The 72,089-nt window shown below is 48.2% G+C and overlaps 2 protein-coding genes across 3 annotated transcripts in view; both read right to left on the bottom strand.

Annotated features, from left to right (window-relative positions):
• The window catches only part of LOC144598189 (vitellogenin-like), a 55,724-nt gene extending 43,153 nt beyond the window's left edge, over positions 1-12,571 (bottom strand). The window contains exons 1-9 of the mRNA XM_078408080.1: positions 12,460-12,571; positions 11,322-11,342; positions 11,075-11,226; positions 9,328-9,579; positions 7,621-7,782; positions 5,387-5,535; positions 4,493-4,643; positions 3,308-3,462; positions 253-442 (exon numbers count right to left, since the gene is read on the bottom strand). Of these exons, the coding sequence (XP_078264206.1) occupies positions 253-442; positions 3,308-3,462; positions 4,493-4,643; positions 5,387-5,535; positions 7,621-7,782; positions 9,328-9,579; positions 11,075-11,226; positions 11,322-11,342; positions 12,460-12,499 (1,272 nt within the window). The 5' untranslated portion in view covers positions 12,500-12,571. The remainder of the gene's footprint in view (positions 1-252; positions 443-3,307; positions 3,463-4,492; positions 4,644-5,386; positions 5,536-7,620; positions 7,783-9,327; positions 9,580-11,074; positions 11,227-11,321; positions 11,343-12,459) is intronic.
• A 4,378-nt stretch (positions 12,572-16,949) lies between these two features.
• Positions 16,950-71,743, bottom strand: LOC144598226 (afadin- and alpha-actinin-binding protein A-like). 2 transcript variants are annotated; one of them, XM_078408111.1, is made up of 14 exons: positions 71,337-71,743; positions 46,815-46,956; positions 43,797-43,948; positions 40,409-40,609; positions 39,090-39,200; positions 36,298-36,433; positions 30,663-30,738; positions 30,340-30,517; positions 27,671-27,821; positions 25,747-25,877; positions 24,562-24,729; positions 21,304-21,421; positions 19,655-19,811; positions 16,950-17,747 (listed from the first exon to the last, which is right to left on the bottom strand). In XM_078408111.1, exons 2-14 carry the CDS (start codon positions 46,861-46,863, stop codon positions 17,537-17,539), a joined length of 1,839 nt encoding a protein of 612 aa, XP_078264237.1. In that variant the 5' UTR covers positions 46,864-46,956; positions 71,337-71,743; the 3' UTR covers positions 16,950-17,536. The 2 variants fall into 2 exon arrangements, with proteins under 2 accessions (XP_078264237.1, XP_078264236.1); XM_078408110.1 differs by having other exon boundaries at positions 24,562-24,735; positions 71,337-71,741.
• Between the last annotated feature and the right edge of the window lie 346 nt (positions 71,744-72,089).

Genomic DNA, 72,089 nt, shown 5'->3' with positions numbered 1-72,089 from the left:
GAGAAGGCAGGCACGGGTTACTGATTGTAGATGATCAGCCATGATCATAATGAATGGCAGTGCTAGCTCGTAGGGCCGAATGGCCTCCTCCTGCACCTATTGTCTATGTTTCTATGGAGCCGCAGCACCCGGGGGAAACCCACGCCGTCACACGGGGAGAACGTGCAAACTCCACACAGACAGCACCCCAGGTCGGGATTGGTGCAGTGAGGCAGCAGCTCCACCCGCTGCGCCAGTCTACCGCTCTGGTACGTGTGAGAAGAGGAGCAGACGCACCGTGACTAAGGGCAGTGTGTGACGATCGGCCATGACTTGGTGCAGGGCCAGAGCCAGGGTCCGGGCAGCCTCCTGCACAGTGACCTCCAGCCGCTGGATCCTGGTTGTGATGAAGCGCAAAGCATCGGTTGTTCCCGCAGCAGGAAGCGCAGATAGAAGCCAACACCTGGCGGGCAAAGCAGAAACACAACATGGTCACACTCTGCACCCACTCTGCACTGGGGCTGCAACAACAGGGACAGGGCCCTCGAGGGACACTTGCCCACTCTGCACCTACTCTGCACTGGGGCTGCAACAGCAGGGGCAGGGCCCTCGAGGGACACTTGCCCGATCTGCACTCACTCTGCACTGGGGCTGCAACAGCAAGGACAGGGCCCTCGAGGGACACTTGCCCACTCTGTACCCACTCTGCACTGGGGCTGCAACAGCAGGGACAGGGCCCTCGAGGGACACTTGCCCACTCTGTACCCACTCTGCACTGGGGCTGCAACAGCAGGGACAGGGCCCTCGAGGGACACTTGCCCGATCTGTACCCATTCTGCACTGGGGCTACAACAGCAGGGACAGGGCCCTCGAAGGACACTTGCCCGATCTGCACCCACTCTGCACTGGGGCTGCAACAGCAGGGACAGGGCCCTCGAGGGACACTTGCCCGATCTGCACCCACTCTGCACTGGGGCTGCAACAACAGGGACAGGGCCCTCGAGGGACACTTGCCTGACGAGGCTCGGCAAGTCCCAACAACAACTCTCACCAACTCCAATCTCACCAGCTCACTAACTTCAAATAGCCCTTGCTTTCCCTCTTTCTCCGACCCCTCCATCTTCCCAGTTCTCCCACCAGTCTTCCTGTCTCCGACTACATTGTATCTCAGTACCGCCTACTCCCCTGACATCAATCAAAAGAAGGGTCTCGACCCGAAACGTCACCCATTCCTTCTCTCCGGAGATGCTGCCTGTCCCGCTGAGTTACTCCAGCATTTTGTGTCCATCTTCCATTTAAACCAGCATCTGCAGTTCTTTCCTACTGAGCTGTAAAATGTCCCTTGATGTTGTCTAAAAGCCATGGCCAATACCCATCCTACCACATCCTGGAGAGGTCCTGAACTACCATCGACATGTGTAGGAGGGGCTGCAGATGCTGGTTTAAACCGAAGACAGACACAATATGCTGGAGTACCCACCTCATTGGTGACCCTCAGACTATCTTTGATCGGACTTTGCTGGCTTTACCTTTCACTAAACGTTATTCCCTCATCCTGTATCTGTACACTGTGGACGGCTCGATTGTAATCATGTGTTGTCTTTCTGTTGACTGGATAGCAACGCAACAAAAGCTTTTCACTGTACCTCAGTACACGTGACACTAACTAAACTGGTTCAATGGTGCTTTATTGTCACAGAGTGATACAGTGTGGAAACAGGCCCTTCGGCCCAACTCACCCACACCGGCCAACAATGTCCCAGCTACACTCGTCCCACCTGCCTGCGTTTGGTCCATATCCCTCCAAACCTGTCCTATCCATGTACCTGTCCAACTGTTTCTTAAACATTGTGATAGTCCCAGCCTCAACTACCTCCTCTGGCAGCTCGTTCTGGGAACGGGGAGGGGGAGGGGAGGGGAGGGGAGGGGAGGGGAGGGGAGGTTGAGAGGAGGGTGAGGGGAGGTTGAGGGGAGGTTGAGGGGAGGTTGAGGGGAGGTTGAGGGGAGGTTGAGGGGAGGTTGAGGGGAGCAGTGGAGGGCAGGAGGGTTGGAGGGCAGGAGGGGTTGAGGTGGGGGGTTGAGGGGAGGTGAGCGGAGGGGAGGGAAGGGGAGGGGAGGTGATGTGAGGTTGAGGGTAGGGGGTCTCACCGGGCACGGCTGCCGCTGGCTTTGCCCCACACACTGGCTGTGCTGCTCTGTGGGGCGGAGGAGGGGAGGGGGGGAGGGGAGGGAGGGGAGGGAGGATTGAGGGGGGGGGTTGGGGGTAGGGGGTCTCACCGGGCTCGGCTGCCGCTGGCTTTACCCCACATACTGGCCGTGCTGCACTGTGGGGCGGAGGAGGGGAGGGGAGGGGAGGGGGGGTGAGGGGAGGGGAGGGAGGATTGAGGGGGGGGGGTTTGAGGGTAGGGGGTCTCACCGGACATGGCTGCCGCTGGCTTTGCCCACACACTGGCTGTGATGTTCTGTGGGGCGGAGGAGGGGAGGGGAGGGGAGGGGAGGGGGGGTGAGGGGAGGGGAGGGAGGATTGAGGGGGGGGAGGGTTGGGGGTAGGGGGCCTCACCGGGCCCGGCTGCCGCTGGCTTTGCCCCACACACTGGCTGTGATGTTCTGTGGGGCGGAGCGGAGGAGGGGGAGGGGGAGGGGAGGGGGGGTTGGGGGTAGGGGGTCTCACCGGACATGGCTGCCGCTGGCTTTGCCCCACACACCGGCTGTGATGTTCTGTGGGGCGGAGGAGGGGGGGAGGGGGGGGGAGGGGGGGTGAGGGGAGGGGAGGGAGGATTGAGGGGGGGGAGGGTTGGGGGTAGGGGGGTCTCACCGGGCCCGGCTGCCGCTGGCTTTGCCCCACACACCGGCTGTGATGTTCTGTGGGGCGGAGCGGAGGAGGGGGAGGGGGAGGGGAGGGAGGGTTGGGGGGTGGGGTAGGGGGGTCTCACCGGGCCCGGCTGCCGCTGGCTTTGCCCCACACACTGGCTGTGATGTTCTGTGGGGCGGAGGAGGGGAGGGGAGGGGAGGGGAGGGGGGGTGAGGGGAGGGGAGGGAGGATTGAGGGGGGGGATGGTTGGGGGTAGGGGGCCTCACCGGGCCCGGCTGCCACTGGCTTTGCCCCACACACTGGCTGTGCTGCTCTGTGGGGCGGAGCGGAGGAGGGGGAGGGGGAGGGGAGGGAGGGGGAGGGGAGGGAGGGTTGGGGGGGTGGGGTAGGGGGGTCTCACCGGGCCCGGCTGCCACTGGCTTTGCCCCACACACTGGCTGTGATGTTCTGTGGGGCGGAGCGGAGGAGGGGGAGGGGGAGGGGAGGGGAGGGAGGGTTGGGGGTAGGGGGCCTCACCGGGCCCGGCTGCCACTGGCTTTGCCCCACACACTGGCTGTGATGTTCTGTGGGGCGGAGCGGAGCAGCTGGACGAGTTGCAGGAACTTGGCGGGCGTGTCGGGGCCGAGCATCTCCAGGCTGTGGGCTTCCAGGGTCTTCATGGTCTCCAATATCTACACAAACACGTGGCATTGTATGAGGCAGGAGCAGGCCATTCACCCCTCTACTCCATCCCAGCGTGGCCATCCCACTGCAGTCCCCTCCCCCCATCCCTGTATCACAGAGGGTCCCTCCCCCCTCGACTCCATCCAAGGACCCCGACAGTCTTTCCAGGTGAGGCAGAGGTTCACCTGCACCTCCAACCAACCTCATCTGCTGCTCCAGGTGTCAACTTCTCTACATCGGCGAGACCCAGCGCAGGCTCGGCAATCGTTTCGCTGAACACCTCCGCTCAGTCTGTCTTAACCCACCTGATCTCCCGGTGGCTCAGCACTTCAACTCCCCCTCCCATTCCCACACGGACTTTTCTGTCCTGGGCCTCCTCCATTGTCAGAGTGAGGCCCAGCGCAAACTGGAGGAACAGCACCTCAGATTTTGATTGTGTTGGAAAATAACTGCAGATAACTGCAGGTACAAATCGAAGGTATCAAAAAATGCTGGAGTAACTCAGCGGGTCAGGCAGCATCTCTGGAGAGAAGGATACCTTCATATTTCACTTGGGTAGTTTACACCACAGCGGTTTGAACATTGACATCTCTAACTTCAGATACCCCTGCTTTCCCTCCCTCTCTATCCCCCCCCCCCTTCCCCCTTCTCCCACTAGTCTTCCTGTCTCCGACTACATTCTATCTTTTTCCCTCCCCCTCCCCTGACATCAGTCTGAAGAAGGGTCTCGACCCGAAACATCACCCATTCCTTCTCTCCACAGATGCTGCCTGACCCGCTGAGTTACTCCAGCACTCTGTGAAACGTCACCTATCCATGTTCTCCACAGATGCTGCCTGACCCGCTGAGTTACTCCAGCACTCTGTGAAACATCACCTATCCATGTTCTCCACAGATGCTGCCTGACTCGTTGAGTTACTCCAGCACTCTGTGAAACGTCACCTATCCATGTTCTCCACAGATGCTGCCTGACTCGTTGAGTCTATCTTTTACCTGCACCATTTGTTACTCCAGAGAGAATGAGAAGCTGACATTTACCGCCTTTTCGACATTTTGCGGGTGTTTTAACTGTAACGGTTTGTTCAGCACTCCCTGGTCGTAGTGATATTTCAGGGTCCCTCGTTCAGTGAACTCATCGTTCCGTGTGATGTACACTGCACTCTTGACATCGACCAGCACCAGGCTCTGTCTGCAAATCAAACCGTGCACAGGTTACTTTACTTTAGTTTAGAGATACAGCGCGGAAACAGGCCCTTTCGGTGTTGTGATATTGCAGGGACTACTTTGTTGTATCACAAGGACTAACCTGCACATCTTTGGAGTATGGAAGGAAACCGAAGATCTATGAGAAAACCCACGCAGGTCACGGGGAGAACGTACAAACTCCGTACAGACAGCGCCCGTAGTCGGGATGGAACCCGGGTCTCCGGCGCTGCATTCGCTGTAAGGCAGCAACTCTACCGCTGCACCACGGTGCAAGGTAAATCCAGCAAAGTGCGATTAAAGATCGTTGTCCGAGGGTCTCCAATGAGGCAGATTGTAGTTCAGCACTGCTCTCTAGTTGGTGAGAGGACGGTTCAGTTGCCTGATAACAGCTGGGAAGATAGTTCGAGGGTCAACAATGTGGTAGATGGGAGGTCAGGACTGCTCTCTTGTTGTTGGTCTGATGGTTCAATTACCTGATAATGGGAGGAAAGAAACTGTCCCTGAATCTGGAGGTGTGCGTTTTCACATTTCTGTACCTTTTGCCTGATGGGAGAGGGGAGAAGAGGGAGTGACCGGGGTGAGACTGGTCCTTGATGATGCTGCTGGCCTTGCCGAGGCAGCGCGAGGTGTAGATGGAGTCAATGGAAGGTGAACTGGTGGTGATTTTGGGCAAAGGCTCCAAACACATCCAAACCGCAATGGACACGTCAACGTACGATGCCTTACCTTGCCTCAATGATGGCTGTTCCGTCCAGCTCATGGAAGGGGGTGAACTGGTGCACCTCCCGCACCTTGGCTTCCTGCAGGATGGCCCCCGCAGCGGTGGGCTTCAGCACGTGGGTGAAGGTAGCCGAGGCTCGGATGTTCCTGCCTCTCTGTCGGTGGGAGAACAACATGGTGGGTTGCCGTCTAGTACATCTCCAATGACAGGACCAGACTACAAGGTCAGGCCTCCAGCAAGCCCCTCCCTCACTTGGCTGCAGGGAATGGTGGACACTGCCCCGGTCCGTCACCTGTACTGACCCCCCACCATCGAAGGTCCGTCACGTGTACTGATCCCCCCACCATCGAAGGTCCGTCACGTGTACTGACCCCCCACCATCGAAGGTCCGTCACGTGTACTGACCCCCCCACCATCGAAGGTCCGTCACGTGTACTAACCCCCCCACCATCGAAGGTCCGTCACAGGTACTGACCCCCCCACCATCGAAGGTCCGTCACGTGTACTGACCCCCCCACCAATGAAGGTCCGTCACAGGTACTGACCCCATTGGAAGGATGAGGGGGGAACCTCATTGAAACTTTACCAAATAGTAAAAAGTCAGGATAGAGTGGGTGTGGAGAGGATGTTTCCACTAGTGGGAGAGTCTAGGACCAGAGGGCACAGCCTCAGAATTAAAGGACGTTCCTTTAGACGGGAGATGAGGCAGAATTTCTTCAGTCAGAGGGTGGTGAATCTGTGGAATTCTTTGCCACAGACGGCTGTGGAGGCCACAAGTCAGTGGATATTTTTAAAGCAGAGATTGATAGATTCTTGATTAGTACGGGTGTCAGGGGTTATGGGGAGACGGCAGGAGAATGGGGTTGAATGGGAGAGATAGATCAGCCATGAGTGAATGGTAGAGTAGACTTGATGGGCTGAATGGCCTAATTCTGCTCCTAGCACTTATGAACATTACCTGCTGTGTGGCATTTAAGAGTTTGGACATCTGTGACTCTGTGACCCTCCATGTCAACTGGGACCATGATGGAAACTCCCGTTTGCCTCCCGTGTGGACGTGTAGAGCTGCTGCCTCACAGCGGCAGAAACCCAGGTTCCATCCTGACCCCGGGTGCTGTCTGTATGGAGTTTGTACGTTTTCCCCGTGACCGCGTGGGTTTTCACCGGGTGCTCCGGTTTCCCACTTCCCAAAGGCGTACAGGTTTGTAGTTAAACTGGTTTCTGTAGATTGTTCCTCGCGTGTAGGATAGAACTAGTGTACAGGTGATCGTCGGTCAGCACGGGTACAATGGGCTGAAGGGCCTGTTTTCGTGCTGTATCTCTAAACAAAGTTGCTGCCTCACAGCACTGGAGACTCTGGTTCAATCCTGACCACGGGTGCCGTCTGTATGGAGTTTGTACGTTCTCCCCGTGACCTGCGTGGGTTTTCTCTGGGATCTCCGGTTTCCTCCCACACTCCAAAGACGTACAGGTTTGTAGGCTAATTGGTTTGGTATCATTGTAAATTGTCCCCAGTGTATGTAGGATAGTGTAAGTGTGTGGGGATCGCTGGTCGGCACGGACTCGGGGGGCCGAAGGGCCTGTTTCCGGGCTGTACCACTAAACTAAACTAACACTTCTGGGGAGGAGAAAAACTGCAGATGCTGGTTTAAATCAAAGGTAGACACAAAATGCTGGAGTAACTCAGGGGATCAGGCAGCATCTTGGAAGAGAAGGAATGGGTGACGTTTCGGGTCGAGACCCTCGGTGAGTTACTCCGGCATTTTGTGCCTACCTAACATTTATTGCTGTTCCAGATGTCAACTTCTCTACATCGGCGAGACCAAGCGCAGGCTCGGCGATCGTTTCGTTTAACACCTCCGCTCAGTCCGTCTCAACCAACCTGATCTCCCGATGGCTCAGCACTTCAGCTCCCCCTCCCATTTCCATTCCCAGTCTGACCTTCCTGTCCTGGGCCTCCTCCATTGTCAGAGTGAAGCCCAGCGCAAATTGGAGGAACAGCACCTCATATTTCGCTTGGGCAGTTTACACCCCACCCCCTCCCCCTTCCCAGTTCTCCCACTAGTCTTCCAGTCTCTGACTACATTCTATCTTTGTCCCGCCCCTCCCCTGACATCAGTCTGAAGAAGGGTCTCAACCTGAAACGTCACCAGAGATGCTGCCTGAGCCGCTGAGTTACTCCAGCATTTTGTGTCTGCCTAACATTTATGGGTATCAGACTTCACTGGCTGAGGATTACCTGTTTGAAGGCCGGGCATTTGCTGGCGTAGGCTGCCCCAGTAAACAGCATCACCTTCTCCTGACAGTTGTTGAGATCTTTCGCTTTGGTGATGGTCATGCGGTTGGCCTTCTTGTTTCCCTGAACAATGTAGCTTGTGAGACAAACGCCTTCAATTCCAGCCTGTAGACAGAGAGAGCAAACAGATGCCATCTCTGGATACATCCTTGAAGTCACGGGGCGGTCACGGTAGCGCAGCGGTAGAGTTGCTGCCTTACAGCGAATACAGCGCCGGAGACCCGGGTTCCATCCTGACTACGGGCGCCGTCTGTACGGAGTTTGTACGTTCTCCCCGTGACCTGCGTGGGTTTTCTCCGAGATCTTCGGTTTCCACCCACACTCCAAAGACGTGCTGGTTTGTAGGTTAATTGGCTTGGTAAATGTTTTTTTTTAATTGTCCCTAGTGGGTATAGGATGGTGGTAATGTGTGGGGATCGCTGGTCGGTGCGGACCCGGTGGGCCGAAGGGGCCTGTTTCCACGCTCTATCTTAAAACTAAAGGTCAATGTTGAGTATTCTCACTTAGAGAAGTCAGACATCATGTTGCAGCTTTATAAAGCTTTGGTTAGGCCCTAGTTGGAGAATTGCATGCAGGTCTGGTCACCCCGTTACAGGAAGGATGTGGAGGCTTTGGAGAGGTGGCAGATGAGGTTTACCAGAATGCTCATTGGATTAGAGACTACTAAGGAGAGGTTGAGCTCCTTAGTACTTTGACTAGATGAGAGAGTGAGATCACAGAGAGCTGGTATGAATAGGGGATCAATATTCAGTGTGGACTCGGGGAACCGAAGGGTCTTTCAATCCAACAATCAATATTATTATTTAAAACTAAAAATGACAAGGCATTTTCTTCCCGGCTGTTATCAGGCAACTGAACCATCCTATTACCAACTAGAGAGTGGTCCTGACCTCCTATTGCAGACCATGGAACCATGTTTAATTGGACATTATCTTGCACTAAACGTTATTCCCTTTATCCCGTATATTTGCACCGTGGACAGCTTGACTGTAAGCATGTATTGTCTTTCCGCTGACTGGATAGCTCGCAACATAAAGGCTTTCACTGTACCTCAGTAGACGTGACAATAAACTAAATCCTCCCCTGTAGTAGTGACCTCCCACCACAACTAGTGATCAGTGCTGAACTACCATCCACCTCATTGGTGATCCTCTGCAATCTTTGATCAGACTTTACTGGCCTTACCTTGCACTGAACGTTATCCCCTTATAATATACACCGATCAGCCAAAACATTATGACCACTGACAGGTGAAGTGAATAACTTTGATTATCTTGTTACAGTGGCACCTGTCAAGGGGTGGGATATATTAGGCAGCAAGTGAAGTCAGTTCTTGAAGTTGATGTGTTGGATGGAGGAGAAATGGGCAGGAGTAAAGACCTGAGCGACTTTGACAAGGGCCAAATTGTTATGGCCAGACGACTGGGTCAGAGCATCAACCTCGCCAGGGGAGGGGGAGAGGGAGGGGGAGGGAGAGGGGGAGGGAGAGGGGGAGGGGGAGGGGGAGGGGGAGGGGGAGGGGGAGGGGGAGGGGGAGGGGGAGGGGGAGGGGGAGGGGGAGGGGGAGGGGGAGGGGGAGGGGGAGGGGAGGGGAGGGGAGGGGAGGGGGAGGGGAGGGGGAGGGGGAGAGGGGGAGGGGGATGGGGATACCTCCTGTAACTCGTAGACATTCTGCGACTTCTTGATGGTGATCTGGAAGATGTTGAGGATGCCTCTGTGGATGTTGAGGATGTCCTCAGGCAGGTTTGCTGGGGCCTGGACCTTGCCCACCCGCCCGTTAAGGTACTCGAACCTCACGGGCTTGCTCAGTTCTGGGGCCAGTCTCTGGGTCAATTTGCGTGCCGAGATGAAGGGGTCGTTGGGCCAAACACCGTTATACTCCAGCATCTGGACATCCGTGATCTGTGGCACAGAGAGATTCACAAATAAAACAGAGAAATGCAACCTACAGTCTGACGGAGGGGCTCCACCCAAAACGTCAGCTATTCCTATTCTCCGGAGATGTTGGGCGGCACAGTGGAGCAGTACAACTACTGCCTTACAGCGCCAGATAATTCACTGGAGTTTAGAAGGATGAGAGGGGATCATATAGAGACGTATAAAATTATAAAAGGACTGGACAAGCTAGATGCAGGAAAAATATTCCCAATGTTGGGGGAGTCCAGAACCAGGGGCCACAGTCTAAGAATAAAGGGGGGGCATTTAAAACTGAGATGAGAAAAAACGTTTTCACCCAGAGAGTTGTGAATTTGTGGAATTCTCTGCCACAGAGGGCAGTGGAGGCCAAATCATTGGATGAAAAAAAGAGAGTTAGATAGAGCTCTGGGAGCTAGTGGAATTAAGGGATATGGGGAGAAGGCAGGCACTGATTGTGGATGATCAGCCATGATCCCAATGAATGGCGGTGCTGGAAGGAAGGTTTCTTCCCACACTCCAAAGACATGCGGGTTTGTAGATTAATTGGCTTCAGTAACATTTGTCCTTAGTGTGTATAATAGTACTGGTTTACGGGGTGATGTCTGGTCGGGTGGACTCGGACCGATGGGCCTATCCCCGTCATAGAGTGATACAGTGTGGAAACAGGCCCTTCGGCCCAACTCGCCCACACCGGCCAACAATGTCCCAGCTGCACTACTCCAGCTTTTTGTGTCTAATGAGGCTTTTTATGTTCTGCTGAGTGAGTTGATAAGATGAGCTTCTAGAATTCCTAAAACAAATTCTGGCCTCTGTGTTTCTGAAATTTACTTAAGTACGTAATATCAACATTTTAAACCCAAAGATAAAGGAATTGTAATTTCCAAAGTTCCTTCAAGATATAGGAATCCAAAGTTACTGCTGGATATTGCTTTTAATTTTCAACTTGTTTTATTCAGTATGCGTCACGATTGACCTTAGAGTCATAGAGTGATACAGTGTGGAAACAGGCCTTTCAGCCCAACTCGCCCACACCGGCCAACAATGTCCCAGCTACACTTGTCCCACCTGCCTGCACTTGGTCCATATCCCTCCAAACCTGTCCTATCCATGCACCTGTCCAACTGTTTCTTAAACGATGTGATAGTCCCAGCCTCAACTACCTCCTCTGGCAGCTCGTTCCATACACCCACCGCCATCTGTGTGAAAAAACTACCCCTCGGATTCCTATTAAATCTTTTCCCCTTCACCGTGAACCTATGTCCTCTGGTCCTCGATTCCCTTACTCTGGGTAAAAGACTGTGCGTCTACCTGATCTATTCCTCTCACATTTTGCGTGAGCAATTTCATTGCTATATTTCAGGACATATGGCAATAAAACACTCTTGCCTCTCGATCGATGCCTGTCGTAACTTTGACCCCCTCATTCAGCCCCACCCCATCAGTCGCCTCCCTTCCAAGGACAAGGAAACGTGCGGCTGACCTTCAGCAGGTAAATGGCATGTCCCTGTGGAATGATGGACAGGCCACAGCTTATCTTCACTCCCGCCCTGCTCAGACCGCCTTCTGGGAGTCCCGTCACAATAACTCCTTCGTACTTGTAAACGTGCGTCAGGCTCTCAGTGAAGGTGGGCTCTGTGGAGATGTCAACATCACAATGGGAATCTTGCAGCAAACCCTGCCCATCCGGTCAAACCCCCCCCCCCACTAACTCAGGAAAAGGCACTTACCATATTTCAGCTTCTCACTGCCTGAAAGAGAAAATGAAAAGAGGGAGTATAATTAGACTCAGAATAATCCAAACCTCTCTTTTCAAAACCAGCAAATGATTTCTGTAACTGTCCCCATTCCCTCCGGCCTTCCAGTCTCATGCATCATCTCTCCTTATCTCACAGCCTCTCGTCTTCTTTTGATCTTTGGCCATTGTACATCCACCTACCCATCAATCCCCCTCACCTGTATCCACCTATCACTTGCCAATCTTTGTCCTCACCCACTTCTCTTCCAACTTTTTCCCCCCTACTACAATCACCGAGGAAGGGTTCCAACCCAAAACATCGCCGATCCATGTTCTCCACAGATAACAGTATAACAGTATAACAGAACTTTATTGTCATTCGGTATAAATACCGAACGAAATTTCAGCAGTCACAAGACACAGCAAAAAAGAAAAGAACACAGGACACACGACCCCAACACAAACATCCATCACAGTGGCTCCAAACACCCCCTCACTGTGATGGAGGGCAACAAAACTTCCACTCTCTTCCACTCTCTTCCCCCCGCGCCTACGGACAGGCAGCTCGACCCCTACCGAGGTGACCGACACGCACAGCCCCCGCAAGGGAATGGAAGGCCCCGCGGCCGAGCCGCACCGGGCACTGAAACGTCCCGCGGCCGAGCTGCTGCCTGACCCGCTGAGTTACTCCAGCACTCTGTGAAACATCACCTATCCACGTTCCCCACAGATGCTGCCTGACCCGCTGAGTTACCCCAGCATTTTGTTTTTTTAAGTTCATGATCTAGGAGCAGAATTAGGCCATTCGGCCCATCAAGTCTACTCCGCAATTCAATCGTGGCTGATCTATCTCTCCCTCCTAACCCCATTCTCCTGCCTTCTCCCCCCCTTAGTAATCAAGAATCTATCAATCTCCGCCTTAAAAATATCCACTGACTTGGCCTCCACAGCCGTCTGTGGCAATGAATTCCACAGATTCACCACCCTCTGACTAAAGAAATTCCTCCTCATCTCCTTCTTAAAGGTATGTCCCTTTAATTCTGTGCCCTCTGGTCCTGGACTCTCCCACTAGTGGAAACATCCTCTCCACATCCACTCTATCCAGGCCGTTCCACTATTTGGTAACTTACCCACGAGAGACACAATGAACATGAAAAGGATAGTCCTCATGTTGCCCACCGATTGTGGCTCAGTTGGCCCCTGCACTGATATACGATGGTCAGTCCAACACCACCTGACCACAGCATCCGCTGTTTCATTGGCTTCACGGAGATCTCAAAGTCAATAGGATAACACAGGGCAAATGGTCACCGATTAAGTTGCACAGGTCACAGTGACCGGTGTGGAGTTGAAGCCAAGTTTGTCCCTTCACTTTGGCTCAGGTCAACCAGCTTCAATTGAGCAAAGGACAGCTGACTAAAAGATGCAGTTGAAAATGCATTTAATACACCGAACCTACCAAACATCATAGCCACCTGAGGTAGACACAAAATTCTGGAGTAACTCAGTGGCTCAGGCAGCATCTGTGGAGAACATGGATAGGTGACGTTTCACAGAGTGCTGGAGTAACTCAGCGGGTCAGGCAGCATCTGTGGAGAACATGGATAGATGACGTTTCACAGAGTGCTGGAGTAACTCAGCGGGTCAGGCAGCATCTGTGGAGAACATGGATAGATGACGTTTCACAGAGTGCTGGAGTAACTCAGCGGGTCAGGCAGCATCTGTGGAGAACATGGATAGGTGAGAATTGGTAGAGGGACAGGTCTGGAGGTGGGGAAGGTCGTGATCCTTGTTGAAGGATCCCTTATTTGTTACTTCAGTTGTGCATGTTGCTGTTTCTTCATGTGTAGGAAGGATCTGCAGATGCTGGTTTACACTGAAGATAGACACAAAATGCTGGAGTAACGCAGTGGGACAGGCAGCATCTCTGGAGAGAAGGAATGGGTGACGTTTCGGGTCGAGACCCTTCTTCAGACAGAGAGTCAGGGGAGAGGGATACATAGAGATATGGAAGGGCAAGGTGTGAAAACATAGATCAAAGGGGATGGTGATGCTGCCTATCCTGCTGAGTTATTCCACCATTTTGTCTCTATCTTTGCTGTTTACTTAATCCAGCTATCTAGGAAGAGAAAGGTTGGTCGGGGGGGGGGGTAAGATGGGGTGTCACACCACAAGACTACGTGCTTCTGTTGTCTGAATGGTTTGTTGTAGAATAGACAACAGACAAAGACAATAGGTGGAGGAGGAGGCCATTTGGCCCTTCGAGCCAGCACCGCCATTCAATATGATCATGGCTGATCATTCACAGTCAGTACCCCGTTCCTGCCTTCTCCCCATACCCCCTGTCTCCATTATCTTTAAGAGCTCTATCTAGCTCTCTCTTGAAAGTATCCAGAGCATTGGCCTCCACTGCCTTCTGAGGCAGACAGTTCCACAGATTCACAACTCTCTGACTGAAAACGTTTTCCCTCATCTCCATTCTAAATGGCCTACCCCTTATTCTTAAACTGTGGCCCCTGATTCTGGACTCCCCCAACATTGGGAACATGTTTCCTGCCTCTAACGTGTCCAACCCCTTAATAATCTTATATGTTTCGATAAGATCCCCTCTCATCCTTCTAAATTCCAGTGTATACAAACCTGGAGAGAAGGAATGGGTGACGTTTTGGTTCTGAAGAAGGGTCTCGACCCAAGACGTCACCTATTCCTTTTCTCCAGAGATGCTGCCTGTCCCGCCAAGTTACTCCAGCTTTTTCTCTTATGTTTCAATAATCTTATATGTTTCAATAATCTTATATGTTTCAATAATCTTATATGTTTCAATAATCTTATACGAGTTCAAGAAACTCTCTTTGCAATAGAATAATGTCGGTCAAATGTTCACACACACTGATTGAATTGCTGAGCTCAGCATGGCCTAGACAGAGTTAAACCAAGTTTGTATTTATAATTTGGCTCCGGGTTTGTTTAACAAGCTGTGACTGGCCAAATGTGATCTGGCCAGAGCTGTGCAAAGGCCATTGTGAGATTGGTTTCATGGGGGAAGGAACTGCAGATGCTGGTTTAAACCGAAGACAGACACACAAAGCTGGAGTAACTCTGTGGGACAGGCAGCATCTCTGGAGAGAAGGAATGAGTGACACTGACCCGAAACGTCATCCATTCCATCTCTCCAGAGATGCTGCCCGTCCTGCTGAGTTACTCCAGCACTTTGTGTCTATCTTTGTGCTATTGTTTTTCCCCGTTCACAGCTCATGGAAGGCAGCATCACAACTAGATAGAGGGGTGAAGGTGGCGAATGGTAGGCTTACCTTCGTTGGTCGCGGAGATCGAGTCTTGAGTCAGGAGGTCACGTTGCCATCACCCCTCTCTGAATGAGAGGCCAGAGGTGAGGAACTGACTTGCTCTGTCAGAACAAGGGTCCCAAGCTGGTGTCATCACTCTGAGCAAGGATCCAAACATCACCCGTCCATTTCCCCCCATAGATGCTGCCTGACCCGTTGAGTGACAGGTTTCCAAGTCAGGACGGTGAGCGGCTTGTAGAGCAACTTTCAGTAGGTGGTGTTCCACGCCCATCTGTTGCCTTGTCCTGTTCGCTGGTAGAAGTGGTGGGTTTGGAAGGAGCACTTCGAGGAATCTCGGGGAGTTTAGTCAAGCAGCGTGGAAACAGGCCCAACTTGCCCATGCCAACCAACATGCCCCATTTACACTAGGCCCACCTGCCTCAAACCTTTCCTATCCGTGTGCCTGTCCAAGCGTTTGTGCACGCGTAGATTGGGTGGGTGGGTGAGAGTTTTGTAGTTACTTAAAATTGGACAATTCAATGTGGGTTCATATCGCTGGGTTGTGAGCTACCCCAAGCAGTATACGAGGTGCTGTTCCTCCAGTTTGCATGTCATCTCACTCTGGCAATGGAGGAGGCCCAGGACAGAAAGGTCAGTCTTCCCTTGGGTTGCCAACTTCCTCACTCCCAAATAAGGGACAAGGTGACGTCACCGCCCCGCGCCCCACGCGACCTCACCCAGCCAGCGGCCACGTGCTCCCGCTCTACCAATGGTGGCCGCCCTGGCCGGGAGGTGGGTTGCTACTCAACCTGTGTTAGGCAGCGCCCGGGCCTACACTGTCCGGGACTTCAGCGGCCCCCGGGCTACAGTGCCCTCCGGGCCTTATACGGGACAAACCAATTTAGCCCAAAATATGGGATGTCCCAGCTAATACGGGACAGTTGGCAACCCTAGTGTTCCCCCACATTACACCAACATCTTCACCCACTCCAATAAACACTTTGGCATGACTGTGTAAGCTAGTCCCATTTGGCCCATATCCCTCAAACGTTCCTATCAGTGTACCAGTCCTAATGTCTTTTAAATGCTGGTATAGAACCTGCCTCAACCACCTCTGATAGTCGTGTGTGTGTGTGTGTGTGTGTGTGGTTAATGGGCATTTAGACACACATGAACAGGCAGGAGGATATTGAGGAGATAGACAGAACGTGCTGGAATAACTGAGTGGTTGAGGCAGCATCTCCAGAGGAAAAGAATGGATGAGGTTTTGGGTGACGTCTCTTTGGAAGGCAGTGTGAAGTTGGGTGGTGACCCGAAACATCAGCCAGCCATCCTTTTTCTCCATAGATGCTGCGTCACCCGCTGACACATACACACACACACATACACGGGTTGCCAACTTCCTCACTCCCAAATAAAGGACAAAAGGTCATGTCACCGCCCTGCGCCCCACATGACCTCACCCAGACAGCGGCCATGTGCTCCCGCTCCACCAATGGCGGCCGCCTGGGCCGGGTGGCAGGTTGCTACGCAACCTCTGTTAGGTAACGCCTGGGTTTCTGGGCCTACATTGTCCGGGGCTTAAAGTGTCGGGGCCTACAGTGCCGCGCGGGCCTAATATGGGACAAGGGCGGTCCCGTACGCGAGAAACCAATTTAGGGCAATGTACAGGAGGTCCCGGCTAATACGGGACAGATGACCACGCACACACCACACACGGAAAATTAGGTGCAGTAGGCCATTCGGCCCTTCGAGCCAGCACTGCCATTCAATATGATCATGGCTGATCATCTAAAATCAGTACCCCATTCCTGCTTTTTCCCCATATCCCTTGATTCCTTTAGCCCCAAGAGCTAAATCCAACTCTCTCTTGAAAACATCCAGTGAATTGGCCTCCACTGCCTTCTGTGGCAGAGAATTCCACAGATTCACAAATCTCTGGGTGAAGAAGGTTTTCCTCATCTGTCCTAAATGGCCTCTTAAAATGGATAGGTGACATTTCACAGAGTGCTGGAGTAACTCAGCGGGTCAGGCAGCATCTGTGGAGAACATGGATAGGTGACGTTTCACAGAGTGCTGGAGTAACTCAGCGGGTCAGGCAGCATCTGTGGAGAACATGGATAGGTGACGTTTCACAGAGTGCTGGAGTAACTCAGCGGGTCAGGCAGCATCTCTGGAGAACATGGATAGATGACGGAGTTTGTAAGATTTTATGATTCTTCCCTCGGTTCATAACGCACTTAACTTCTCAAAACACACTGAGCCGGCAATGAACAAGCCTTTAAAGCAGGGACTGAGCAATAATACAAAACCTTGAATCAACTTAAGGTGCACCTCCTAGGAACACATTTATTATTATCCCATGTTTCAAGGACTAAAAATTAATGTGTTACATTTAAAGCAGAACCTAACTAAATATATAATATATCATTTTAAAAACCTCCTCATTAAAACTCTGTCAGAACAGGGGCCCTGTAGAACTCCAGTCACCGTTGCTTGTAGTGGTCTGATGTGCGCCTGATTCCTTCACACCACAAATACATTAAAAAACATCCCAGCTTCTGTGGTGGCTCACATTACTTACATCAACAAATCAAAAGCAAAGCCAAATTTTTTTTTAAAAATTAAAAAAATCATCTACATCAAATCACCAAGAGAAAAAAAAATCAAAAACTAATGTATTTAAAACGAGATCATTCAGTCCCAATTGATATACTCAACCTAGTGCACCAATGGAAAGCCAAAAAAATAAAGTCACCCGGACTTCACAGTTATAATCTGGATAGTCTCCACTCAACGTACAAAGTGCTGCCTGAAGTGACGTCAAACGTCAGTACGGTGGGCGTGAATGCCAGTGCGTTGTCCTGAGGCTCCTGTGTGGCATTACAGGGCCCGGGGAAATAGTTTGTGCCATCACCACCGATCAATTGGAGCCCAGTTCACTTGCAGATTGCAGAGAATTCTCGTCCGAGTCGCCCTCGTCCTGCGAATGTTTCCAAGACACAGAGCCGTTAAAATGTGAGAGGTCAAGGCCTGGATTCAAGCTGCTCCTCCACTTTTCACGAGAGACGCCGTTGCTGTTTCTATTCATCTCTGAGCTCCCCGCAATTCCTCTTTTTGGTACTTGTCTTGAGCTGAAAGTAAAACAAACAAAATCAAAAAATGTCTATCCGAATTCAATTCACAAAATCAGTAAATGTCACTGAATTCAATTCACCAATCAGTAAATGTCACTGAATTTGATTCACAAAAATCATTAAATGTCAATCTGAATTCAATTTACAAAATCATTAAATGTCAATCTGAATTAATTCACAAAATCATTAAATGTCACTGAATTCAATTTGCAAAATGAATAAATGTCACTGAATTCAATTCACAAAAATCATTAAATGTCAATCTGAATTCAATTCAGGGGACAAAAATGTTCAGATTCGTAAGGCACAAAGTGGTGGAGTAACTCAGTGGGTCAGGCAGCACCAGTGGAGAACATGGACAGGTAACGTTTTCGGTTGGGACCCTTGTTCAGAACGATTGTGGAGGAAGTGGAGAGGGGGGATAGAGCTAGGTGGGTAAAGGTGAGGGGGGGGGGGTTAATTGGCAGATTGTTGGACAAAGGCCAGGGATTAAAAGACAAATCGTGTGAGATGAGAGAAGAGTTGTGAAATATGCAGCAAAGGAAGGAATAACGGTGAGACGGGGCAGGGTGGAGGGAGGGGAAAGCACACCCATTTCTCTCTTTCCCCTTTCCCCACTTACCATTCTACCTGTATCCACCTATCACTTGCCAGACTTTGTCCTGCCGTCAGCTCTCTTCCATCCTCCCCCAACTACAATCAGTCTGAAGGGTCCCGACTTGAAATTTCATCTATCCACGCTTAGTTTAAGTTAGAGATACAGCGCGGAAACTGGCCCTTCGGCCCACCGGGTCCGCGCCGACCAACGATCCCCGCACATTAACACTATCCTACACCCACTAGGGACAATTTTTACATTTACCAAGCCAATTAACCTACAAACCTGCACGTCTTTGGAGTGTGGGAGGAAACCGAAGATCTCGGAGAAAACCCACGCAGGTCACGGGGAGAACGTACAAACTCCGTACAGACAGCACCTGTAGCCGGGTCTAAGGCACTGCATTCGCTGTAAGGCAGCAACTCTACCGCTGCGCCACGAAACAAGTTCTCCAGAGGCACTGCCACAACCACTGGGCTACTCCAGCAATGTATTTTAAAATATAAACCAGCATCTGCAGTTCTTTGTATTTCCATGATCGCAAAACAAAGTCACACACAATTTAATGCAGTTGCTTTACTGCATTAGAAGAATTAAGCTTGGAGCATTCACACAGCACTTGCTCTACCCGAGGAGATGAAAGCAACTCCTGAAAGGCCCTTCCTTTCACCCCACCATGCATTTTAAATAGGACACTGATCTGAACAAAGATAGACACAGAGTGCTGGAGTAACTCAGCAGGTCAGGCAGCATCTGTGGAGAACATGGATAGGTGACGTTTCACAGAGTGCTGGAGTAACTCAGCGGGTCAGGCAGCATCTGTGGAGAACATGGATAGGTGACGTTTCACAGAGTGCTGGAGTAACTCAGCGGGTCAGGCAGCATCTGTGGAGAACATGGATAGGTGACGTTTCGGGTCAGGTCCCTTCTGAAGAAGTATCTTTGGTATAAACCAACATCTGCTGTTCCTTGTTTCTACTACTGATCTGAACGTTATTTGCTCTGGAGATGGGACACAGAGTGCTGGAGTAACTCAGCGGGTCAGACATTTTCTCTGGGGTAGAAGGGTCACGACTCGAAACATCACCTATTCCTTTTCTCTAGAGATGCTGTCCCGCTGAGTTACTCCAGCTTTTTGTGTTTATCTTCAGTTTAAACCAGTGTCAGCAGTGCCTTCCTGGCGGTTTAATATAAATGAACCACTCTTCCCTCACCAATCTGGCACTCCTTTCCCTTCCCAAAGCTCACACCAGTGCCACCGCCAGCAGCATTAAAGACACACATGTAAAACCATGCTGCTACCCACCTGGAGCCAGCAGTGATGCACCCTGTTTGACCCGGTTCTGTGGCACTCTTTATCGGTGGGAATTTGGTAATGTTTGACGGTTCGGGCGTACTGTTAGGTCGGAAACAAGCAGGTTTATTTGGCTGGGGCTGGATCTTGTATTTCTCCTGCTCTGGACCTGGAAAATATTTAACATATTGTTGTAATCGAGCACATGCAAGATATATCCTGCAAGTTAAAACTGCAGTTAAAAGGAAAAATAAAGATGGGCATCATGTTCATACTTAATGAAGAGACCGAGTTTCACTGTTTGCCAAGACATTGAATGTTGACAGGACGTAGAACGTTGGGCGCCATAACAGGATCCAAGATTAAACGCCACCTGTAATGAGCGAGGACCTATAGAACAGTACAGCCCAGAAACAGGCCCTTCGGCCCACAAGGTCTGTGCTGAGCATGACGCCCTGTTAATTTCCTCAGCCTGCACGTGACCAATATCCTCCAACCCCTGCAAATCCATGTATATATCCAAAAGCTGCAAACTTCCTTCCCGTATATGGGGCTAAATTGGTTTGTCCCATACGGGACTGCCCTTGTGCCATATTAGGCCTAGGGAGTGTTGTCGGCCCGGACACTGTAGGCCCGGACACTGTAGGCCCGGACACTGTAGGCCCGGACACTGTCGGCCCGGACACTGTCGGCCCGGACACTGTCGGCCCGGACACTATAGGCCCGGACACTGTAGGCCCGGGCGCCGCCTAACGGAGGTTGCATAGCAACCCGCCTCCCGACCCTGGAGGCCGCCGTTGGTGGAGCGGGAGCACGTGGCCGCCGGCTGCGTTAGGTCACATGGGGCGCGGGGTGGTGACATCACCTCTTGTCCCTTATTTGGGAGTGAGAAAGTTGGCAACCCCTACCCTCACGTCTCCTTGAAACTTTGCGCCTCTCGCCTTAAAGCTCTCCCAAATTGTATTTGATGTTCCCTTCCTGGGACAATGGCTCTGACCGTTTATCTATGCCTCTCAGAATTTTGTGTACTTCCAACAGGTCTCCCTGCAACCTCTGGCATTCCAGAGAAAAAAACATTCAAGTTTGTCCAACCACTCCCTGTGGCTAAAACCCCAAGTCCAGGCATCGTTCTAGTAAACCTCCTCTGCACCCTTTCCACAATCCTCTTAAAACGCCTCTATCGTATCGTGTTGTGCTGCTAAGGCCTTTGAACTGCTCCCCAAGCATGTATCTGTAAACTGTGGAGAACTGGCGCAAGGCAATCAGACTGGATGGGAATGAGGGGAAAAAAATTAGCTCTCCACAGCACAATTGGAGAACAATGAAGCTAACGAGACCAGTAATAAACCAAACATAGACACAAAAAGCTGGAGTAACGCAGTGGGTCAGGCAGCATCTCTGCAGAAAGGAATAGGTTATGTTTCAGGTCGAGACCTTCTTCAGACGGAGTGTCAGGGGAAAGGGAAACAAACCCTTTCCCCTGACTCTCAGTCTGAAGAAGGGCCTCCACCGAAAGGTCACTTATTCCTCCTGTGCAGAGATGCTGCCTGACCCGCTGCGTTACTCCAGCTTTTTGTGACAAAGACCTGGAATAAAGGAGAATGAAGGCAATCATAGTTGTCCATCAATTGTTTAGCATCTGGTCGCGTTACAAAACTTACCAGTAGACAAGGCACTTTGTGGCTTCGTTATTTTTGGCCTTTTGCTCTCCCCAAACGGGGTCATGTTCAAGAACTGCTGCTTCAGCCACGTCGCTCGGTCTTCTTCAAAAACCTGCCTCTGCCGACAGAAACGGAAAACGTCACAAACGGCATCTCTCTGTCTATCGGCACAGACTCCATCCACACCTCACGCTGCCTCGGCAAGGCCAGCAGCCCAGACCATCACACAAACCAACCTCCCTCCCACCCACCCACTCCATCCACACCTCACGTTGCCTCGGCAACGCCAGCAGCATAATCAAGGACCAGTCTCACCCCCTCTTCTCCTCTTCTCCCCTCTCCCATCGGGCAAGAGGTACAGAAGTGTGAAAACACACACCTCCAGATTCAGGGACAGTTTCTTCCCGGCTGTTATCAGGCAACTGAACCGTCCTCTCACCAACTCGAGAGCAGTCCTGACCTCCCATCTAGCTCATTGGAGACCCTCGGGCTATCTTTAATCGGACTTTACTGGGCTTTATCTTGCTCTAAACCATATTTCCGTCATCCTGTGTCTGTACACTGTGGACAACTTGATTGGAATCATGTACAGTCTTTCCGCTGACTGGATAGCACGATGCAACAAATAAGCTTTTCACTGTACCTCGGTACACGTGACAATAATAACCTAAACTATTTCTGACAACGGGCGTGGCAGAGTGTGGCACTAACTCCCTGCAAAGGCTCATTAGTTCAATGTCCATTTTCTCTAGAATTGAGATGGAACAAAACTATATGTTCCAAAACTAGAAAAGAAAAGAAATCACAGGTGCTTAATATAAAACATGGTGCTGGAGTAACTCAGCGGGTCAGGCAGCATCTCTGGAGAACATGGATAGGTGACGTTTCACAGAGTGCTGGAGTAACTCAGCGGGTCAGGCAGCATCTCTGGAGAACATGGATAGGTGACGTTTCACAGAGTGCTGGAGTAACTCAGCGGGTCAGGCAGCATCTCTGGAGAACATGGATAGGCGACGTTTCAGAGTGCTGGAGTAACTAGCGGGTCAGGCAGCATCTGTGGGGAACATGGATAGGTGACGTTTCAGAGTGCTGGAGTAACTCAGCAGGTCAGGCAGCATCTCTGGAGAACATGGATAGGTGACTTTTCAGGCCGGGACCCTACCTGCAGTTCCTACGTTCTATAGTTACTCCAGCACTTTGTATCTTCTTCCATAAACCAGCATCTACAGTTCCTTGCTTCTACCTCATGTTTAATATCTGTCCATACATGAACTAACTGTGCAATCTATCCCATTTATAGCAGAATTTCTTCCACCATGGTGTAAAATCAGCACTAGAATCAGTCTGAAGAAGTGTCCCAAACCACAACATTGCCTGTCCATTCCCTCCTCAGATGATGCTTGACCCGGAGTTCCTCCAGCACTTTGTGTTCTGCTCAAAATTCCAGCATCTGCAGTTCCTTGAGCCTCCATACATACAGTGGTACTAATTCTTACGAATAATATTCACACATTTTATCCAATACCCAGAAAGCAACGTTAAATGTTAGTCACATAGCACTGACATTCAGAGGAGCAGATTTAGGCCATTTGGCCTATCGTCTAATCAGCCATTCAATCATGGCTAATCTATCCTTCCTTCCCCACCCCACTCTCCTGCCTTCCCCCCATAACCCCTGACACACGCGCTAATCAAGAATATATCTATCTCTGCCGTGAAAATATCCACTGACTTTGTCTCCACAGCCTTCTGCGGCAATGAATCCCACAGATTCACCACCCTCTGACTGAAGAAATTCCTCCTCATCTCCTTCCCAAAGGAACGTCCTTTAATTCTGAAGCTGTGCCCTCTGATCTTAGATTCTCCCACTGGTGGAAACATCCTCTCCACATCCACTCTATCCAGGCCTTTGACTGGCAACATCGACTGGTTAGCATGCAACAAAAGACTTTCACGGTACCTCGGTAATAAAGTGTTCACTGTATTGAACCTTACAATAAAGTGAGCAGCACGACCATTTCCAATCTTTTATGCAGGAGGATTTGGAAACAAGAAATGTATGTTTAACCTTTTCATGGGAAGGGATATCATCTAACATTTTGACACCAATCTTGTGAAGTTACTCTATACGATAACTGGGTTAATTCCCAAGCCTGACGTCTTAAGCAAAATCCCGACCTGAAACACCGCCTGTCAGTCTGAAGCATCCCAGCCAAAACCACCGTCTGATAATTTCCTCCACAGATGCTGCCTGACCCGCCGAGTTAAAGAGTGACAGTGTGGAAACAGGCCCTTCGGCCCAACTCGCCCACACCGGCCAACATGCCCCAGCTACGCTAGTCCCACCTCCCACGTTTGGTCCATATCCCTCCAAACCTGTCCTATCCATATACCTGTCTAACTGTTTGATTAATGGTGGGACAGTCCCAGCCTCAACTACCTCCTTGTGGAGGCTAATTCTCTGAATGCATTCAAGAGAGAGCTAGATAGAGCTCTTAAGCATAGCGGAGTCAGGGGGTATGGGGAGAAGGCAGGAACGGGGTACTGATTGAGAATGATCAGCCATGATCACATTGAATGGCAGTGCTGGCTCGAAGGGCCGAATGGCCTACTCCTGCACCTATTGTCTATTGTCTCTGGCAGCTCGTTCATACACCCACCACCCTTTGTGTGAAAATGTTACCCCTCTGATTCCCATGTCCCCCGGTCATCGATTCCCCTAATCTGGGTAAGAGACTCTGTGCATCTATCCGATCTATTCCTCTCATGATTTCATACACCCCAATAAGATCACCCCCTCATCCTCCTGCGCTCCTCCAGCACTTTGTATTTTACTCAAAGCTCCAGCATCTGAAGTCTCTTGCGTCTCCACTGGGATAATTCCATTCAACACAGAGTTTAGTTTAGTTTAGAGATACAGCGCGGAAACAGGCCCTTTCGGCCCACCGGGTCCGCGCCGACCAGCGATCACCGCACACTAGCACTATTCTATACCCACTAGGGACATTTTTTACATTTTTACCAAGCCAATTAACCTACAAACCTGCACGTCTTTGGAGTGTGGGAGGAAATCGAAGATCTCGGAGGAAACCCACGCGGGTCACGGGGAGAACGTACAAACTCCGTGCAGACGGCACCCGTAGTCGGATGGAACCTGGGTCTCCGGCGCTGCATTCGCTGCAAGGCGGCAACTCTACCGCTGCGCCACCGTGACCACCCAGAGTAGAAGTTAAAGCAAAACGGAGTAAAATGGCTTACCTCGTGGCCCAGCCGGATAGCTGCTTCAGTAAAGTTTCTTCTTTCTCTCTCAAAGTTTTTCTTCTGGTCATTAAACAATGCCCACTCTTCTTTCAGTCGCTCTTTCTCTTCCAGTAAGTAGCAGTCCCGCAGTAGTACGGCTGTTTCATCATCACACTGCGCACTAAACTGTTGCTTTGCAAAGAAAATGCAGGAATAACGTTCACATTTGGAAAATAACTCCACAAAAGATCACACCTGGTTTTTTCTGGAAGCAATATTTGACACATAGAAAATAGGTGCAGGAGGAGGCCATTTGGCCCTTCGAGCCAGCACCGCCATTCATTGTGATCAAGGCTGATCATCCACAATCAGTAACCCGTGCCTGCCTTCTCCCCATATCCCTTGATTCCACTAGCCCCTAGAGCTCTATCTAACTCTCTTTTAAATTCATCCAGTGAATTGGCCTCCACTGCTCTCTGTGACCGAGAATTCCACAAATTCACAACTCTCTGGGTCCCGCTGACTTACTCCAGCATTTTGTGCCTATGGTAAGGGAATAACGTTTAGTGCACGGTAAAGCCAGCAAAGTCCGGTCAAGGATAGTCCAAGGGTCACCAATGAGGTAGATAGTAGTTCAGCACTCCTCTCTGGTTGTTGTAGGATGGTTTTGATTTGTCGTAGGATTATTTAGCTTTTTTCTTCAAAAAGGTTGAGGTGTCTCACTGGAGTTTAGAAGGGTGAGAGGGGATCTTATAGAGACGTATAAAATTATAAAAGGACTGGACAAGCGAGATGCAGGAAAAATGTTCCCAATGTTGGGGGAGTCCAGAACCAGGGGCCACAGTCTAAGAATAAAGGGGAGGCCATTTAAAACTGAGGTGAGAAAAAACGTTTTCACCCAGAGAGTTGTGAATTTGTGAAATTCTCTGCCACAGAGGGCAGTGGAGGCTGATTCAGTGGATGAATTTAAAAGAGAGTTAGATAGAGCTCTAGGGGCTAGCGGAATCAAGTGATTTGGGGAGAAGGCAGGCACAGGTTACTGATTGTGGATGATCAGCCATGATCACAATGAATGGTGGTGCTAGCTCGAAGGGTTAATGGCCTCCTCCTGCACCTATTTGCCATGTTTCTCTGTCGTCGTCCCCTGCATGTCCCAGACGTGTGCGTGTGCGTGTGTGTGTGCGTCTGGAAGCACCAGCGTACCTGCAACAGCTGCTGCTGGCCCTTGATCACGTCACGGCACTGCTGGATCTCCACCTTCAGCTTCTGCACCTCTTGCTCCTGATCATCCCTGCCGATCTCCTCGCTGCCCAGGAAACTTGACTTCAAGGCCGCTGCAACCAGGAAACACAGCTCATCAACTGAGAGGAACAGATCGGGTAGACTCACATTGTCTCTTGCCCAGAGTAGGGGAATCGAGGACCAGAGGACATCGGTTCAAGGTGAAGGGGAAAAGGTTTAACAGGAAACCGAGGGGTAACTTTTTCACACAGTGGGTGGTGGGTGTATGAACGAGCTATCAGAGGAGGTAGTTGAGGCTGGGACTATCCCATTGTTTAAGAAACAGTTGGACAGGTACATGGATGGAACAGGTTTGGAGGGATATGGACCAAACGCAGGCAAGAGGGACTAGTGTAGATGGGGCATGTTGGCTGTAAATTGCCCCGAGCGTGTCGGGTAGAACTAGTGTGAATGGGTGATTGTTGGTCTGCGCGGACTCTAAAGTAAACTAAATCAAAGCACTGCAGTGGTAGCTGCCAGCTTCTAGCATCTTAGTCTCCCTCTGTATAGACCATGGCCATATCGCCACATCAGACCCGCAGGCCCATCTTAGTCTCCCTCTGTATAGACCATGGCCATATCGCCACATCAGACCCGCAGGCCCAACTTAGTCTCCCTCTGTATAGACCATGGCCATATCGCCACATCAGACCCGCAGGCCCATCTTAGTCTCCCTCTGTATAGACCATGGCCATATCGCCACATCAGACCCGCAGGCCCAACTTAGTCTCCCTCTGTATAGACCATGGCCATATCGCCACATCAGACCCGCAGGCCCAACTTAGTCTCCCTCTGTATAGACCATGGCCATATCGCCACATCAGACCCACAGGCCCATCTTAGTCTCCCTCTGTATAGACCATGGCCATATCGCCACATCAGACCCACAGGCCCATCTTAGTGTCCCTCTGTATAGACCATGGCCATATCGCCACATCAGACCCACAGGCCCATCTTAGTCTCCCTCTGTATAGACCATGGCCATATCGCCACATCAGACCCGCAGGCCCAACTTAGTCTCCCTCTGTATAGACCATGGCCATATCGCCACATCAGACCCGCAGGCCCATCTTAGTCTCTCTCTGTATAGACCATGGCCATATCGCCACATCAGACCCACAGGCCCATCTTAGTCTCCCTCTGTATAGACCATGGCCATATCGCCACATCAGACCCGCAGGCCCAACAGAAGCTTGGTAGAAACTAAGAACAGCAGTTGCTGGTTTACACCAGAGCTAGACACAAAGTACTGAAGTAACTCAGCAGGTCAGGCAGCATCTCTGGTCTAAAGGGTCTCGACCCAAAACGTCAACTATCCATGTTCTCCAGAGATGCTGCCTGACCCGCTGATTTACTCCAGCACTCTGTGAAACGTCACCTATCCATGTTCTCCACAGATGCTGCCTGACCTGCTGAGTTACTCCAGCGCTCTGTGAAACGTCACCTATCCATGTTCTCCACAGATGCTGCCTGACCCGCTGAGTTACTCCAGCGCTCTGTGAAACGTCACCTATCCATGTTCTCCACAGATGCTGCCTGACCCGCTGAGTTACTCCAGCACTCTGTGAAACGTCACCTATCCATGTTCTCCAGAGATGCTGCCTGACCCGCTGAGTTACTCTGGCACTGTATCTACCTCAAGCAGCTGAGCTCAATTTGCACGTTATTTCCAGCATTTTGGTTTCCCCCCCCTTTCCAATTCTGCGAGCTGTTGCTTGGGAATCTGCTATTATTCGGACATTTGGTTTAGTTTAGTTTCTCCAAGGCTGAGGGGCTTCTGTGGCAGTCACCAAGCGGACTTTAAAACAGGAAGCGGTCTAGGACAAGTCTGGCCAGGCACACTAACCTTGGGAGTCGAGCTTCTCCATGTGGGTCTTCAGCATTCTCCACTGTTGTCGGATGCTGTTGGTGAGTTGTTCACGCACCTCCTCGCACGAAAGCTCCAAGCTGTTTTCTTTATTTGATTCACGGGAATCCTCTTCATTGTCCGAGCCAGCCTGTCAAATCACAACCCAATCAAATCCACCCATCGGATGCCAGAGAGAATTTAGAATCTCCACGCAGACAGCTTCGTATAAAAATATCTCGTTTGTCATGGTGACATCAATAATGCCAATCGCCAATAAACATAGAACATAGAACAGTACAGCCAGGGGGTGCCAACTTCCTCACTCCCAAACACGGGGCAGGGTGAAGTCACCGCTCCGCGGCCCACGTCACCTCACCCAGCCAGCGGCCACGCGCTCCACCAATGGCAGCCGCCAATGGTGGAGCGGGAGCACGTGGCCGCTGGCGGGGTGAGGTCACGTGGGGCGCGGCGTGGTGATGTCACCCTTTGCCCTCCTTTGGGAGCGAGGAAGTTGGCAACCCTACTAACACGGAACAAGGGAGGTCCCGTATGGGACAAGGGAGGTCCCGTACGGGACAAACTAATTTAGCCCGAAATAAGGGATGTCCCGGCTAATACGGGCCAGTTGGCAACCCTACGTACAGCCCACAATGTCCGTGCTGAATACCATGCCAAGTTAATCTCTTCTGCCTGACCTGGTCCATATCCCTCCACATCCATGTGACTTTCTAAAACCCTCACAAACGTACTGTTATATCTGCCTCTACCACCACCCCTGGCTGACCATTCCAGGCACCCACCTCCCTCTGCGTATAAAACTTGACCCAACATTAAACTTTCACTCTCTCACCTTAAAGCTATACTCTCTTGTCTTTAACATTTCCATCCTGGGAAGAAGGGATTTGGCCAGAGGTCGGCAACCTACGGATCCGGCCCGTAACCCAAAATCATCTGGCCCGCAGGCGGGGTTTTTTTCCCATCATCTAGTCTTCCGCAATTTTGTTTTCCGTCAACTAGACTTCCGCCATTTTGTTTTCCGTCATCTAGACTTCCACCATTTTGTTTTCCGTCATCTAGACTTCTGCCATTTTGTTTTCCGTCATCTAGACTTCCGCCATTTTGTTTTCTGTCATCTGTGAAGTTTGGTGTTGGTCTGTGCGCGGTGCCCGGTACACGATCGGCGGCGGCTACTGCTCCTCGCCCTGGACGCCGTGTCGCTGGGCCGGCCGCTCTCTACCTACACCACTGTGGACACGGACCACATGAAGAAGAAGCGGGTGGAGGCGGTCCGGGGGCAGATCCCCAGCAAGCTGCGCTTCAGCAGCCTGCCCGACGAGCGTGGCAATAGGTGTGGCGATGGGTGTGGCGATAGGTGTGGCGATATGTGTGGCCCGCCATGCGCTCACAGACAGGGTCCTGGCCCCTGGGCAGAACAAGGTTGCCGACCCCAGGTCTACATCATCTACGCTTCTCAGAAATGTTATCCCCTGGCAGTTTCCCCATCCTCCAACATTTCAGAGAAAACAATGCAGGTTTTCCCAAGCTTTCCTTAAACATAATACCCTCTAACCCGAGCAGCATTTAAAAAACTCTTCTGTGTCCTCTCCAAAGTCTCCACATCCCCCTTAGTTTAGTTTAGAGATACAGCGTGGGAACAGATCTTTCGACCCACCGAGTCTGCGCCGACCAGACATCACGCGGTACATGAGTACTATCCTACACACACACTAGGGACAATTAACACAGGCCAATTATTCTACAAACCTGCGCGGCTGTGGAGCGTGGGAGGAAACCAGAGAAACCCCACGTGGTCACAGGGTCAACGTACAAACTCCATACAGACGGCATCGAGTCAGGATCGAGCCTGGGTCCTTGGCGCTGCAAGGCAGCAGCTCTACCGCTGTGCTGCTTGTAATCCGTCTTCTTGGTTGTGAGAGGGTGAGCGGAGGAAACAGCAGACGGAGCACACTGTCTCCCAAACTAGTACTCCAAGTAATAGTAGTACTATCATTATCATATATATACAGCCGGAAACAGGCCTTTTCGGCCCACCAAGTCCGTGCCGCCCAGCGATCCCCGTACATTAACACTATCCGACACCCACAAGGGAGACTATTTCTTACATTAACCCAGCCAATTAACCTACAAACTAGTACGTCTTTGGATTGTGGGAGGAAACCGAAGACCATGGAGAAAACCCACGCAGGTCACGGGGAGAACGTACAAACTCCGTACTGACAGCACCCGTAGTCAGGATGGAACCCGGGTCTCCGGCACTGATTTCTCTGTAAGGCAGCAACTCTACCGCTGTGCCACCGCGCTGCACATGGGAGAACGGTGCTGGTTTTCATAAAACTGTGTTGTGAAACCTCTTACAGCTCAGTAAAGAGAGCAGGAAAGACATCCTTTTAATCTCATATCACTGGAGAATATTACATCAATAGAGAATGCTACCTCTAACAGTGCAGCATCATTACTGCAGTTTAGTACTCTTGTGATCAGCTAGCAACTATTATAAATTACACGTGCGGGATTAGAATTACAAGAGTACAGCAAATGATTGGGTTTTTGGTGCACCAATATTATGAAGTGATGGTAGAACAAAGGGAGTAAAATGTGCTGACTTGATAATAACACGTCAACACAAACACCATTGTGAGACTCACTATCCCACTGCTATCTTCCAGCGGCTCCTTTAACCGTTGCTTTCTCCGGTTAAGTACGGACATCATCTCTCGCTTCATCTGCTGGAGGACTTGTTTCAGTTCGATATTTTCCACCATTAGCTCTTTGTGATGCCTTTCGTAGTTATTGATAAGGGCTTTGTACATTTCCCCTTCATTCCTGCAGGTTTGGGGTGAGAAATGAGGAGGCAAAAAAAAATAAAATGTATATATATATAACAGTGTGATTTTGAAGAGGGAGATTATGGAAATGTGTTTTCTGGGTCAAAAGAGAAGCGAAAGATCCTCATTGATCGAGACCGTACCTGGCTTCTGTTTTGTCAGTGCGCCAAGCACTTCGCCGCCCATCCAACCGCCCCACATAATTAAGGATGTCAATACCTAATGCAAAGTAAAACGCATGGACAAAGTGAAGGAAAAGTACCTTTACCTTTTGTAAAAAACACATACCACGCTGGTGTCTGGTTCATGGTTCTATCCATAGCAGGTACTATCACAATGTTTATAAAACATTTGGACAGGTGCATGGATAGGATAGGTTTAGAGAGATACAAATCAAGTGTAGGCAGATCATACAGTGTGCAAACAGGCCCTTCGGCCCAGCTTGCCCACACTGGCCAGCATGTCCCTGCTACACTAGTCCCACCTGCCTGTAGCTTGTTCCATATCCCTCCAAACCTGTCGTTTCCATGTACCTGTCTAACTGTTTCTTAAACATTACGATAGTCCCAGCCTCAACCACCTCCTCTGGCAGCTCGTTCCACACACCCACCACCCTTTGTGTGAAAAAGTTACCCGTCTGATTCCTATTAAATCTTTTCCCCTTCACCTTGAACCTATGGTCCTCGATTCCCCTACTCTGGGCAAGAGACTCTGTGCATCTACCCAATCTATTCCTCTCGTGATTTTATAGAGTGAATAAAAGTACATTTAAAAACATACTGGTCTGGTTTATGGTTCTATCCGTAGCAGATACTATCACAATATTTACAAAACATTTGGACAGGTGCATGGATAGGGTAGGTTTAGAGGGATATGGGTCAAATGCAGGCAGGTGGAATAAGTGTAGATGGGGCATGTTGGTCGGCATGGGCAAGTTGGGCCGAAGGGCCTGTTTCCACAATGTATCACTTTGTCGGTTGACTGGAGAACACACAAAGTTGTTCACTGGATCTCAGTGAGGTTGGCCACAGACAACCAACACCCATTATGTCAATTTGCAAAGACTCCAACATAGGTTGCCGTGCTCTTCCCAGAGAAGGATCTCTATCGTCTGACACAATCACTACACTTTTAGCTCCAGTTTGATTTGATTGTATTTCTGTATGGTATATCTGGTCTGTTTGGATAGCATGCAAATCAAAGCTTGTCATTTACCTCAGTTCATGCGATAAAAATGAACATAAACCTCACCTAAATTTAACGCTGAAGCAGTAAGGCGACAGAATTCAACAGGCTGCATTGATGGAACTCTCCCTACACCTGCCGCCCACCTGCCTTGACTTACCTACCTATCTGCCTGCCTGACCCAAACTTGAAGAACAGGCCCACAATTACTGGGGCTCAGGCTGAAGAACACAAGACTGTGTGTCGAGTACTGGCTGTGCTGGCTCAAAGGGTCAAATGGCCTCCTCCTGCACCTATTGTCCATGTTTTCTATGAGCACACAGAGTACAGAACAGTACAACACAGGACCAGGCCCTTCGGCCTGCACCTGATCCATATGCCTATCTATAAGCCAGGAGGTGGCGCAGCGGTAGAGTTGTGGCCTTGCAGCACTTGCAGCGCCGGAGACCTGGGTTCGATCCTAACTGTGGTGCTGTCTGTACGGAGTTTGTACGTTCTCCCCGTGACCGCATGGGTTTACTCCGAGATCTTCGGTTTCCTCCCACAGTCCAAAGACGTGCAGGTTTGTAGGTTAATTGGCTTGGTAAATGTAAAAATTGTCCCTAGTGGGTATAGGATAGTGTTAGTGTTCGGGGATCGCTGGTCGGCACGGACCTGGTGGGCTGAAGGGCCTGGTTCCGTGCTGTATCTCTAAACTAAACTAAAGACGAAAAAAGCTGGAGTAACTCAGCGGAACAGACAGCATCTCTGGGTGACGTCACCCATTCCTTCTCTCCAGAGGTGTCGCCTGTCCCCCTGAGTTACTCCAGCTTTTTGTGTCTATCTCCAGTTTAAACCAGCATCTGCAGTTCCTTTCTACACAATGCGTGGAAGTTCCAGAGTTGTGTTGCTGCCCGTCCGACCACGATATCCGAGCCTGAACAAGTCAAACACGACCCCTGTGGTATTACTGCTGATGTACCAGTAGGTGGCAGTAAAAGGCAGAAAGATAACTTGCATTCGATGTATTCTGGTGACAGCAGTGACATGAACATCTTCAACCCTACGGATATCAGCTCACACTAAGCAGTGAACACCAGCTCAACATCTTTACTTCAATTTCACCATGACTTCCAGTTTAAGAACAGCTTCTTCCCAGCGGCCAAGGTGGCGCAGTGGTAGAGTTGCTGCCTTACAGCGAATGCAGCGCCGGAGACCCGGGTTCCATCCCGACTACGGGCGCTGTCTGTACGGAGTTTGCACGTTCTCCCCGTGACCTGCGTGGGTTTTCTCCGAGATCTTCGGTTTCCTCCCACACTCCAAAGACGTGCAGGTTTGTAGGTTAATTGGCTTGGTAAATGTAAAAAATGTCCCTAGTGGGTGTAGGATAGTGTTAGTGTGCGGGGATCATTGGTCGGCGCGGAGTCAGTGGGCCGAAGGGCCTGTTTCCGTGCTGTATCTCTAAACTAAACTAAACTAATGCACTACAGGCTCTTCAACACTACAAAACACTAACTAAAGTATGAACTATGGACTGTTTTTAAGGACTAGATTTTTTTGCATTAGTATTGTGATTACTATTAATTAAATTATTTTTGTTTACTACATATTATCTATGAGTATTATGTTTACAGACCTGTTGTGCTGCTCCGTTAGAATTTAATTGTTGGTACATAACAGTTAAATATTCTTGACAAAAATATAGTGGAAATCTTTCAAAAGTGCTGGGAATACTGGCCTTCAACTAAAGTAGTTCTTCTTACTATAGACGTGGCCCGAACTGCAGAGTATTTCCAACAATCTTTTTTAAAATGTTTACATTCAAGACAATGTTATGCAATTAACACACACTTGTAGGCATGTGCATGTACTGGGATTGATGAGAGATGGATCACGTGCAGGCAGATAAGATTAGTTTAACTTGGACTCATGTTTGGCACTAGGGTTGCCAACTATCTCACTTCCAAACACGGGACAAGGTGACGTCACCGCCCCGCGCCCCACGTGACCTCACCCAGCCAGCGGCCACGTGCTCCCGCTCCACCATTGGTGGCCGCCCGGGCCAGGAGGCGGGTTGCTATGCAACCTCCGTTAGGCGGCGCCTGGGCCTCCAGACCTACACTGTCCGAACCTACACTGTCCGGAAGGTAGGCACAGATTTCAACCAGCATCTGCAGTTTCATTTCCTACTACACTGTCCGGGCCTACGGCGTCGAGGCCTACGGTGTCCCCCTAGGCCTAATATGGGACAAGGGCGGTCCCGTTTGGGACAAATCAATTTAGCCCAAATTACGGGATGTCCCGGCTAGTACGGGACTGTTGGCAACGCTATTTGGCATAGACATTGTGGACCAAAGGGCCTGTTCCCGTGCTCTGCTGTTTTCAGTTTTAGTATTAGGAGATACAGCGTGGAAACAGGCCCTTCTGCCCACCAAGTCCGTGCAGACCAACGATCATCCATACACTAGTTCTATCCTATCACCAGGGACAATTTACAGAGGCCAATTAACCCATAAACCCTCATGTTATTGGAGTTTTGGAGGAAGACGGAGCACTGGGAGAAAACCCACATGGTCACAAAGAGGACGTACAAACTCCATACAGACAGCACCCATAGTCAGGAGGATCAAACCCGGGTCTCTGGCGCTTTAAGGCAGCAATTCTAACGCTGCACCACCACTGCCCCATTGTTCTATATCCATGACACGAATTACACCGTTGCACCCAGTTACTCCAAATAAACCAGGTGCTTTGCTCAAGTTTCATCCCTCTGTGTGGCGATGGCATGTAATAGAGTCACAGAGTGATACAGTGTGGAAACAGGCCCTTCATAGAGTCACAGAGTGATACAGTGTGGAAACAGGCCCTTCATAGAGTCACAGAGTGACACAGTGTGGAAACAGGCCCTTCATAGAGTCACAGAGTGATACAGTGTGGAAACAGGCCCTTCATAGAGTCACAGAGTGATACAGTGTGGAAACAGGCCCTTCATAGAGTCACAGAGTGATACAGTGTGGAAACAGGCCCTTCATAGAGTCACAGAGTGATACAGTGTGGAAACAGGCCCTTCATAGAGTCACAGAGTGATACAGTGTGGAAACAGGCCCTTCATAGAGTCACAGAGTGATACAGTGTGGAAACAGGCCCTTCATAGAGTCACAGAGTGATACAGTGTGGAAACAGGCCCTTCATAGAGTCACAGAGTGATACAGTGGGGAAACAGGCCCTTCATAGAGTCACAGAGTGATACAGTGTGGAAACAGGCCCTTCATAGAGTCACAGAGTGATACAGTGTGGAAACAGGCCCTTCATAGAGTCACAGAGTGATACAGTGTGGAAACAGGCCCTTCATAGAGTCACAGAGTGATACAGTGTGGAAACAGGCCCTTCATAGAGTCACAGAGTGATACAGTGTGGAAACAGGCCCTTCATAGAGTCACAGAGTGATACAGTGTGGAAACAGGCCCTTCATAGAGTCACAGAGTGACACAGTGTGGAAACAGGCCCTTCATAGAGTCACAGAGTGATACAGTGTGGAAACAGGCCCTTCATAGAGTCACAGAGTGATACAGTGTGGAAACAGGCCCTTCATAGAGTCACAGAGTGATACAGTGTGGAAACAGGCCCTTCATAGAGTCACAGAGTGATACAGTGTGGAAACAGGCCATTCATAGAGTCACAGAGTGATACAGTGTGGAAACAGGCCCTTCATAGAGTCACAGAGTGATACAGTGTGGAAACAGGCCCTTCATAGAGTCACAGAGTGACACAGTGTGGAAACAGGCCCTTCATAGTCACAGAGTGATACAGTGTGGAAACAGGCCATTCATAGAGTCACAGAGTGACACAGTGTGGAAACAGGCCCTTCATAGAGTCACAGAGTGACACAGTGTGGAAACAGGCCCTTCATAGTCACAGAGTGATACAGTGTGGAAACAGGCCCTTCATAGTCACAGAGTGACACAGTGTGGAAACAGGCCCTTCATAGAGTCACAGAGTGATACAGTGTGGAAACAGGCCCTTCATAGAGTCACAGAGTGATACAGTGTGGAAACAGGCCCTTCATAGAGTCACAGAGTGATACAGTGTGGAAACAGGCCCTTCATAGTCACAGAGTGATACAGTGTGGAAACAGGCCCTTCATAGTCACAAAGTGACACAGTGTGGAAACAGGCCCTTCATAGAGTCACAGAGTGATACAGTGTGGAAACAGGCCCTTCATAGAGTCACAGAGTGACACAGTGTGGAAACAGGCCCTTCGGCCCAGCGTTTTAGCCCTTAGCACCAACTTTGGTTAACATGTCCCAGCTACACTCGTCCCACCTGCCTGCGCTTGGCCCATATCCCTCCAAACCTGTCCTATCCATGTACCTGTCTAACTGTTTCTTAAACGTTGGGATAGTCCCAGCTTCAACTACCCCCTCTGGCAGCTCGTTCCATACACCCACCACCCTTTGTGTGAAAAAGTCACCTCTCAGATTCCTATTAAATCTTTTCCCCTTCGCCTTGAACCCATATGCTCAGGGCCTTGATTCCCCTACTCTGGGCAAGAGACTCTGTGCATCTACCCGATCTATTCCTCTCATGATTTTACATGTTTCCAGCATTACTTACACAGCTTCTTGTCTTTCTTGTCCATGACAAGCTGGTGCAAGCGTTCCTTCAGTTTATTATACTCTCGCTCCTTTCTCTTCAGGTCGTGATTGTACTGAGTTGCACGACTTGCGATTATACTTTGTAACTTTTGTATCTGAAAAGAAACAAAAATCACCAGTGGTAACTTGCAACAGCAATGAGAAACAAGGAAAATTGTTAAGGATTCTATTGTGATAAAGAATCAGTACAGTACAAGCAGTTCACAGCACGAGTGGAAAGCTAGACAGGCCCACAAAGAGTACTCATGAGATTAAAATGTGGCATGCAGCTTGGCAAGCGTCAGACTGGAATGTCATCCCACGTATTGCAGGTTGACAAATACACCACAAGCTCCAGCTTCATCAGAACTCTGAATTTCTCCCATTGCATTGTTTTTGATTGAAGTTTACAGGGGTGGCACATAGAAAACATAGAAAATAGGTGCAGGAGTAGGCCATTCGGCCCTTTGAGCCTGCACCGCCATTCAATATGATCATGGCTGATCATCCAGCTCAGTAACCTGTACCTGCCTTCTCTCCATACCCCCTGATCCCTTTAGCCACAAGGGCCACATCTAACTCCCTCTTAAATATAGCCAATGAACTGGCCTCAACTACCTTCTGTGGCAGAGAATTCCACAGACTCACCACTCTCTGTGTGAAGAAATGTTTTCTCATCTCGGTCCTAAAAGACTTCCCCCTTATCCTTAAGCTGTGAACCCTGGTTCTGGACTTCCCCAACATCGGGAACAATCTTCCCGCATCTAGCCTCTCCAACCCCTTAAGAATTTTATATGTTTCAATAAGATCCCCCCTCAGTCTTCTAAATTCCAGCGAGTATAAGCCTAGTCTATCCAGTCTTTCTTCATATGAAAGTCCTGCCATTCCAGGGATCAATCTGGTGAACCTTCTCTGTACTCCCTCTAAGGCTAGAATGTCTTTCCTCAGATTAGGAGACCAAAACTGTACACAATACTCCAGGTGCGGTCTCACCAAGGCCCTGTACAACTGCAGCAGAACCTTCCTGCTCCTATACTCAAATCCTCTTGCTATGAATGCCAACATACCATTCGCTTTCTTCACTGCCTGCTGCACCTGCACGCTTGCTTTCAATGACTGGTGCACCATGACACCCAGGTCACGTTGCATCTCCCCTTTTCCTAATTGGCCACCATTCAGGTAATACTCTGCTTTCCTGTTCTTGCCGCCAAAGTGGATAACCTCACATTTATCCACATTATATTGCATCTGCCATGCATTTGCCCACTCTCCTAATCTATCCAAGTCACTCTGCAGCCTCCTAGCATCCTCCTTGCAGCTAACACTGCCACCCAGCTTCGTGTCATCCGCAAACTTAGAGATATTGCACAGTGGCGCAGCGGCAGCATAGTGGCCTTTCAGCGCGCCAGAGACCTGGGTTTGTACAGAGTTTGTACACTGATGAGCCAAAACATTATGTGTAGGAAAATAACTTAATAAACATAATGACCACCTGCCTAATGTGCTGTTGGTCCTCCGTGTGCAGCCCCATACGCAGCAGGGTGCGATGCACTGTGTATTGTGACACATTCCTCCCGTCACCACCATTAACATTCTCTGTGACTTGTGCCACAGTCGACCTTCTGTCGGTTCGGACCAGACGGGATAGCCTTCGTTGCCCTCGCGCATCGATGAGCCTTGAGCGCCCAACACCCTGCCTGTCGCCGGTTTGTGGTTTGTCCCTCCTCGGACCACTGTCGGTCGGTACTCACCACTGCTGACCGGGAGCACCCCACAAGCCTTGCCGTTTCACAGATGCTCTGACCCAGGCGTCTGCCCATAACAAGTTGGCCCTTGTCAAAGTCACTCAGGTTTTTACTCCTGCCCATTTCTCCTGCATCCAACACATCAACTTCAAGAACTGACTGTTCACTTGCTGCCTAATATATCCTACCCCTTGACAGGTGCCAATGTAACAAGATAATCAATGTTATTCACTTCGCCTGTCAGTGGTCATAATGTTTTGGCTGATCGGTGCACATTCTCCCTGTCACTCCGTGGGTTTCCCGGTTTCCTCCCACATCCAGAATACGTGAAGTTTTGTAGGTTAATTGTCATCTGCAAATTGTGTAGGATAAAACAGTGTACGGTCGATTGTTGGTCGGTACTGACTCAGTGGGCCGAAGGGCCCGTTTCCACGCACTATCTATAAACTAAACTAAACATAGAAACAGGTTCTTCAGCCACTGAGTCCATGCTGACCATCGATCACCCATTCACACTAGTACCACAGTCACGTTCGCATCCACTCCCTACACACGAGGACCAATTAACCTACAAACCCGCACGTCTTTGGTACATGGGAAGAAACCGGAGCACCCAGAGGAAACCCACGCAGTCACACGGAGAACGTGGGTGGATGCAACACAATGATAGCACCCGAAGTCAGGATCAAACCATCAAACCCGGGTCTTTATGAGCTGCACCACTGTGCGGTCCTTTAGTTCAAGAGAGCACTTGGCTAATCTGACACCAACATCATGCACTGATTCCAGAAAACTCCTCAAACTGCAAAAGGATTCTGGATGTTATAAAGATGTTACTTAAAAGTAACATTTTACGTCAAGTTCACATCAGGCCACGGAAACACTGGGATTTTAACATTATTTATGGAGGTCGAACAGAGGCAAAGTTAGAGAAAGTTACTCCAGCACTCTGTGTCCTTCAGAGAAAAAAGTGAATTGGGAAAGGCATCGTGTTTTATTTAAAAACAAACTGTTCTTGCACATGTACCTCTTCCTTTTCGTTCTTCAGTAAATTATGTAAAGCTCTGTTCTTCAACTCCAGCTGTCTGTCCTTCTCCTGAAATGCCACAACCTCTCTCCGGGAAGACTCCAGTTGATCCTAAAAAGATTTAATCAGATTAAAAGGCGTGACAACAATCATCGTTCACGTGCAGGAAGGAACTGCAGATGCTGGTTTACAGATAGATAGAAGATAGACACAAAATACTGGAGTAACAGTGGGTCAGGCAGCACCTCTGGGTAGAAAGAATGGGTGACTTTTCCGGTCGAGACCCTTCTTCAGACCGATGACAGGGGAGTGGGCAGGGCAAAGATACAATGTAGTCGGAGACAGTAAGACTGGTCGGAGAACTGGGAAGGGGGAGGGGATGGAGGTAGAGGGAAAGCAAGGGTTATTTGAAGTATTGGGCTGAAGGGCCTGCTTCCATGCTGTACAACTCCATGTCTATGACCCTATGTTGTTGTATAGTAGTCACTGAAAAAGCCAAATATAAATAACTCTGGTAGAAGTACAAGAACATTTAAAAGACGTTTGGACAGGTACATGGATAGGAAAGGTTTAGAGGGATATGGGCCAAACGCGGTCAGGTGGGACTAGACATCCCACTCAACCCCACTCACCTGCCTTCTCCCCATAACCTTGGACACCCATAACCATGAATATATCAATCTCTGCCTTAAAAATACACAATAACTTGGTCTCCACAGCTTTCAGAGGCAATCCACAGATTCACCACCTTCTAACATAGAAACATAGACAATAGGTGCAGGAGGAGGCCATTTGGCCCTTCGAGCCAGCACCGCCATTCATTGTGATCATATCATATCATATCATATATATACAGCCGGAAACAGGCCTTTTCGGCCCTCCAAGTCCGTGCCGCCCAGTGATCCCCGTACATTAACACTATCCTACACCCACTAGGGACAATTTTTACATTTACATTTACCCAGCCAATTAACCTACATACCTGTACGTCTTTGGAGTGTGGGAGGAAACCGAAGATCTCGGAGAAAACCCACGCAGGTCACGGGGAGAACGTACAAACTCCTTACAGTGCAGCACCCGTAGTCAGGATCGAACCTGAGTCTCCGGCGCTGCATTCGCTGTAAAGCAGCAACTCTACCGCTGCGCTACCGTGCCGCCCATGGCTGATCATCCACAATCAGTACCCCGTGCCTGCCCTCTCCCCATATCCCTTGATTCCACTAGCCCCCAGAGCTCTATCTAATTCTTTCTTAAATTCATCCAGTGATTTGGCCCTTCTGGCAAAAGAAATCGCTCCCCATCTGCTTTCAGCTGTTTACCTTTAATTTAACCTGGCTGTGGTACAGGTGGTCCATGTCACTGCTGGACCTCAGGTGTTGCGTTTCCATGTCTTCCAGAGCGCGGAGACTTTTGCGATGACGTTGTAGGAGCTCGAACGTGCCGTTTAAAATGACCACCAGGTTCAGCTCCTGCCCCGAGTCCTCCATGTAAAACGAGAGGAAACCCAAGGTGGCGAGTTCCTAATAGGTCAAACAATGAGCACATTAACACCCCAAACCTCAAAGAAAGGTAAATGATTCACGTCAGCTAAACATAGAAACTGGACAAATCAATCTATTAAAGGCGCTCCAGGTAAGGACGTCCTTGCTATTGAGGCAGTGCAGCGTAGCTTCACCAGGTTAATCCCTGGGATGGCGGGACTGTCATATGAGGAAAGATTGGAAAGACTGGGCTTGTATTCACTGGAGTTTAGAAGGATGAGAGGGGATCTTGTATAAACATATAAAATTATAAAAGGACTGGACAAGCTAGATGCAGGAAAAATATTCCCAATGTTGGGGGAGTCCAGAACCAGGGGCCACAGTCTCAGAATAAAGGGTAGGTCATTTAAAACTGAGGTGAGAAGAAACGTTTTGAATTTGTGGAATTCTCTGCCACAGAGGGCAGTGGAGGCCAATTCACTGGATGGATTTTAAATAGTTAGATGGAGCTCTAGGGGCTAGTGGAATCAAAGGATATGGGGAGAAGGCAGGCACCGGTTACTGATTGTGGATGATCAGCCATGATCACAATGAACGGCGGTGCTGGCTCGAAGGGCCAAATGGCTTCCTCCTCACCTATTTTCTATGTTTCTATGTAAGACTACAGGATGCAACGACTGATACTAAAGAAGCAATTCCAGTAAAGCCGAAGGACAAATACAACTCCTCCATGGGTTACAAATGCCCATTGTAAGGACATCCCTAGTATCCGAGTGGGGAAAGTGCCGGGATGGATGAGTGCAGATTTACCAGCTGCTGCAGGGCAACTGGCATTTTCTGTCATCCAGTCGCCGAGTCAAACAGCAGCCCTTGTGGTGCCAACTTTCTCACTCCCAAATAAGGGACAAAAGGTGATGTCACCGCCCCGCACCGCCCCACGTGACATCACCCAGCCAGCTCCCTCGTGCTCCCGCTCCAATGGTGACCGCCCGGTCCGGGAGGCGGGTTGCTATGCAACCACCATTAGTCGGCACCCAGGTCTACAGTGTCCGGGCCTACAGTGTCCGGGCCTACTGCGGCCCCCGGGCCTAATATGGGACAAGGGCGGTCCCATACGGGTCTCTCCAATCTAGCCCAACATACGGAATGTCCCGGCTAATACTGAAAAGTTGGCAACCCTAACGACAGCAGGCCCTTCAGCCCAACTTCCCCATGCCCCATCTAAGCTAGTCCCATTTGCCCGCAAAAATATAACTGCAGAAAACATTCCCGTTTTTCCCTCCAAACTGTGAAATCATCTGTGGATGCACAGTTTTCAACTTTGCTTTTTGTATTTTGACAGCCTAGCAAACCATCCCACAGGTCTTAAATGCCCAGGAAATATTTCCTGCAACATACTCTCTTAATCAGTGAGTAAAAAATAAAACTGGAGAGAATCCTCTATGTAGACGAGTCACAAAACGGCAGGGTGGCCAAAGATCTCAAACACCACGATCACATCTGCCTCCACCCCCACCCCTGGCAGTATATTACAGGTAGACACAAAATGCTGGAGTAACTCAGCGGGTCAGGCAGTATCTCGGGAGAGAAGGAATGGGGGACGTTTCAGGTCTCGACCCGAAACGTCACCCATTCTTTCTCTCCCGAGATGCTGCCTGACCTGCTGAGTTACTCCAGCATTTTTTGTCTACCTTCGATTTAAAGCAGCATCTGCAGTTCTTCCCTTCAGCTTATTACAGGCACTCACCATTCTGTGTAAAACAAAATGTCTGCCCCACGTCTCCTATAACTTTGCCCCTCTCACTTCCAACAAGCCCTTTAGTCTTTGACATTTCCACCCTGGGTGAAAGGTTCTGACTGTCTACCGTATCTAAATATACAGATGGCACTCAGACACGTACAGGGATAGGTAAGGTTTATAGACAATAGCTAATAGGTGCAGGAGGAGGCCATTCGGCCCTTCAAGCCAGCACCGCCATTCAATGTGATCATGGCTGATCATTCTCAATCAGTACCCCGTTCCTGCCTTCTCCCCATACCCCCTGACTCCGCTATCCTTAAGAGCTCTATCTAGCTCTCTCTTGAATGCATTCAGAGACTTGGCCTCCACTACCTTCTGAGGCAGAGAATTCCACAGATTCACAACCCTCTGACTGAAAACGTTTTTCCTCATCTCCGTTCTAAATGGCCTGCCCCTTATTCTTAAACTGTGGCCCCTTGTTCTGGACTCCCCCAACATTGGGAACGTTTCCTGCCTCTAACGTGTCCAACCCCTTAATAATCTTATACGTTTCGATAAGATCTCCTCTCATCCTTCTAAATTCCAGTGTATACAAGCCTAGTCGCTCCAGTCTTTCAACATATGACAGTCCTGCCATTCCAGGAATTAACCTAGTAAACCTACGCTGCACGCCCTCAATAGCAAGAATATCCTTCCTCAAATTTGGAGACCAAAACTGCACACAGTACTCCAGGTGCGGTCTCACTAGGGCCCTGTACAACTGCAGAAGGACCTCTTTGCTCCTATACTCAACACCTCTTGTTATGAAGGCCAACATTCCATTGGCTTTCTTCACTGCCTGCTGTACCTGCATGCTTCCTTTCAGTGACTGATGCACTAGGACACCCAGATCTCGTTGTACGTCCCCTTTGTAGGTATATGGGCCAGGAGTGGGCAAGTGGGACTGACTTGGTCAAGTGATCATCATCAACCAGATGGGCTCAAGGGCCTCTTTTCTGTGCTGTATATCACTTTGACACCATGACATTTAGAAGGATGAGGGGGGATCTTATTGAAACATATAAGATAATTAGGGGATTGGACACATTAGAGGCAGGAAACATGTTCCCAATGTTGGGGGAGTCCAGAACAAGGGGCCACAGTTTAAGAATAAGGGGTAGGCCATTTAGAACGGAGATGAGGAAGAACTTTTTCAGTCAGAGAGTGGTGAAGGTGTGGAATTCTCTGCCTCAGAAGGCAGTGGAGGCCAGTTCGTTGGATGCTTTCAAGAGAGAGCTGGATAGAGCTCTTAAGGATAGCGGAGTGAGGGGGTATGGGGAGAAGGCAGGAACGGGATACTGATTGAGAGTGATCAGCCATGATCGCATTGAATGGCGGTGCTGGCTCGAAGGGCTGAATGGCCTACTCCTGCACCTATTGTCTATTGTCTATTGTTATCATCATTTTCTCAACCAAGTTCAAGAAAGGAATGTGAAAACAACTTGCCTGATTGAGGTAAGCGATGCATTGTTGTACATTCTCATTTGTGCAAAACAAACTCAAATTATGACTGTTATTTAAAGACAGTGATTCAACAAAGCTATTGCAGGGAGACATTCTTGATCTGGATGTGCAGTGGTAAATAAATTCTTTGCTATCTGTTGGAAAAGCAGAATCAAACAATTTAAATCAGTACAACCCCACATGCATTTTGAAGCATTAATCATGTCGAAAATACCTTTTAATATTTATAAAGCATTCATAACATTTGATTGTAAGAGGCTGCTTGATCAACCAGAATCACATTGTAGTTGATAAAGTTGTGCTAGTCCACGTCCATAGAAACATAGCAAATAAGTGCAGGAGGAGGCCATTTGGCCCTTCGACCCAGCACCACCCTTCATTGTGATCATGGCTGATCATCCACAATCAGTAACCTGTGCCTGCCTTCTCCCCATATCCCTTGATTCCACTACCCCCTAGAGCTCTATCTAACTCTCTTTTAAATTCATCCAGTGAATTGGCCTCCACTGCCTTCTGTGGCAGAGAATTCCACAAATTCACAACTCTCTGGGTGAAAACATTTCTTCTCACCTCAGTTTTAAATGGCCTCCCCTTTATTCTTAGACTGTGGCCCCTGGTTCTGGACTCCCCCAACATTGGGAACATTTTTCCTGCATCCAGCTTGTCCAGTCCTTTTATAATTTTATATAGATCCCCTCTCATCCTTCTAAATTCCAGTGAATACAAGCCCAGTTTTTCCAATCTTTCCTCATACGAGTGTGAGAGACAGTGTACGGTGGTGCAGCGGGTAGAGCTGCTGCCTCACGGTGTCACAGCGATGCAGCGGTACAGCGGGTAGAGCTGTTGCCTCACAGCGCCAGAGACCAAGGGTCGATCATGACCTCAGGTACTGTCTATGTGGAGTTTGCACGTTCTCTCTGCGCCCACATGGGTTTCCTCCCACATCTATAAGACGTGCAGGTTTGCAGGTTAGGTGCCCGCTGTAAATTGCCACTAGTGTGTGGGGGGACTGGATGGAAAAGTGGGAAAACATGGAACATACGATCGATGATCGCGGTGGACTCGGTGGGCTGATGTGCCTGTTTCCAAGCTGTATCTCTAAATTAAACATTTAACACTTACCATCAGCTTCTGTACTGATTGCATCTATTATGAATTGGTTCATTTTGTTCAATCCATTCACAGAACGTGGGCGTCACGGACAAAGCCAACATTTATTGCCCATCACTAATTACAAACTCAGTCCTTTCAGGAACAGTGGGCATTGAGGCTTGTGTAGACTTCATTAAGTAAGAACAAGAGGTTGTCTTTGTCATAAGAAGATTAGTGGACCAGATGGGCTTATCTTACTGACACACTACATTTTCATTCTAAAGTTATTTATCTACAGGAATTTACATTGCCCGATGAAGCGATGTTGTCCATACACTCCTCTGTAGATCAACATCCCTGCTTCTGGTTACTAGTTCATTCTGTTAGAGTACCTTATAAAAGGATTGGACAAGCTAGATGCAGGAAAAATGTTCCCAATGTTGGGGGAGTCCAGAACCAGGGGCCACACAGTCTAAGAATAAAGGGGAGGCCATTTAAAACTGAGGTGAGAAAAATCTTTTTCACCCAGAGAGTTGTGAATTTGTGGGATTCTCTGCCACAGAGGGCAGTGGAGGCCGATTCACTGGATGAATTTAAAAGAGAGTTACATAGAGCTCTAGGGACTAGTGGAATCAAGGGATATGGGGAGAAGGCAGGCATGGGTTACTGATTGTGGATGATCAGCCATGATCACAATGAATGGCAGTGCTGGCTCGAAGGGCCAAATGGCCTCCACCCGCACCTATTTCCTATGTTTACCACCATATAGCCATCATGGTGGTAACAATAGACAATAGAAAATAGGTGCAGGAGAAGGCCATTCGGCCCTTCGAGCCAGCACCGCCATTCAATGTAATCATGGCTGATCATTCTCAATCAGTACCCCGTTCCTGCCTTCTCCCCATACCCCCTGACTCCGCTATCCTTAAGAGCTCTATCTAGCTCTCTCTTGAATGTATTCAGAGAATTGGCCTCCACTGCCCTCTGAGGCAGAGAATTCCACAGATTCACAACTCTCTGCCTAAAAAAGTTTTTCCTCATCTCTGTTCTAAATGGCCTACCCCTTATTCTTAAACTATGGCCCCTGGTTCTGGACTCCCCCAACATTGGGAACATGTTTCCTGCCTCTAACGTGTCCAACCCCTTAATAATTTTATACTTAACATTAGATAACTGTGCCAATCCAGGAAAGGGCATTCTACCAGAGTGATGGGATAACACAAGGGTTAGAAACACTGCAGTGGCACCACTGGCAGAGCAGCTGCCTCTCAGCACCAGAAACCCAGGTTCAACCCTGACCTTGAGTGCTGTGCATGTGGAGTTTGCACGTTCTCCCTGCGACTGCCTGGGTTTGCTCCCACATCCCAAAGACTTGCAGGTTTGTAGGTTTATTGCCGTCTGGATATTGCCCCGAATGTAAAGCGAGTGGAGCGGAGAGAAGGACAACATACAACTGGTGAGAGCAATGATTGGCGTGAACTCAGTGGGCTGAAAGAGACGTTTCCAATCTATATCTTTCAATCAACTCTGTTGAATTCAATACTGCACACGTCATGTTCCTGAAGAGGACAGTGCGTGTGCTGGAACGAGAGCTGTACAACACATGCATTATCGTTAAATTGATATCCATTTACTCACCAAAACGTTTGAATGATTTAATTCTGCAAGATGCTGGATAGTGATTAGTAACAATCGCTTTCAACCGCAGCTCATGTGGGAGACATAGAGCTGTCTTTTATGCAGCACATTTCACTTAATCAAAGATTAGAGACACCCAAACCGCATGTCCTCCCTCAGCCCATTAAAAACCAACACCAGCAGTCTAGTGATTGAACTAGTCAAGCTATATCACGATATTGCTTTGTGCCATTTTAATAACCAACGTGGAGAGTGTTAGTATGGACGTACCTGGCGACGGTTCTGGAACAGGCATGATCTCCACTCCCCAATCTCCCATAGCCGACACGCAGACAGATTAAACAGCAACACCAGTGCAGGCAGCTGCAACACGTACAGCTGACTGATGCAAGTGTCCCAGTGCACCCAACACCTAAAAATAGACAGCAACACTGAAAATTAACATTCTCTAAAACAGCAGATTACATCAGCATGCAATGCCATCATAAGCTTCAAGTCACTGACTTCAGAATACATTTAGTGGGTGAGTTTCTATATGTGCAAGTGGGCAATTGAATTAATTGATAGGTAAAGCCAGGGATCACAGTACGATGCGACACTTTGCTAGGTGAGCGTGTCAGAATAAAGATGTGCAGTAGACAGGAAGTTGAATCAATCCTACACAATTTAATGTGTTGGAAGGAACTGAAGGTCTTGGTTTACACCGAAGATGGACACAGAACGCTGGAGTAACACAGCGGGTCAGGCAGCATCTGTGGAGACAAAGTTCTCTGCAGAGACGCTGAGTTACTCCTGCATTTTGTGTCCGTCTTCTACATAATTTAATATTAAACCTCACCTTGTCCATGGATTACTAAACCAAGATGAAAGGAATTAGAAGCAAATAAGCAAGAAGGGTCTCAACCCGCAACGTCACCTATCCATGTTCTCCACAGATGCTGCCTGACCCAGCATTCTGTGTCTATCTCAAGCAACTACATCACTTGTTTAGTTTAGTTTAGAGATACAGCGCGGAAATAGGCCCTTCGGCCCACCGGGTCCGCGCCGACCAGCGATCCTCGCACACTAACTATCCTGCACCCACTAGGGACAATTTTTTGTTTTACATTTACCAAGCCAATTAACCTACAAACCTGTACATCTTTGGAGTGTGGGAGGAAACGGATCTTGGAGAAAACCCATGCAGGTCATGGGGAGAACGTACAAATTCCGTACAGACAGCGCCCATAGTCGGGATGGAACCTGGGTCTCTGGCGCTGCAGTCACTGTAAGGCAGCAACTCCACCGCTGCACCACCGTGACCACCCAAACCGTGATGCATATTCTTTGTTGCCTTCATTGGCAGCCTTCAAGAGCTATTGGCTATTGTTCCAGTACCTGTTCCTACTCGAGTCCTTTTCAGAAAGATGGTGTGTGCAGTATTGAACTGAACAGAGTTGATTGAAAGTTACAGCATGGAAACCGGTCCCTCGGCCCACCATTCACTGAGCCTTAATTGTCCAATATATATGACTCAAAGGAATGGATAGATCTGGTCACCTCATGCACAGTCTGGTAAAGACTGTGCGTGAGAGCAAATTAAAGGAGGTGAATACGTCATCTGTGGACCAGAAAATGGAAATAAGAAGAAATGAAAGTAAATGAAATAGCCCCAGCCGGGAGTACATGGCCCGGCGCGGGGGGAGCTGAGATTCCCCCCGATGCAGGAGCTTGATCGCTCCCACAAGGAAGGCCCAAACGCTGCCGGCTACGGGAGTCAAGATCATCCCGTCAACGGAAGGCTCGAGGCCCCCGACCACTGGAGGACAAAGAAGGGAGAGATTGAACTTTTTTCCACCTTCCATCACAGTGAGGAATGTGGAGGAGTCACTGTGGTGGATGTTATGTTAACATGTATTTTGTGCGTTTTGTTGCTTGTTATTGGTGTGAGTGTACGGCAAATGAAATTCCTCGAATGTTGCAAAACATACTTGGCTAATAGAATATGATTATGATGATGATGATGATGATGAAAACAAATGAATGGCTCCATTTTAATCACAATGGAGAAAATGGTGTCCCCCTAAGCCATAGCCGCGTTGGTGCTACCACTAATATTCATTAACTTGGATTTGGATGAGGCAGAGTTCACAAGTGCAAATTAAAACATAAGCACCAATAAGCTTGAAGGAGGGATTACTTTAAGGAGTCCTGGACTTATGCTTGAATTCTCTTTAGGATTACATCTGAAGAATAGAACGAGCATTTTTGTATTTTAAGTGTTTTGTCTGCAAGATGCACGAGGGCAGTGCTGTCTTCTCCGTTGTCCTTGGACTGAGGGATAGTTAACGTCAACCACAATAATGGGGCTGCATGCGCAGGACAAACTGGATAAGGATGGCAGATTTTCATCCCTGAAGAATATTGTGTTCATTTCTTTAGTTTAGATACAGCAAGGAAACAGGCCCTTCGGCCCACCGGGTCCGCACCGTCCAGCAATCCCCGCATATTAACATTATCATACACACACTAGGGACAATCTTTTACATTTACCAAGACAATTTACCTAAATACCTATACATCTTGGGAGTGTGGGAGGAAATAAAAGATCTCGGAGAAAACCCATGCGGTCATGGGGAGAACGTACAAACTCCGTACAGACTGCACCCGTGGTCGGGATCAAACCCAGGTCTCTGGCGCTGCAAGTGCTGTAAGGCAGCAACTCTACCACTGCGCTAACGTGCAGCCCTTGTTCTGGGCACCATGTTATAGGAAATATATTGTCAAGCTTGAAAGGGTTCAGAAAAGATTTACGAGGGTGTTGCCAGGACTAGAGGGTGTGAGCTACAGGGAGAGGTTGAGCAGGCTGGGTCTCTATTCCATGGGGCGTAGGAAGATGAGGGGAGATCTTATAGAGGTGTACAAAATGATGAGAGGAATAGATCGGGTAGATGCACAGTCTTTTCCCTGTAGGGGAATCGAGGACCAGAGGACATAGGTTCGAGATGAAGGGGAAAAGATTTCATAGGAATCCGAGGGGTAACCTTTTCACACACAGAGCGGTGGGTGTATGGGACAAGCTGCCAGAGGAGGTAGTTGAGGCTGGGACTATCCCATCATTTAATAAACAGTTGGACAGGTACATGGATAGGACAGGTTTTGAGGGATATGGACCAAGTGCAGGCAGGTGGGACTAGTGTAGCTGGGACATTGTTGGCCGGTGTGGGCGAGTTGGGCTGAAAGGCCTGTTTCCACACTGTATCACTCTATGACTCTAAGGTCAATTGTGACGCAGACTGAATAAAACAAGTAGGGAAATTAAAAGCAAAATCCAGCAGTAACTTTGGATTCCTATATCTTGAAGGAACTTTGGAAATTACAATTCCTTTATCTTTGGGTTTAAAATGTTGATATTACGTACTCAAGTAAATTTCAGAAACACAGAGGCCAGAATTTGTTTTAGGAATTCTAGAAGCTCATCTTATCAACTTACTCAGCAGAACATAAAAAGCCTCATTAGACACAAAAAGCTGGAGTAGCTCAGCAGGACAGGCAGCATCTCTGGAGTGAAGGAATGGGTGAAGTTTTGGCGTAGAGGGTCTCATTCCTTCTCTCCAGAGATGCTGCCTGTCCCGCTGAGTTACTCCAGCTTTTTGTGTCTATCTTCGGTTTAAACCAGCATCTGCAGCTGTTTTTTACACATGAAAAGCCTCAATGGTTTGCATGAGGAATAGTGTGACTTGGCAAGGATTTTATTGTCTCAATAGAAAGAGAAATAGTAATGTTTCTCTCCAAAGATACTGCCTGACTTGCTAAGTGTTTCCAAAGTGTTTTATTTCAGATTTTCAGCATCTGAAGTTTATAATTGTCAAAGAAATTTGACAAAAGAAAGTACAGGACCAGATGTTCAACCATTAGCCGATCAAAAACCTCCCTCACCCATATAATATAATACATTCCTTTATTCGTCCCACACCGGGGAAATTTACAGTGTTACAGCAGCAAAGTGGATAGCAAGAGATCATTCATTATAAATAAAAGTAAAGTCAAGGATAAATTGTCATCAGTTTACTGTGTATTCCTTAACTGTTACTGTTGACTGTTATTATCTGAATGGTGTCAAGTTAGGAGGAGGGGGAGTTCAACGAGATCTGGGTGTCCTAGTGCATCAGTCAATGAAAGGAAGCATGCAGGTACAGCAGGCAGTGAAGAAAGCCAATGGAATGTTGGCCTTCGTAACAAGAGGAGTTGAGTATAGGAGCAAAGAGGTCCTTCTACAGTTGTACCGGGCCCTGGTGAGACCGCACCTGGAGTACTGTGTGCAGTTTTGGTCTCCAAATTTGAGGAAGGATATTCTTGCTATGAAGGGCGTGCAGCGTAGGTTCACTAGGTTAATTCCCGGAATGGCAGGACTGTCGTATGTTGAAAGGCTGGAGCGATTGGGCTTGTATACACTGGAATTTAGAAGGATGAGGGGGGATCTTATTGAAACATATAAGATAATTAGGGGATTGGACACATTAGAGGCAGATAACATGTTCCCAATGTTGGGGGAGTCCAGAACAAGGGGCCACAGTTTAAGAATAAGGGGTAGGCCATTTAGAACGGAGATGAGGAAGAACTTTTTCAGTCAGAGGGCGGTGAAGGTGTGGAATTCTCTGCCTCAGAAGGCAGTGGAGGCCAGTTCGTTGGATGCTTTCAAGAGAGAGCTGGATAGAGCTCTTAAGGATAGCGGGTCCTTTGTCCTCACACACTGTGGTCGGTTGGTGAGGTAGTCCAGAACCCAGGATGTGCACCTATTACCTACCTGCCTCTCCCAGCTTTCTTCCCCCCACCCCACTATAATCAGTCTGAAGAGTCCCGATCCAAAACATCACCTATCCATGTTCTCCAGAGATGCTGCCTGACCCGCTGAATTACTCCAGCACTCTGTGAAACGTCACCTATCCATGTTCTCCACAGATGCTGCCTGACCCACTGAGTTATTCCAGCACTTTCTATTCTTTTAAGCTATTTATCCCCCTCACGTCTGATCCGCAACCCAAATCCATTCATCCACCTTGATTCCTAAATCCAAAATCCCTACTCAATCAAAATCGGCCATCTGCTGTGACACTTGTTTACTTCAGTATAACCATATACAGAGATTCTACCAGGATGATTGTGTTTGTGCAATATTTAGATCAATAACGGAATCAAGGGATATGGGGAGAAAGCAGGAATGGGGTACTGATCTTGGATGATCAGCCATGATCATATTGAATGGCGGTGCTGGCTCGAAGGACCGAATGGCCTACTCCTGCACACATTTTCTGTTCTATGTTTCTATGTTCAATGTTTCTAACCTGGGTCTCTGGTGCAACTCTACAGGAAAATTGTTCCCGATGTTGGGGGAAGTCCAGGACCAGGGGTCACAGTTTAAGAATAAGGGGAGGCCATTTAGGACTGAGATGAGGAAAAGCTTTTTTACCCAGAGAGTTGTGAATCTGCGGGATTCTCTGCCACAGAAGGCAGTGGAGGCCAATTCACGGGATGTTTTCAAGAGGGAGTTAGATTTAGCTCTTGGGGCTACAGGAATCAAGGGACATGGGGAGAAAGCAGGAATGGGGTACTGATTTTGGATGATCAGCCGTGATCATATTGAATGGTGGTGCAGGCTCGAAGGGCCGGATGGCCTACTCCTGCACCTATGTTTCTACGTTTCTACCATCTGTGCTACTATGCCATGAACAAAATTTGTCCCCAACCTTGCATCTTGGTGTGGATGGTACGGAGGTCCTACTTTGAAAAAGGTACACGGTTTATAAAATGTGAGACAATCAAAGTTCAATAAATGTCCTGTCTTCGGAAGGTACAATGATTGGCAGTAATTCAAAGCATTGCAGTTTACCACGCCAATCTGGTAATTGTTCTGAAAATTGCATTCTCAAACCTGCTTTCGATCAACAGGATATTCTGAGAGAATCACCAACTTGACCTCTCATTTCAGTAAATAGATGAGACAAGACTGCAATTAAGGGACACACAAACACATCAAAACAATTGCGACTGCAAACATGCCACCCATGTAGAGGCACAAGGAACTGGAAATGCTGGAATCTATATTGGCTGCTTTCCCTCTACTCTTTGCCTAGATAAAGGGCCTCAACTCAAAACATCATCTGTCCATTTCCCTACACAGATTCTGCCTAAACTGCTGAGTTCTTCCAGCTTCTCTCCTTTTTTGCTACTAGTACACCTTCTAAAAGGTAGCAAGTCCAAGTTTTCTAGTATAATGTCTATACATGGGCAACAATAGCTTTTAATGATAGACCACCAAATTTGTTTTGTTAATGATTTAACACAGAGGAAATCAATAAGCAGAGTGAGAAACCTTAGATGTAATATGGCCATAGCTTTAAGTTGAGGGGAAAAGTTTAAAGGAGATTTACAGGTAAGTTTTTATTTACAAACACACATAGAATGGCATGTGGTTGCAACACGCTGCCAGGCGCGATTGCAATAACAATATTTAGTTTAGTTTAGTTTAGTGATACACAATGGGAACAGGCCCTTCAGCCCACTGAGTCCCTGCCAACCAACGATCCCCCATACACTAGTTTAGTTTTGAGATACAGCACAGAAACAGGTCCTTTCGGTCCACCGGGTCCGCACCGACCAGCAATCCCCGCACATTAACACTATCCTACACACAATAGGGACAATTTTTACATTTACCAAGCCAATTAACTTGCATACCTGCACGTCTTTGGAGTGTGAGAGGAAACTGAAGATCTCGGAGAAAACCCACGCAGGTCACGGGGAGAACGTACAAAGTCCGTACTAGTTCTACCCTACACACTAGGGACTATTAACCAATTAACCTGCAAACCTGCGTGTCTTTGGAATGTGTGAGAAAGCCGGAGAAACCCCATGTTGTCACAGGGAGAACGTACCAATACCCTTCAGACAGCACCCATAGTCAGGATGGAACCCTGGTCTCTGGAGCTGTCAGGCAGCAACTCTACTGCTGCGCCACTGTGCCGCCTTATTTAACATACTGTACATTTAGACTGGTACATGAACAGTCAGGGGATCGAGGGACATAGAGCATAGACATTTAAACCAGCATCGTGGGCTGGTTCCTGGTCCTCTGCTGTACTGTTCTATGTTCCAATGGTTACAGCCATTGATTCAACCACTAATGGAAGGAGGACTTATTTTTTTTTTAAATCTAACGATAATGTCTGCCAGAGAAGAAAGGCAACTAAGTCCTTTATAAAAAGCAGCACAACAGAAATCTCCTTACTTTTCTTTGAAGAAATTACAGTCTATTGTGGCTGCAGTTTGGAGAATATCATTGCTTACATTTCCATGGCCATTAACAGTTTGAAGCATTCTTTCTCTCCCTTGCCCCACTGTTTGTTTTGGCAGTATGTCTAGCTGCTCTTTAGCCAGTCCTCTGGCCCAAGATGATGCGGTTCCCAATCCTCACTCCTCCCCTTTAATTAAGGCTGACAATATTCTCTGATTTCCTTTTCAGCTCACGCCTCATTTAATGACTTGTGTACAGTACATGCAAACCCAGAGCCCTGTGCATCTGCACAGCTCCATAGCTCTCCAATTAACAACTTCCATCTCTATGATTAAAAATGTAAAGCTCATATTTCTGCACATCTCCAGGCAGTTAGTTGTCTGTTTTGTTGGTCTTCCTTCTTCCTCATCCATTTAGACAATAGACAATAGGTGCAGGAGGAGGCCATTTGGCCCTTCGAGCCAGCACCGCCATTCACTTGTGATCATGGATGATCATCCACAATCAGTAACCCGTGCCTGCCTTCTCCCCATATCCCTTGATTCCACTAGCCCCTAGAGCTCTATCTAACTCTCTTTAGAATTCATCCAGTGAACCTGGATGCAAGCTCCAAACTCTCATGTACAGATTTTATTTGTATTTACTCAACATTTATTGTGTTTTTTCTTAACAGTTCTCCCAGCTGGCTGGATTTGACATGTATTTGCTTTTGTACACATTTCTTTTCACCAAATGATCGTTTAGCTACAGAAGTAGATATAGCAGACATCAAAGTTTCTTCAAGCAAGTTCAATCAAGGCCATTCCACATTCATTCTGACTGCAATTAACCAAATAAATTCAAAATCTGCAATGAAATGCTGTTTCCCTCGGCAGTCATTGAACCTGGAGTGACAAGAAACTGCAGATGCAGGAGTCTCCAGCAAAGCACAAAGTGCTGGAGTAACTCAGCGGGTCAGGCAGCATTTGTGGATGGAATGGGTAGATTACGTTTCATGTCGGGACGCTTCTTCGAGCCAAGCTGAAACGTTGTTTTTACCATTCTTGACCGGCTGGGTTACTCCAGCACTGTGCGTTATGACAGGAATGCATGATAAATTCATTGCAAAAATAAACTCAGCCTCAACACATTTTTAAAACTGCACTAATATGCAATTGTATGCATATTAGAATCAAGGGGGAAGGAAGGAGAGAAAGAAAGACAAATAAGAGACTAACTGTTATGTTGTTATCCAAGTGATCGTGTGCCTCAACAGTCCGACTGCAAGAACTGTATCCTGTTGAATGAGGCCTCTCCTCTATAAGTGCTTTAACCCAGCTTACATTTCTATGTATTTGGTTTAGTAATCCTCAGCACAGTTGGCTGGATTATCAATGCTAGAGTATAACTGCTGACACCCCCAGCCCGTTCCAACAGCTTCCAGAAGCTGGACAAACAAAAGCAGACAAAATCCACGCCTTGAAGCGCAGAATCAACATCGCACTTATCTTTCTAGCAGTTTGAACAAATGTGTAAATTTCCCCCGCATCCAGGAAAGGCATTGAAGCCCTTTACTTCAATTAATCCCTGCATTAGAAGGATGCTAAACGTAATCCCTCCCTGCCCACCTGCCACACACCTACTCCTCACACTATTCCGAACCTTCCTCTCCCACCCCCACCCTCCCTCCCCCCGGCTTCACATTCCACTCCTCCTCTTCTCTCCTTATCCGACCCCCTTGTCTCCTTTTCATCTCTAGCCTTTGTCACTCACTCCACCATCTACCAATTATCCCCCCTCCCTCAACCGTATCCACCTATCACTTATCTGCAGGAAAAAAACTGCAGATGCGGTCTAAATCGAAGGTAGACACAAAATGCTGGAGTAACTCAGCGGGTCAGGCTGAATCTCGGGAGAGAAGGAATGGGTGACATTTCGGGTCGAGACCCTTCTTCAGACTCTGAAGAAGGGCCTCGACCTGAAATGTCACCCATTCCATCTCTCCTGAGATGCTGCCTGACTCACTGAGTTACTCCAGCATTTTGTGTCCACCTTCCACCTATCACTTGTCAGGCTTTGTCCTGCCCCACCTCTTCTCCAGCTTTCCCCCCTCTACTCCAACAATCTGAAGTACGGTCCTGATCTGACACATTATCTATCCTTTCCCTCCACAGATGCTACCTGACCCGTTGAGTTTCTCCAGCACGTTGGATTTTGATGCTAAACTTCAAGTTCAGCACGTGAGTGCATGGACGATGTTTAATCAGTGCCTCGCCTGCTGCATCTACAACTGGTAACTTTCCAGAAAACTAGTAGCTTTTATTTGCAAATTGAAGAGGAAAGGAACCAATTTTCAGATACCAAACTTTAACATCTTGTTATTTTAGAAAAACATCCAAATCTTCAAAATACATTTTGAAAATTCTTGCAGTTTATATCTGATGAAAGTTAGATAATTTAAAAGATGCAGATTAACACATGTAAACATAAGTAAAGCGTGAAAACTGAAACATAGAAAAATAGGTGCAGGAGGCCATTTGGCCCTTCGACCAGCACCTCCATTCATTGTGATCATGGCTGATCATCCACAATCAGTAACCTGTGCCTGCCTTCTCCCCATATCCCTTGATTCCACTACCCCCTAGAGCTCTATCTAACTCTCTTTTAAATTCATCCAGTGAATTGGCCTCCATTGCCTTCTGTGGCAGAGAATTCCACAAATTCACAACTCTCTGGGTGAAAAAGTTTTTTCTCATCTCAGTTTTAAATGGCCTCCCCTTTATTCTTAGACTGTGGCCCCTGGTTCTGGACTCCCCCAACATTGGGAACATTTTTCCTGCATCTAGCTTGTCCAGTCCTTTTATAATTTTATACATCACTATAAGATCCCCTCTCATCCTTCTAAACTCCAGTGAATACAAGCCCAGTCTTTCTAATCTTTCCTCATACGACAGTCCCATATGAAGTAGGCAATGTTTATTTTAATTATATAAATTATTACTCCTTTAATTTCCTCGTTCTGTCTCAGACCAGATCCAATTTCACAAGAGGTTAATCAACACAGATGCACATTATAGTATTTCATTTTGGTTGTGGGACAATTCAGATCATCACAGCTTAAATTTCATTCTGGGTCAATAATTCACAGGACCTTTGTTTTGCACTTGTTAAGTATAAGATTTTCAGTTTATTTATTCTACATGTAAATGAAACGATGGGAGTACAAAGGCAATGATAAATAGGAGAATTTTGTTAAGTAACAACATGAAAATATTACAATTATAGAAGCTTGCAGCCTGTGCCAGGTTTCTGAAAAGCCCATCCAATTAGTTCCATTCTTCTCGCCAGCTTTCCCCCAGAGTACTGCCACGCATTCACTAATCCCCTTTCAAAGGGATTTTAATGGAGTCTTTTTGATATATTTGGATGTCATAGAAAATGTTAAATAAATGCAAACAAGCTAAAAGAGTTGCCATGGTTAACCTGTATCATTAAAATGAGAACAGATGGAGACATCTTTGTGAGATAAGATTGAACGGCAATTAGCACTACAGATTGGTGGCTATTCCCTTAATCCAAAGTCAACAGCGTGTTAAAAAAGCACCGCACATTCCCCAAGGATAGTAAAGAAGATGATACATCAACAACAAGATAGAATTAAACTAAATATTTGCCAGTCACACATGGGTAAGGAGCAAACACACAGGAATTGTTCCCATAGTCAAATTGACCGATCGGGCTGAATGTTAGAGTCGTCAAAGTCTGTAATCCCTGCAAACTTTTGCTGACAAATTAAGATGATAGATTTTTTAATTCAAAGCCTCTGCACAGTTTGAACGAGCACTGCATACTTGCAAAGAATGCGCAGATGGGAGAGACACAAGGAACTGCAGGTACTGGTTTACAAAAAAATAGACAGTGCTGGAGTAACTCAGTGGGCCAGGTAGCAACTGAGGAAGAAGGGTCCTGATCCGAAACGTCACCTATCTATGTTCTCCTGAGATGCTGTCTGGCCCGCTAAGTTACTCCAGCACTCTGTTAAACGTCATCTATCCATGTTCTCCACAGATGCTGCCTAACCCGCTGTGTTACTCTAGCACTCTGTGAAACGTCACCTATCCATGTTCTCCACAGATGCTGCCTGACCCACTGAGTTACTCCAGCACTCTGTGAAACGTCACCTATCCATGTTCTCCACAGATGCTGCCTGACCCGCTGAGTTACTCTAGCACTCTGTGAAACGTCACCTATCCATGTTCTCCACAGATGCTGCCTGAGCCGCTGAGTTACTCCAGCACTCTGTGTCATTTTTTGCAGATAGGAGCGGTTACACAAAGCAAATGAATGTCATCTGAACAACATCGCCTTAAGCTGGATACGGTTATTTCAGATACTGGATAATATCATCTCCATAACATTCCCATGAATGGAACAAGTTTACAATTTCATTCTTTACCCTTTTGAAATATGCATACAGGTGGCATACAAAATAGTACTGCACAAAAACTGTAATGTACTGAATTATTAAATTTGTAATTATTTGAGTCACTTTCATAAATCTTTCAGTGTCCCAATGTAAAACAAAACTCAAATGTTCGGTGCTGGAGGCAGATGAAATGCATCAGGCGTGGATAGACTGGGTACGTAGACACAAACTGCTGGAGTAACTCAGCGGGTCAGGCAGCATCTCGGGAGAGAAGGAATGGGTGATGTTTCGGGTCGAGACCCTTCTTTAGATTGATCCACTTGTAGGAGAGTCTAGGACCAGTCACAGTCCCAGAATAAAAGAACGTTCCTTTAGGAAGGAGATGAGGAGGAATTTCTTTAGTCAGAGGGTGGTGAATCTGTGGAATTCATTGCCACAGACGGCTGTGAAGGCCAAGTTAATGATATATTTAAGGCAGAGATAGATTCTTGATTAGTACTTGTGTCAGAGGTTATGGGGAGAAAGCAGGAGAATGGGCTTGAGAGGGAGACATAGATCAGCCATGATCGAATGGCAGAGACTTGATGGGCTGAATGGCCTAATTCTGCTATCACTTATGAACGTGTGTAGAATCATCACGTAGAGAGCACATTGTCACCTACAGAGACTTTGACTAACGATCAGAGAAAGTACAAGGTTCCTTCAATTTACAAAAGAGGTTGTAGTCTAGGAAAACATTGAAGGAACACTCCCATTAGTCACTGTCAAAACTCGGGTCACTTCCCAGAACTGAAGAATTTTGGTCAAAATCACCCAAACACAAAAATATTGAAAGCTATAAAATATAGGTTTACGAATATATAATTAAAGAAGCTACCAATGCTGGTTTACAAGTAGAAAATAATAGCATATAGTTTCACAACAATTAAAGATTAAACTAATTAAAAGCATAAAAACACATGGTGTTTACAGAATACTATGTTTACATATCTATTTATTCACAAAATACTGGAGTAACTCAGCAGGTCAGGCAGCATCTCGGGAGAGAAGGAATGGGTGACGTTTCGGGTCGAGAGAAACGTCACCAATTCCTTCTCTCCCGAGATGCTGCCTGACCTGCTGAGTTACTCCAGCATTTTGTGAATAAATCGATTTGTACCAGCATCTGCAGTTATTTTCTTATATGTTTACATATCTGTTGTGCTGCTGCAAGTAAGAATTTCATTGTTCCGTTTCAGGGCCCACGATACTAAAACACTCTTGGCATACATAACATATCCTCTCAGGGCACTCAGCAAACCAGGGTTGCCAACTTCCTCACTCCCAAATACGGGACAAGGTGACGTCACCGCCCCGCGCCCCACGTGACCTCACCCAGCCAGCGGCCACGTGCTCCCGCCCGGCCTGGGCAGCCGCCATTGGTGGAGCGGGGGCATGTGGCCGCTGGCTGGGTGAGATCATGTGGGGCGGTGACGTCACCTTGTCCCGTATTTGGGAGTGAGGAAGTTGGCAACCCTACTAATACGGGACAAGAGTGGTCCCGTACGGGACAAACCAATGTAGCCCAAAATACGGGATGTCCCGGCTAACACGGTACAGTTGGCAACCCTACTCTTAGCATACGTAACATACCCTCTCAGGGCACTCAGCAAACATACAACAGAAACTGAACATAGACATAAAATGCTGGAGTAACTCAGCAGGGCAGGCAGCATCTCTAGAAGAACACACTCCCTCTCTGGAACTTTCCCTTGTTGACCCTGCCACCTTCATCACTCTGCTCCCCTCAATCTTTCTCCCCTCTGTGGCCTCTTCCCCATCAGTCGCCCACCCTCTTCTCCAGCCTCATTCACCCAGGCAGCTGTAACTTGAGTACATTGCCATCTATATTGACACAGCTGTCAACAAAAGAATGGGCTCTGCTGGACGAGAATTTCAATTGCCCCTTTATTCTGTCAGCGGGCTTTGATCCTGATAGTGAAAAACCCCTCAAAAGTTGAGTTCACATTTTCCCCAAAAAAGTCAATGGTATAATAGTGAAAGTTGGCAAATGGAACATTGTGATACAGGGATACCTGCTAAAAAATAACGTGTATTCTCTTGGGACGTTCTGCACAAGAGACACTATGTAAAGATAGGATACAAGCCAGCAAACTATTTTGCAGGTAGACACAAAAAGTCAGGCCCGAAACATCACCCATTCCTTCTCTCCAGAGATGCTGCCTGACCCGCTGAGTTACTCTAGCTTTTTGTGTCCACCTTCGATTTAGACCAGCATCTGCAGTTTTTTTTCCTAAACTATTTTTCAGCCTGCCCCTCAAACTGTGCGATAATGACCAGGTAATTTTAGCGATGCAAATCCAGGAATCCATATTGGCAACGACAGAGCTCCACACTCTCCCAAAATACAATCCCACGGCATCTTGTACTTCCACCGTCTTTCGAGGGGAAAGTGGGCCGGAGCTCGGTTTATCATTTATTCACTCCCCCAGTCCTGCAGCAGCTTGTGGTCGAGACTCCGGAACATGAAACCTTGTGATCCCAAGGTCAAAGAGCTACCCACTGAAACACAGCTGATACTGGAGGCTCTCTTAAGAAATCGCAAATTAATTATCAGTCATACTGCATCTTTAAATTTCTGTTACATCTGTTCATGCATCAAGGAACACATTGAAAAGAAGGGCATTTTGCACTATTTACTCTTTTACCTGACAAATTCTGTGAGAGTGAATTCTATTCCATATATATTTTACAGACTAGGTAGTGTGTTTAGTTTAGTTTTAGTGTAGTTTAGAGATACTGAGCAGAGTGTTGCTTTATTGTCACATGTGCGAAGTGCAAATATATAGTGAAATTATTTTCTTACAAACAGTCCAGCAGTGTTGCCAAGCCATCCCCAATTGTACAGAGATAGTCTACAGAGCCCGCATGCAAGAGGCGTCATGTTTTGGTACCATTTTCCAGGTCCAGTCCATGCTCCAGTTGTTATGAGCAGTGCCCGATCCAGGCAGGCAAGCTCCAGGCTGCTGCACCTGCAGCCATCGCCTTCCTCTGTCGACCAGCGACCGATGTCCCTCCTCCCTCTCCCCATCACGCCCGTCCACCTTTGTGCCTTTCTGGTGTTACTGCATGCTGCACAACTTTGAAGTTATTCACCTTTGAAGTTATTCACCTTTGATTCACATGACGTGTAAGGTAGGATTTCTTCCCCCTTGAGTCACCAGTGTGGAATCATCAATTTAAAATTAAAATTCCGATTTGTTTATAGAGGAATGTGGACACAATGGACAAGATGAGCCTTCTGTAAGCCCATCACTGTTTTGCTTGCTGGCTCTCATAGGCTCCTGGATAAGCAGTGCTGTGACATTTTAAATCCATAATGGACCTCTCTCCTCAAAGCACCGAGATCTTGTGTTCCTGGAGTTCTGACCCTTTGAGGGACCTTGACTTTAACCATTTTCTCTCCATGTGCTCCCTAAATCCCTCTGTCTCCTGCATCTGTCCTCACGGGTTCCTCCATGGGTTGCTTTTCCCACGTCTTCTAATTCTAAAATCACCTTCACTTACCACAAACACCTTGGGACGTGTTATTATATTAAAACACATTATGCGCTGCACAGTAGGGATGATAAAAAAGGTGACAGATTGTAGACTGTACACTAAAGATTGAATACAAAAATTAAAATAGAGATGCAGCATGGAAACAGGCCAATCAGTCCATGCCGATCATCCATCACCCATTCACACTAGGTCTATGTTCTCGCATTTTACATCCACTCCCTGCAGACTAGGGGCAATTAACACAGGCCAATTCACCTACAAACCTGTATGTCTTTGGAGTGTGGGAGGAAACCGACGATCTCGGAGCAAATCCATGCGGTCATAGGCAGAACCCGTAGTCGGGATCAAACCCGGGTCTCTGGAGCTGTGAGGTCATTGATCTTAATTCAGTCTCCTTGAATGCTCCCGATTCTTCCTCTTCACACCGGTTAATATTACACCAAGTCCTGAACTGTTCAAGTCAATTAGACAATAGACAATAGGTGCAAGAGTAGGCCATTCGGCCCTTCGAGCCAGCACCGCCATTCACTGTGATGATGGCTGATCATCCACAATCAGTACCCCGTTCCTGCCTTCTCCCCATACCCCCTGACTCCGCTATCATTAAGAGCTCTATCTAACTCACTCTTGAAAGCATCCAGGGAATTGGCCTCCGCTGCCTTCTGAGGCAGAGAGAATTGTCTGCATTAAGGTCATTCATATTAAAAATATTTCTTATACAACTTGCCCAAGACTCAAATGATTCCTCATTCCAATCAAATTACAGGTGCTCCCCGCCTTACGATGCTTCGACTTGCGATATTTCGACTTTGCGATGGTGCAAACGGCAGCGACCCAGAGCGGGCCGAGGTGTATTAAATGCATTTCGACTTACAATATTTTCGGTTTGCAATGGGTTTCTCGGAACGGAACCCAATCGTAAGCTGAGGAGCACCTGTACTCAAGATTCCACCTAAAATAGGTACAATTTAAACCAGCATCTGTAGTTCCTTCCTACACATAAAATAGGTACAATATATCCTACCCAAGAGATCATACGATGGGCTATAATTATCTCCATGTAAAGAATTCATGACTCTCAGCATTCACATGGCATGAACCTCAGTAACTGGCAATATCACTCATGTGCAATAAACTGCAGGAAAACCTTGGACACATTGTCAAATGCAGAGTTAAAGTACAAAATTAAATTGGCACGGACAAGTCTGACAAAGGGTCCCAACCACAGATGTCATCTGTCCAGTTAAAAATCTAATTCACCTTTTCATTTTTCTTCCACCAAAGTGGATGAGCTCACATTTTCCCACAATATATTTCATTGCACGATTGCGATGGTTAAAAAAAAAGATGACATTTCAGGTCGAGACCCCTCTTCAGTCTGAAGAAAGGACTCGACCTGAAACGTCACCCATACCTTCTCTCCAGAGGTGCTGCCTGAGTTACTCCAGCATTTTGCGTCTATCTTCCTATACATGATTAAAAAGGTGACAGATCGTAGATTTTACACTAAAGATTGAATGAAAAAATAAAAATAGATCAGAGACAAACTTCAATCTCAAAAAAAGTATGGTAAAATTATAATGAATATCCACTGTCAGTTAAAAGGCAGTGAAGTCAATCAAAGATTAGAGGTTAGGCAGAATTGTTTATTAGAACAGTGGAACCAGGAGTTATCAGGTGTGTGATTCACGTACCTAAGGGGAGAGAGAGAGGGAGAGAGAGAGAGAGAGAGAGAGAGAGAGAGAGAGAGAGAGAGAGAGAGCAAGCTGCGACTTTCCAGCTCGCTGTTGATTACCCTGAGCAATCAAATCCCATCACATGGTGTTATGTTTTTTAAAAAAACAACAGCTTCGTGCTGTTGGTCTGGCCTAAATAAACCCTGTTGTGCTGCAGAACGGATAGTCATAGAGCGATGCAGTGAGGGAAACAGGCCATTCGGCCCAACTTGCCCACACCGGCCAACATGTCCCAGCTACACTAGTCCCACCTGCCCGCGTTTGGTCCATATCCCTCCAAACCTGTCCCATCCATGTAGATCTCCAATGAGTTACAATGACTTATTCTATGAGTAATGGCAACTTCAGTCCATTTCCAATGAAGTCCTTTCCGATTGCCTTACTTCACAAGGAGTGGAGTGTTCGATCTTGATGCAGAGCCCCAACAGAGAGACCTTCAAAATGTCTCCGTTTAATTAGTCATTTATTGAAGCAGTAATACAAACAGATCTGCATCTCTCCAAACATTTCTCTCATCGCAGGTCTGAACTGTATCTCACCAAGCTCCTCCCTGTCTGATCTTCCCGTGTCTGCATCTCCAGATATAGTACCTTGTTCTGCCTCTCCCAGTCCATTATGCCCATATATGTCTTCATCTCACGACAACCCCCAAGTGTCCAAAATAATACAGCAAGATATCTAGACAAAATAATATAATATGCTAAAACAGCCAGCACAAACACAAATGGCTCCTACACTATGAATTAAGCAGCAGGAAAGATACAACATCAAATGTAACAGGCATGCAGTGTTTGAATAAGGGCAAGGATCCATTGGCAAGTGTTCAAGATTCTGTGTGTGGGATTTTGAGATTTCTACCTACATGTGCACAGCTGAAATCTTTGGTCACTTCTAGACAGCACTTTGTGCTTTTTGCTGACCCTTTCCACCCTCCATTAACTCAACATGTCCATGACTCTCACGCAAGCATCCCGACTCGTTAAGCTAATTAACCTAAAATGTGTGAAGTACACCACTTTCATTTTGTCAATGTAATGATTTAAACAAGTGTAACAAGTATTGATGGCAAAGTACAAGACAGCATTAATTAGATTATCTCCAGGGGTTGCAAAGGTGGAGCAAAGAGGGCTCATTAATTTTGCATGTGTAAACAGAGGAGCAAGGTTTCTAATGATGAAGATTGTGATGGGATGATTTTAGATTGCACACACAAGGAAAGAACAAGAACGACATTCAGGCACTGTGCCACACGTGCTTGTAACGCAAAGTGCAACAGGCACTGGAGATTTCACGCCACACGCAATGAGTACAGTAATGATCGAAGGTAGACACAAACTGCTGGAGTAACTCAGCGGGTCAGGCAGCATCTCGGGAGAGAAGGAATGGGTGACGTTTCAGGTCGAGACCCTTGAAATGTCACCCATTCCTCTCCCGAGATGCTGCCTGACCCCGCTGAGTTACTCCAGCATTTTGTGTCTACCTTTGATTTTGACCAGCATCTGCAGTTTTTTTTCCTACAAGTACAGTAATGATTACTGGAACAAGAAAAACTGGTCACGGTGCAAGTGAAGATCACAGAATGGTATAGCACAGAAGGTCATTCATGCAATAAATTCATACTGGCTGTATGCAGGATTAATCCAGTTATTCCCATCTCCCCCTCCAGTACCCATGTGTATCTTCTCCCCACGTTCCTGATATTACATATTCCCTGAATGGTGGAATGCACAAACCATGCTTCCACATTGTGGCATGTAGAGGCTTTCCTTTTTCACCATTTATATTAACTTGCATCAACAAAGAAGGAATTGAAACTGCAAGTTACTGAAGTCACAAACTTTAAGAGTTTTTTAAGAGACGTTTAGATAAACACGTGGATATGCAGGAGATGGAGGGATATGGATCATGTGCAGTCAGGTTTGGCACGTACGTTGTGGACCGAAGAGCCTATTCCTGTGCTGTACAGTTCTATATTCCATATAACCTTGGTCTTCCAAATGAGTTAGCTTCAGATTTATGATATGTCCCTCAGGTTCAATGCTCCCATCTGAAGAAGAAATAGTGCCAGTTTCACAGAAGGCTGTGGAGCAATTTAAACTAAATTGGTTTAAAATTGTAAGATCTCATAAGCTTGGGGCAGAAACTATTTTCTCTGATAGAAGAATACAGAGCCCCGGGACCATATTATAACACTAGAGCCAACCAGTTCAGAAGTGCAATCAGTTAAAAATATTTTCCACATGAAAAGGGTATTGCATATCTGGAATTCTCGTTTCCAGAATGCTTTGGCTACTGGTTTGGTTGAAGCATTTGACTTAGCTCACTTGATTATTATACACTGGAATTTAGAAGTCTGAGAGGGGATCTTATTGAAACATATAAGATTATCAAGGGATTGGACAGGCTAGATGCAGCAAGACCAGGCAATCTCCGTGGCATGGATATCCTCAGCAACAACTCACTTTGTGTACAAGCACCAGCGCAAAAGGAGCAAATGGCAGTCAGTATTAGGGTTGCCAACTGTCCCGTATTAGCCGGGACATCCCGTATTTTGAGCCAACTTGGTTTGTCCCGTACGGGACAGCACTTGTCCCGTATTAGTAGGGTTGCCAACTTCCTCACTCCCAAATAAAGGACAATGGGTGACGTCACCGCCCTGCGCCCCACGTGACCTCACCCAGCCAGCGGCCACGTGCTCCCGCTCTACCAATGGTGGCCGCCATTTTAAGTAGAAATGGCATTTGTGCCTTTGAATTCAACCACGTCACAGCAGTAATACATGCACTGTCAAAGTCAGCAGTTTGACTCACTGCACAGCATATTCCTCAGCTTTTGGCTGCTCAACACCATTGCCTCATCAACATCTAGGTCCACTGCAACTGATGATTCAGCAGATAGCAAGAACAGAATTCCAGTTAAAAAGTGATATTTAAATGCAACTTTCTCCCTCACTTTCTGCAAATATACACTGAGAATATTGCCATTACTCGTGTCATTTTGTTCCAACTTCTATGCTTTAGTTTAGTTTATAGATACAGCGCGGAAACAGGCCCTTCGGCCCACCGAGTCTGCACCGACCAACAATCCCCGTACACCAACACTATCCTACACACACTAGGGACAATTTACAATTACAGATGTTCCTCGACTTACGATACTTCGACTTATGACATTTCGACTTTATGATGGTGCAAAAGTAACATTGAATTTTGATCTTTTCCCAGGCTAGCGATATGCGTTTTCGACTTACAATATTTTCGATTTACGATGGGTTTATCGGAACCTAACCCCATCGTAAGTCGAGAAGTACCTGTATACCAAGCGAATTAGCCTGCAGACCTATAAGTATTTGGAGTGTGTAAAGAAAACGGAGCACCCGGAGAAAATCCATGAATGTCACGGGGAGAACGTACAAACTCCGTACAGACAGCACCCGTAGTCAGGATGGAACCCGGGTCCCTGGTGCTGTAAAGCAGCAACTCTACCGCTGCGTCACCGTGCTCCCCAAACGTCAACGTCAGTTAGATTCACAGATGATCAACAGACACTGGGGAATTTCATAGAGGAATAATCCATCTTCTTGACAATGTAGAAACCAAGTTTGGAATCAGGTCCACATCTACCAGAAGTAAAGAGAATCAATTAACTCCTGAAGACACTGAGTGCTAGAGTGACTCAGGGGTCAGGCAACAACTCTGGAGAACATGCATAGGTAATGTTTCAGGATGGGACCCTTCTCCCATTCATCTTCTCCTGAGATGCTGCTATGCTAACACTGGGTGGAGGAAGGAACTGCAGATGCTGGTGTACACCGAAGATAGACACAAAATACTGGAGTAACTCAGTGGGACAGGCAGCATCTCTGGAGAGAAGGAATGGGTGATATTTTGGGACAAGACCCTTCTTCAGATCTATAATAGGGTTAAGGGTGGAACTTCCAAGTCCAGGCCACAACAACTGTAAGGACAGCTGCAAATAGTGCAGCAATTCATTTCAGTGGTGCTCACGAGGCCAGGAGTGCTGAGATCTCACAGAGTTGTGGGCTAGACGCAGTGATAATGATTCAAGGGGTGGGACCGTGGAGGAATAGGAAAACAAGTTGAAAGGTTATTTTATTTAAATAGGAAAAAGAAGATTGTCATTGCCGTAGCTCGGGAAGTATTGATTGGGCAAAATACAAAGTGCAGGAGGAACTCAGTGGGTCAGGCAGCCCCTGTGGGGGGAATGCATAGACGGTGTTTTTGGTTAGGTTCTTTCCAGGGTCGGGTAGAGATGTAGAACAATACCATAAGCTGGAATGCTGTTCGATTCTCCTCTACCCTCCTGACGACATTGGGCTTTATCTCTGGAACTGATGCGCTACAGTACTGAGAACTATATTCTGCACTCTGAATCTTCCCCTTTGCTCTATTTTGCGAGTTTGAACTAATTATATCAATGTGTGGTATATCTAATCTGTTTGTTTGGCATGCAAAACAAAGCTTTTCACCTCACAGTACCTCGGTGCACGTGACAATAATAAATCTAAACCACAAAATGCTTCAGTGGGTCAGGCAGCATATGAGGAGGGAATGGACAGACGGTATTTCGAGTCAGTGCCCTTCCTCAGGCTGATCCCAAGCAATGACCAGTGCTTGGTACAAGCAAGCATTTAGGTAGCAGAACTTACATTTTTGAAATCCTCTGCAGTGCAGTTAAAACGGGGTTAATGTGAACTTAATTAAAGTGCAGCACACTGCACTGATTTTTTTTAATTGCACAAGCCTGATTCTATTCACAAAGCAGCTTAGTGAAAAAATAAATAATTAAATCAATTTTAATAACCTCACTGAATCAGTGATTGCTACTACAGGTGGTCCCCGGCTTACGATGCTTCGACTTGCGATATTTCAACTTTGCGATGGTGCAAACGTCAGCGACCCGTAGTGAGCCACAGCTCGCTTCCGGCCACGTGATCAGGTGTATTATGAGAAAATAACTGCAGATGCTGGTACACACCGAAGGTATTTATTCACAAAATGCTGGAGTAACTCAGCAGGTCAGGCAGCATCTCAGGATTTGTACCTTCGATTTGTACCAGCATCTGCAGTTATTTTCTTACACTACCTGTTGCTCCACTGCGATTTCTCCTCAAGGTATGTCCACTTTGAAGAAGTTCTCCTCCTCTCTTCGACGAGAGTTTAGCAACATGCTCTCTCGCTGCTCCCCTCTGTGATTTCTCCTGCCCTTCTGCTCTACGACCACATTTTGACCCAGACAACTTTACATAGTTCCTCTGTCCCTCTCTTTCCCTCCCCCTTCCCAGATCTCCCACAGTCTTCCTGTCTCCACCTATATCCTTCCTTTGTCCCGCCCCCCTGACATCGGTCTGAAGAAGGGTCTCGACCTGAAACGTCACCCATTCCTTCTCTCCTGAGATGCTGCCTGACCTGCTGAGTTACTCCAGCATTTTGTGAATAAATATGATCAGGTGTATTAAATGCTTTCGACGTACGATATTTTCGGGTTACGATGGGTTTCTCAGAACGTAACCACATCATAAATTGAGGAGCACCTGGGTACTAGCAAGATTGGCAATCAATGTAAGCATTCTCCGCTACTCAATCGGTTATTGCTGCATAGAAATTGTTTCATTCATTACAGCCAGTCTAGTGTTTATGATCCACACCAATCTCATCCCATCGCTACTTTTCGCAGCAATCATTTACAGGATTCGGGTGCAACGGGCAAGGCCGACTTTTATTGCCCATCTCTAAACATCATTGAGATGATTGGCGCATCGTCGGCTTGAACTGCTGCAATTTATCTCTCTTTTCTTCCTGAAGCAATAATCCAGCTTCCCTATAAAGACGTGCCTGTTTTTCTCAAGGTAAGATTGCTCCTGATTCCCACATTCAAATAAAAACCTGCATTTCGTTAACACCTTACAAATCACTTTCAGAGAATCACAAGATATTTTTTCAGTCAAGGAAGCAGTTTTGAAGCTCTATTGCAAAATAGTGTCAATAAAGCAGCTGCCACTTTACGCTCAGCAAAATCCCACAGTTAACATATTAACTTGCAGAGTCAAGGAACTGCTGATACGAACTTATTAAAAAAGTGCCAGAGTAACTCAGTAGGTTAGGCAGCATCTCTGAAGAAAACTGATTGGTGATGTTTCAAGTTGAGATCCTTCTTCAGACTGATTTTGGGGGACGGGAAAAAGACCCAAAACATCACCCAAGGTTTAGGGGAGACGTGATAGAAATATTTAAAATTATGAGAGGCATGGCTAGGGTAGACAGTCAGAACCTTCCCACCCCTCCTCCCCCCCCCCCCCCCCCTCCTCCTCCCTTCCCCTCCCCTCCAGGGTGGAAATGCGAAAGACTAGTGGGCATAGCTTTAAGGTGAGAGGGGCAACGTTTAAAGAAGACTAGACCAAGTGGACCCGTTGGGCCCAAACCTCTCCTGCATTGGTGCAGCACCCCCTCCTACCCCCCTCTCCTCTCCCTCCCCACTTCCCCTTCCCCCTCTCCATCCCCCCCCTCCCTCCTCCTCCATCCCTCCACCCCCCCTTTCCTCTACCCCTCCCCTCCACACCATCCCCCTTATCCTCCTCCCACCTCCCTCCCCCCTCCCTATGATAGATTTAAACTGTAAAATGTGAATAACTTAAAAAATATAAGACCAATTTCAATAAAACTACAATTTTTACCATTAAAGTGACGACGGTGAGTAAGGTGGGCGGTGGAGGCAGATATGATAGTGGAGTTTAAGAGACTTTTAGATAGGAACGTGGCTATGCAGGGAATGTAGGGGCCAGATGTGTAAGGAAAGAAAACTGCAGATGCTGGTTTAAATCAAAGGTAGACACAAAATGCTGGAGGAACTCAGCGGGTCAGGCAGCATGGGATATGGATCACGTGTAGGCAGAGATTAGTTTAACCTGGCATAGACATTATGGGCCGAAGGGCCTGTTCCTGTGATGAACTGACTGTTGTGGCTCCGCCAAAAGGAATTAGGTAATGCAGAGAGAGAGGTTTATGGGACTGAGAGGCTTGCTGTGAAGACGGCAATACCGTCGGCATTGGTAACAACATAGGGGGTGGGCTCCATAACTTTAAATATATCAAGTTAAATCAAGCAATTATATATTTCCAAATGAAGAAAAATGAGTGAATTCGGGTGCAGGAAGTGGCAAAGGTTATTATAATGGGGATTCTCTGTGTGCATTGCCCACTCCCCCCACACAGCCCACTCACCCCTCCCTCACCCACCCCTCCCTCACTCCCCCATCACTGCCCACTCCCCCCTCACTGCCCACTCACCCCTCCCTCACTCTCCCCACACTGCCCACTCACCCACACAGCCCACTCACCCCCTCCCTCACTCCCCCCTCCCTCACTCCCCCATCACTGCCCACTCCCCCACACAGCCCACTCACCCCCTCCCTCACTCCCCCATCACTGCCCACTCCCCCACACAGCCCACTCACCCACACAGCCCACTCACCCCCTCCCTCACTCTCCCCACACAGCCCACTCACCCACACAGCCCACTCATCCCCTCCCTCACTCCCCCCTCCCTCACTCCCTCTTCACTGCCCTCACTCCCCCCTCCCTCCACTGGCCCCTCCCCCACTACTCACCCCTTCCCTCACTCCCTCACTCCCCCCTCACACTGCACTCACTCCCCCCTCACTCCCCCCTCACACTGCACTCACTCCCCACTCCCCCCCCCTGCCCCCACTCACCACCCTCCCGCTTACTCCCCCACCCCCACCCCCAGCCCCAGCCCGCCCACTGCCCACTGCCCGCTGCCCTCCGGCCACCACTCACCCCCACTCCTCTCCACGTCGGGCCGGTGTCGCCGGCAGCAGCAGGTGTGGGAACAGCCGCCACCGCCGCCGCGAGCTCAACTTCCCTCAGCCGGAGTGGAGGCGCGCGCTCGCGCTCGTGCCCGCGCGGGGCCGCGATCCCCGGCCCCGGTCTCCATGGCAACCGGCCGCTGCCCGCCCCGGGGGGTTAATGGCGTCCGCGGCCACCCCCGCCACCGCACCGGGCCTCAGGTCAGAGATCCCCCGCCGCTCGACCGCCCGGCATCGACATCGCCGCCCTATCGTCGGCCTGTCGCCGCCCTATCGTCGGCCAGTCGCCGCCCTGTCGCCGGCCAGTCGCCGCCCTGTCGCCGCCCTATCGTCGGCCAGTCGCCGCCCCAACGGTCGCCCGGAGCCCCAGATTTGCCATGGCGACCTGCAAACCCGGGCCCTCTCATAAACGTGTGCAAAATACACCCCCACACCCACCCACACACACACACCACACACACACCACACACACACCACACACACACCACACACACCACACACACACCACACACACACCACACACACACACACCACACACACACACACACACCCACCCACACACACACACCCACCCACACACACACACACACCACACACACACCACACACACACCACACACACACCACACACACCCACACACACCACACACACCACACACACACACCCACACACACCACACACACACACACCACACACACCACACACACACCACACACCCACACAC

Source organism: Rhinoraja longicauda, chromosome 11 (assembly GCF_053455715.1).
Source record: "Rhinoraja longicauda isolate Sanriku21f chromosome 11, sRhiLon1.1, whole genome shotgun sequence".
Lineage (NCBI taxonomy): Eukaryota > Metazoa > Chordata > Chondrichthyes > Rajiformes > Arhynchobatidae > Rhinoraja > Rhinoraja longicauda.
Note: the sequence above shows the minus strand (reverse complement) of the source record. Positions and strands in the feature narration are given on the sequence as shown.

What these genes read in the sequence shown, in the direction of transcription:
- LOC144598226 (XM_078408110.1), bottom strand. Translation starts at nt 46,863, where the DNA reads ATGGGAGATTGGGGAGTGGAGATCATGCCTGTTCCAGAACCGTCGCCA. An exon ending in CAAGAAAGACAAGAAGCTGT is followed by an intron (nt 30,739 to 36,297) that starts GTAAGTAATGCT and finishes ACTTTGCATTAG; the next exon opens with GTATTGACATCCTTAATTAT. An exon ending in ACAAAGTGCCTTGTCTACTG is followed by an intron (nt 19,812 to 21,303) that starts GTAAGTTTTGTA and finishes AATATTTTCCAG; the next exon opens with GTCCAGAGCAGGAGAAATAC.